Here is a 60,948-nt window from a genome sequence, read left to right on the forward strand (position 1 = left end):
TATGACGTTTTAAGTGAAATTAGAATGATATGACGTTATAAGTGAAATTAGAATATGACGTAGAATGATATGACGTTATTAGTAAAATTAGAATGATATGACGTTTTAAGTGAAATTAGAATGATATGACGTTATAAGTGAAATTAGAATGATATGACGTTATAAGTGAAATTAGAATATGACGTAGAATGATATGATGTTATTAGTAAAATTAGAATGATATGATGTTTTAAGTGAAATTACAATGATATGACGTTTTAAGCGAAATTAGAATGGTATGACGTTTTAAGTGAAATTAGAATGATATGAAGTTATAAGTGAATAATGACGTTATGAGTGAAATTCCAAAATTAGTGAAATATATGCAAAACATTATGGAAAATAATAATATGTGGAGATGTTTTTTTGAGTCAGCAAACTGATTATCACTTCAGAAGTGGCTTTATCAAAATATGTCGACTGCTAGGCAGGAAGAATCGCCGAAAAATTGGCACCATGAGCAGAGGACCATGAGAAGAAATGATGGCAATAAATGTATCCGATTACGAGCTATAGTACTGGATAATCGAACAAATAATACTAAATATCAAAATATACATATCCATCAAAAATTTGCTTCAAATCACTCGCTTTAACCTACGAAACATGTGCTTGCGCAGTGACGAAAATTCACAATTGTCGTGCACTGAATATAAAACCATTTAGACAGATAAGCATACAATGTCTTGTACACATTGCCGTAACCATGGATACCTAACCAACGCGACGGTAGAACACCCTATTGGTTTCATACATAAAATCTATTATATTTACTGCTCATTAGAAGTTTTGAAACTTTTTTTCAGGTGCCATCTGCCGGATCCATACAATGATACGTCATACCAACCACGTGACCTATTACATCAGTTATACGTCAATCATTCTATACCACGTGATAGTGATGGTAAATGGTCATCATGTAAAAGATATGACGTCAACCTAACGAAAGTTACGACACGCACTGTAATAGATGTAAATGCTACACGGACAAGTTGTGACAGATGGGTTTACGATACGTCAACGTTTGAAGATACGTTTATTACAGAGGTAAAAAAAATGTCGTTTTGAGGAGTTCGCTTCCTCCTCTTCCCCCAGTCCACCATCCCTCCCCTAACATTTCCATCTTTCTGTCACCTAATCATTTTACAATCGTCGAGAAATATAACACTTACGTGTATATCAAGAAAGTAAATCAACTTAGCTATAGGTATGGCAGTGTATGATTTTTCTTGCTGGAATAAATACCACTTCTCATATGGCGAGTTCATATATTCCGCTAGAACATTTGATACCACTTTTCAACTAGCGCGCTCACATCTAACAACCCGTAGTTTACTAAGATTACTTTTCTTTCAATATTACTTATTTTGCTCAAATTATTTTAAAAATCCATCCACATCTATATTGTACTTATATTCGTTTTATTTTCTTTAAAAAATCAGAAGCCACACTATTGTGCCATGATAAAACATTTCAATTTAGAAGCCATTAATAGCTGATTAAATTATGATTAGTTTCTTTTCCACAGCAAAATATGATCTGTGACGATGCTTCATTCCGTGCCCATGCCAACATGATTAATATGGCTGGATTACTGGTTGGTGCTTTTGGATTTGGAATTCTGTCTGATGTGTAAGTGAGATGTTGTTATTCAAACTGTTTCAGTGACATTAAACAAAGAGGTCAATCAAAAGATTTTAGAGAATATTATAAGTGATTTCGGGGGTGTTGGCTATATCTTAATATCATTTACAGGTGATGACATAGTTTTCAGTTCATCATATCTTTCTTGGGACTTTCTTGGAGATTCAACTTTGAACACAACATTAACAATCCCTCCAATGGCGATGAGAAACTTTAAGTCATTGAACTGACTGATGTATGACCGAAAGTTAAAGGCTCAATACCACTCTTGTTGTAACTGAATAATGTGTCCCAATCTTAATTCTAGTCAACAAATTGTACTATTTTACAGCATTCCAATTAATTGATGATACAAATTTCATCTTAACACACCTAATTTAAAAAAATTGGAAAAATTCAACTAATTGATTTGAAAAGCCTAACCTAAACTTTTTCAAATGTGACTTGGAATTTCGAAACCTCTGAACAAGTCAAATAGGATGTAATGGATAATTTACACAACAGGTAGGACACTTAAACATCGAATACATAGAATAAGGCTATTATTTATTTTCTGGAGCTGCCAAGCCAGCAACAGTGTTATTGTCCCTTTAACTAAACCATACGTTAATGCAATACAGGATAATATCCAGACAGATGTTTGAACATACCATATCTCTCACAGGCGACCCTACTCCTTGTCACGTACATACGCCAGTTACTTCAATGATAGACCTTATGATACAAAGCACACGTGCTAACCATTCTATGAACATGGCTCCAAAATTAACCTAGGTATTAGTCTGCGATATAACCGTTGGTGGTAGCGGACGTTACACAATAACAACAACACAATTACAATACTGTTTATAGTACAAATGATATTAAAGTGTGGAACAGGGCCAGTGCCCCTTTTGGTGAAAACAACCAAACTACCACTGCGATTCCTGTTATTTCACACTGTGACGTATTCACTGCTAGCTACGTGACACCTCGTGCACTCTAAAACCGGAAGTGACATAAAACTTTCACTTTACTTTTCTTTTAATTGGAGTTGCTTAATTCACGAGCTAGAATTTGCGGCAGTTAAATTTTCAAAATTTTCTCTCGACGGTTCCATCTCTGTGAATTGTAAATGATTCATTGATTGGACAGTAGTCTGTAACCCGGAATTTTTTCGGGCATTCCAGGTTCTTACCCACTAACACTCATCGAGCCCTACCCTGAATTTTAACCTCGTGACAGCCCTTGTGTAGCCGCAAACCGCAAAACACTGAAAAACGACAGTTACAAATATATATAAATATGTAGATGCTCTTTTTTTCAGAATTGGAAGAAAGTTTGGTATGTTGGCATCTGTATCATTACATATTGTTGGGTCGATAGCAACAGCCTTCTCGCCTAATTTTACCGTCTTTGTCATCTGTCGGTTCTTCACTGGTGCTTCAAATGCTGGTGCCTTTATGTCAGCTTTTGTACTGGGTAATTATTATAGTTTTACTATTTACGGCGCATCATTCACAAAACAAAAAGTGTTTAGATATTACTTTGCAAAATGAAATGGGGTTTAACAATATACTTTCTGTTATATGTACCTGCTGGGGAAATGAAGACTGACATTCGCCATACCGCGCACTATGAGGGTAATTCGCACAAACAATGTCATTTTTGTTTACTTTCGGATTTCAACTCTTAAAAAGTCTTTAACGTTAAGTACAAGTTACTATGTGGCCGGTATTCCTGTAACACGTACAGTGTGTAACCAAGCTGCAAAATCCTGGTTAATAGCCGAGCCACCATGACACTGTCGCTTTAAAATACAAACATACGCATTTAAAATGAAAATTTTAAAAGATGAAAAAAGATAGACGATAATATACTATGAATCGACGCGTGCTCAACGAGCCATGGTGACCTCGTCGCTTTACAAAACAATCATACGCCTTTGAAATGAAAACTTTAAAATATGAAAATAAAATAGGATATAAAGAAAACGTAGACTGGGGAATAGAGTCATTAAAAACTGATAAAAATAAATTGAGTCTCAAAATGTAATTTAAAAAGAAAAAGGAAACACCGTATCGCTTTGTCTAGTAAAAAATGACAACTTATGTCATTACAAGGGGGGATTAAAAAGAAAACGCGAGTCACTGTGTGAACCCAGTCATACGCATCGGTTGACAAAGCAGTATCCATCAGATAAAGAACTTTCAAATGAATAATACCACAAATGTCACTGTTAGACCAAGATAGGGCCCCTATTCATGTTTGAACGTACTGCAGTGAGCTTTTAATATAAAGTAGTCATGTCTGTGCATTTTCATTAAAGCAGTAGGAGTTGTCACCTCCTGGGGACAGAGAAACCCGCCCCGACGCCCACCACAACCATACACACTCTGGGCCTATTTCACTTATTTTGCTGAAAAGACAGGCATACGCAATACAGTGTGCTTCGAGGGAAATTTTGCCCGGACAGCGGCACTACGTCCGACTCTTATATCGAATCTTAACTGTCAAGGGATCTTTTACGTGCACGCCAATGTGTACACGGGACCTCGGTTTTTCGTCCGATCCGAACGACCAGACAGATGTCCTTGTCAGACCCTCAGCCCTGCATCACTGACAAGGGGAACACCTGACCTCTAAGCTAGCGAGCCAGCGTCTTACCCACTCAGCCACCGTGATTCCCCCAATAAGAAACAAGACATTACAATGTATTATACCTGTACAGAAGAAATGTTATAATTAAGAGCGGAATGTGAATCAGAAAAGGTGGGGGACATCATTATTTTTAAGGCCTATTATAGTCCATAGCCCAGAAGAAATTCTGATCACGCCCACTTATTCCTACTCACTCTGCTGCTGCGCCACTGCATGCAAGCGTATTAGAGGTACGCGTAGTCCTGAAATCATCTGATACGTGTTAAATTACAACTGTTTTTCAACTGCTCCCAGAGTCGGTAGCTCTTCACCCAATACCCAACCCGACTAGGATAGAGGTTAGTCTGTGTTGAGTGGGCCTTATTAGCTATTCTTTTTAATAAAAATATATTTTCTAGGATTGGAACTGGTAGGACCATCTAAAAGAAAATTTGCTGGAATAGTTATGGAGTTCTTTTGGTGTATTGGATTGTTTATTCTGGCTATCATGGCCTTTTTTATACGAGATTGGAGTACTCTACAGCTGGCTATATCAGTTCCATCTGTTCTCTTGTTGGCCATATTTTGGTGAGTGTCGCATATTGTTTTAGAATTCTACGTAAAAATCATTTCAAATCCAACTTATTATTGAAATCCTAAATATCATAACATGTCATAACACTTGATATCTTGCAAACAAATTCACCTTCCATAACATCAAAAGGATAGCCATTGTAATAGCATGGACACAGATGATCCATAACACTTTTCAAAACCTCAAAATATAGTAATCATTGTAATAGCATGGACACAGATGATCCAATGACACTTTTTAAACATCAAAATGGTGTTCATTGTAATAACGTGGAAACGGACGATCCATTAAAATAATCGTATCGGGTTGATTTAGTTAACAAGTATGGTCGCCTGACTCACCAGATGGGTTGTCTCCGGGTACTCTACAAACAGAAGTCCCTCTCTCCTTCCCTCAACTGAAATAATTGTAAAAAACACATTTTATTTGCAGGTTTATCCCAGAATCTCCCAGGTGGCTAGTCGCACAAGATAAGACGGAGAAAGCTGAAAAGATTCTTCGTAAAGCTGCGGAAGTGAATAAAGTGGAACTTCCGGTTAAATTGTTTGATAAAGATACTCAAGATTCTGGACCGCAGGCTAAAGTTAATGAAATGTTTACATCCCCAGTTTTACTTATTAGATCTTTAATCATCTTCTTTAACTGGTAAGATACACGTTCAAATTGACTTTGCTAGTCTTATCTTCTTAAACTCGTAAGGTACTCTGCCACAAGTAGGAGCTTCTCTTGACTTTGATGGCTTTAACCTAAGTTATCTCTTTCAACTCCTAAGAGGGTTTCTCTAATGCTGATGATACAGAAAATACAGAAGAGTCGGATTACACGTGTTATAATAATAATAATAATAATATCAGTTTTTAAAATGTATTTTAAACGGGGCGACGTCTTTGAAGATCTGTTTCGTTTTAAGGTAAACTGCGAGTAGCCAGCCATCAATGACTTAAACGCTTCATTTAATTTTTTCAGGATGGTTGTGAGCATGGTGTACTACGGTTTAGGGTTAAATGTTGGTAATCTAGGTGGCAACATCTACGTCAATTTTACCATCGCCAATATCGTAGAAACTGCTGCGTACATTCTGTGTTTGATTCTGCTGGATAGATGGGGTAGAAAAGCTCTACATTGTACGAGTATGTTACTAGGTGGAATAGCCTGTATATTAACAATATTCCCCGTTTTATACCTTGATAAATGTAAGTATTGAATAGCCTGTATATTAACAATATTCCCCGTTTTATACCTAGATAAATGTAAGTATTGAATAACCTGTATATTAACAATATTCCCCGTTATATACCTTGATAAATGTAAGTATTGATTTTTGTCCAATTTAATTTCGTGACATTTAATTTATTTGACATGACTGTTGATCGTAACATCAATTAGAGATTGCAAGAACAATACAAATGAAAATCAATGGCTTTATTTTCTATACAGTTTAATATGACTCAGTTTAATATGACTGTTTGTAACATTTTCTTTTGCGTGTGTCTAGGTGTGGTGGGGGCGTGGGTTTCGATTCTCAAAAAACAGAAAATTATATTAGTGTGGCTTTATCTATCAATTAGTTTGATTCAACTGGGCTTTATTTTACCATTACAGCATATGAGTGGATCACAATAACTTTATCGATGGTTGGGAAGCTTGGTGCATCGGCTGCTTTCGCCATTATTTACGTCTTTGCCGCAGAACTGTTCCCTACCATAACCCGAAACTCCGCAATGGGATTTAGTTCCTTCTGTGCTCGTGTTGGTGGAATGATATCACCGTATATCGCGGATTTGGTAAGTCATAAGGAGCTGGACCGCTCTGATTTAAATAAACTCTTGTATGGTCAAAAATCTGTAAGATTTTCTAAATATTGATAGGAAGTTCTTCTGTTTAACTTTTTGGCTTCGACTGTCGACAGTGCAGCACAGACTCAGCTATATCGCACAATGACTTTATTTTATGTTCACTAAACAGATGAACACCCAACAGCTGTACATGCATGTACATGCCAGGTTCGCCTTTATAACCGCATGGGTTTTCTCAATTTACCAGTGGTTTATCTTCCTTTAATGTCGAACTTACACAGGTGGTAATCTGCCGTGAGTCAGTTTCTGATCTGTGGGTGTATTAATAATATTTCAGGGAACTAAAGTTAAGGGTGGTATTGGAACTGCTCTACCACTAATGTATATAATATTTCAGGGTACTATAGTTAAGGGTGATACCATTGTTGTATATACTATTTCAGGGAACTCTTGTTAAGGGTGATATTGGTACTGCTCTACCACTGTTGGTATTTGGTGGAGCTTCTGTAGCTGCTGGTCTCTTATCTCTTTTACTACCAGAAACATTGAACCAGACTTTACCAGAGACTATTGAAGATGCTAAACAATTTGGAAGGTAGGAATAGATGGAATATCACTCATCTTAAAGGGATACCATTCAAGAATAAATTACAAATGCCCAACTAGAGATTGTGTTTGTTTAATTTCTTACTGACATATTTACACCTGTGACAAATTTGCATTGTTTTTGATTCAACCTCTGGGATTACACTAATGACTTCATTGAACCTACAGTTCATCTATCGGAAACAAAAACACATTCCAGCCCATTATCGAATTCCTGGCTTTCTGGTTACTGATACCAAGATACCAAGGGATACCATTCAAGAATAAATTACAAATGCCAAACTAGAGATTGTGTTTGTTTAATTTCTTACTGACATATTTACACCTGTGACAAATTTGCATTGTTTTTGATTCAACCTCTGGGATTACACTAATGACTTCATTGAACCTACAGTTCATCTATCTGAAAAAAACACACATTCCAGCCCATTATCGAATTCCTGGCTTTCTGGTTACTGATACCAAGATATCCTGGCTGCCCCGCTAGGAAGAAATCTATTTATATCACATTCCACATAGTTTTAAGGAACAGCGTCTAGTCGCTCGGACGGTATGCTAAAGCGTGAACGTTAAAGAACCCTTGGTGGCTGGAATTCAAAATAAATTGTAGCGCCCGTGGCTGTCTTCATTAGCCCGGTTGGTGTAGAAAAATCTAACCCCATTTCATTTCTGTTTTCAGGAAAAACAAAAAGTCGAAATATCACATGAACACAACTGAAGAAGAACCTAGAGGAGGAAAATATGAACTGAAAGAGAAGTTTTAGTTCTTGATCAGAACATTTTAACAGATGTTTTAGACCTTGAACAGAACATTTTATCTATTTTTATTATTTATTTGATAGTTCAAAATATCCATATATTATGTTTATATATTTCTAACTGTTTTTATATTTCAAAGATTTTTTTTTAATAAAATACTCTTCCTTATTTAAAAAGAAAATGTTAAATGGTGTTTATTTACGTTACCTATGGATATATGATCTGTATTTTTTTCATTAACATCATAGCAGCTTTGTACGTGTAGCGGGGTGGTGGTGGTGGTGTGTGTGTGGGGGGGGGGGGGGTAGGGGGTTCGCCAGTTAGCACCAATCAGCCCGCATTATTCTAAAATGGCTGAAACATCGGAAATGGTAATATCTAGTCTTATTTACACAGGTGGTACTTTAATAACAAGTTGAATTAAAAAAAAAGACCCCAACAGACAACATTTTATCGGAATTCAATTTCGACATAAAAGACGTCGTACGAGCCGCTGTAAGGGCAAAATTTCCCTAAAAGCCCACTGTATGGCCTTTGTCCGACGTCGTTATCTCGGTGTAAGTAAATAAAAGTAACATTCATTTCGCATTTCCATTTTGTATGGTCCATGTGTTGACCGTTGACCATCGTTTATGATCGGTTGTGGTAGATCTGTATTATTCACACTTCACGTTTCGGATGTTGTTCATTAATGTGTCTTCTGCACTGCTGGATTGTGCATATTGACCAGCAGAACTGTTCCGCTGTGGATCTTATAATAAGAAACTTCTGGATGAACTAGACCCTCGTTCTGAACGAGTCGAACCAGTGGCAGGGGGAAATCATGCTGAATAGTCCTGGAGAACATTATCGACCAACACTGGGGCTTTATGATTAGTGAACCTGGGACTTGAACACTGAGCTGCCCAAATCCAAGCGAAATGATATGGGTTTATGAAATCTAGAGCTAATATATATTTTTTGCATCGATACCCGGTGAGACTACAATGGCTGTCAAACATTAATAGGATTATCAGATCGGATAACCAAAAGCAAACACAATACAATAGTGCAATAAAATTTTTCCGACCCGTCCTCAAGGTTAAATTTCGGTAAATTTCCCCCCACGTACCTTTTAGATCAAGTGGTCATGAATCTTCTATCTCCTCCACTCACATATCATTTTCAACATGTCATTTTTTATCAGATAATGTCGAGCAGTATTGGAGTAGAGATCGTTATCATTTTACACAGTAGATTGTTAGGGTTATAACTTTAACCTCAGTTTTATTCAAGAAACAAATAAACGATCGAAAAGGGTATATTAACGATTATTCCCAAAACTTCTTAATGTACTATCTAGCATCGAGCACATAGCAGCAACAGTCGTGTGCAATTTGTCCATAGTTTCTGAGAGGAATGTCTAGAACTGATCACAGCAGAATAAACTATTCGGCTGAGAAAAGTACATGGATTATTTGAGATCTGGGTTGATTGTTTGTTGTGTACAGACGATCACATTACACAAACGTGTACATATTATTCCCGGGGCTTCTTAGTGAACCTATGACACAACAGAAAAATCTTTTGGACTGAAAACAGGTGCGCGTATTGTTTGGTATCAGAGGGTTTCTTCGTTTACTGGTTAATGTGTACAGGGGATCACGTTAACAGAACAATTCTGGACAAGGATTTTATTAGTGCTTAAAGCATCGTCTCGGATACACGACACTGAATAGAGATGAAATTTGATGAAATTATAGAGATTTTGGGAGAATTTGGACCCTACCAGAAACGGCTATATTATTTAGTATGTCTTCCGGCGATATCATGTGCCATGCAGATGTTGGTGACTGTTTTCACGCTGTCCATTCCAGACCACAGGTGGGTACATTTTTTCAAAGATCTAAAATTCAACCAAATTCATATATCTTAGTAACGTCATCGACTTTTTATATAAAAGAAGAAAATGGGGTTTAACGTCCACTCGACATTTCGGGACTAACAATTTGTATGTCAATAAGGTCTTCGCAGCAGTGGGAGGAAACTGGAGGACCAGGAGAAAGCCCACGAGGTTAGATAGGCGATCCTTCTCCTTGGCAGGTACAAAATGTACTTGCCACCCAACACCCCTCCTTTTTATATGCTTTTGACACCCATCTGTCGGATGATCAATTTTCTGCTCAAAATCAGACTGGTTTTCAAAGTGAATGGGGGGGGGGTAGATCACAAAGTCTGTCATTGGAGATATATCCAGAGTGGGTTGTTGTGAATCAACCTTTGAACGAGATACTTATGCGACCACCATCGATTGACGAAATGTACTTGAGTCTGTAAAATAAACCCCTCCTTACTGACGACTGAACCAGTGAACGAACGGGCGTTACACTGCAGTTGAGGTTTACACGCTTTAATCGATTAGAAATCGGATCGCATTTGTGGATTTGAGATGGGTTGTTGAAGTTTATCTGTTTACATTGTACGCGACCAGAATCTGTCGAGGTTTAATCCGATATGGTGTTTGACGTTTTACTCTTTTTTCAAAACGCGCCTATTGGGGAATATGGAGACCTTACCGTGGTGATGCGGACCACTTTTTTCCAATCTATAACGTGCTACTGTAACGGGACCTTGGGTTTTACAACTTATTACTTGGTATCCTTAGTGTCGTTCCGTTCTACTCCACTAACATCGGGATCTATCCACGGAGGAGACACGATCAAATTATCCCCACTTGATACTTCTGCTATTTTTATCGACGAATCGAGTGGGGAGTACCTTGTATTTTATTCCAGCTAAGATTATTCTGGTGACTGGTATGTAAACTGCATTTTTATATGTTCGTAGAATCAAGTTACGATCAAGGACAGATGGTCCGAGAGGTTAGTGAGTTAGAACGGGACGATACTGTCACGATACCACTGAGTATACCGCGAATGATAACTAGTTTGTTGTTTACTAACAACATTGTTATTGTTAATGTCAGTATCTTCAAAACAAGTCCAAACGGTCCAAGTATGATGATAACAGGTTCATCCTGTTTAAAGTTAAATCCGTGTGATCCTCGTCAATAGTGTGCACTATACCTGTGTGAATTTTGTGATCGGTTTTATCCGCGTCAATAGTGTGTGTTATACCTGGTGTGGTATTATCGTATTTATATGTTCAACTATATAAAATAAACATTGACGATAGCGCTACGGTCAGATGTCCAGCATAGTGGTTATCGGAGATAGCGATACGGTCAGATGTCCAATAAAATAAATATTGACGATAGCGCTACGGTCAGATGATAAGCATACTAATCATGTATTCAAATACTTCAACGATAACCAGATAACTTACACAAACATTAATGCGATCTTAAAGATGATTCGGGAGTTGAACCTTTGTCTTCAAATGGTCTATTAATCTTTAATTAGACACTTATTCACATGCCATGCCCATAATTATATATAATCAACTCTCTAGAAGTTCGGTCAGTTTTGATTTTCAACAGATTTCAATTGGATAATCGTGACTCTGTTTATGATAACGGTAGTGATGTTAATCGAGACTACATTGTTCTGCAAACGGCGATAACTTCAATTCAGGATGAAGTAATTTGACTGAAATGTTCAGCATTTTCATTAGCTATTATAGCGAGAACTCTCAGGTTTTTATACAGATCTTATATAATTTAATTTAAAAATGGATATTCGAGAATTTATTTATTGTCCGAACAACGGTAGTAATGACAATCGAGACAAAACGACAATAACTCCGCTTAGAATGAAGTGCTCTGACTGAAACTTTCAATATATTCCCTTGAGTGCATACTATAGTGATAACTCTCATGGATAATCGAGAATTGATTTATTATCATAACAACAGTAGTAATGACAATCGGGACTACACTGTTCTGCAAACCCACTCAGAATAAATTGCTTGACTGAATATTTCAACATATTCTCTTTTCATTATCTATTTGTTTAAATATTATAGTGACAACTGTTGGTTATGCAAACAAACACGAATATTACTGGAAATTAATGCGATTTTAATGGATATTAATGTGGTTTTAATGGAGTGAACGGAGCTTAAAAGGTTAAAGTCTCGTTAACCCGATACTTTGGAGACAAACATAAGGTCATTTTATTTTTAAACAATACACTTTTATTTACGTCAATATTTATAAGCACGTGTTACGTACATTTATATCATAAAAATAAAATAGATTTTCTGTATAAACGGTTAATTACACGGGTTCCTACTATACACAGATCTAAGTACATGGTATCTATCAATGGGGAATCGGTATGGAGGAAGTCTTAAAAAGATATTTCCATTTATTTATGTATAATTCGGGAGATATCTCAATTTCCAATTTAGCATGTTCTATTAAAAAGCTTTCATACTTATTAATGTTGAGTATTTCGTTTCGTAGTTTAGCCCGATATATATAGAACTTAGTTTAAAAAATTTACATGATTAATGAAGATCCATTCAGTATTATTTATATAATCTGGTTTGTTAGTTAAACCAAGATGTTTGATATGTGTTTTTATATTTATCTTTATATTGCTGCGATCTAAGATAGTATAAAAATGATTATTTGTTAAAATGGGCAGAAAACAGAGAGATGTTCTACATTTTCTATATTAGATTCGCAGAAAGTGCAGAGTGTGTTATCTACTTTTCTAATTTTGAATAATAATTTATCATTTGTGAATATTTCTGTTCAAAGCTCCTCAGTTTTGTACCAAGACATACAATGTTTATTATTTTAAATGTATTTTCTACGTCTAGATCGTTTAACTTTGTATCTAGAATGGCTTTTGGCCTGCTGAACGTTGCTTTTATCCAGCTATCATAAATATCTTTTGAATCAACGTTGTGAAAATCGGTATTGTATATTTTGTAAAAATTAGTATGTATAAAATGGAAGGCAATATATGCCATGAAGTTTATGAGAACCGTGTATGATGTTGAAACCAATGTATTTTGTCCCGCTATGTTGAATTTAAACAGTCTTTTCACTCGCCATTCATACCAGGGGCCGCGGATTGTGATGCATTCAGTGCTGCAAGACACACTTTCGTTATCCGGTCAGAGCCATGACATTCAGGACAATAAGATTTGACTGCCTTTCTTTTTACTTTCAGGTGCCATCTTCCCGATCCATACAATGATACGTCATATCAACCACGTGGTCTTTTACATCAAATATACGTCAATAATTCTATACCACGTGATAATGATGGTAAATGGTCATCATGTAAAAGATATGACGTCAATCTGACACGTGTTACGGAACTAACAGTGGTCGACGTAAACGCTTCCCAGGTCGAATGTCATCAATGGGTTTACGATACGTCAACTTTTGAAGATACGTTTATTACAGAGGTATACAAAATGAAAAACTTTCAGTTTATTGTCTTCCTTTGTTGTTTCATTATTTGACAAAATATCAGATTGGTAAAAATAATGATATGATAAGTAGACATTAATCACCAATAATTAACTTTATTTCTTTAACAAAATATAAGAAATAAAAAATGTATACTGCAATGATGGAATTCGTGGGACATTGTTCCGAACATGTGCAAGTCATAGGAACGAATTAGAACTTGCGACTCCTTCTTAATGTTTCAGTATGAAAGAATGTATTTAAAACAACTAGTCTTTTATTTTATTAACAGCAAAATATGATATGTGATGATGCCCTTTACCGTTCCCATGCCAACATGATAACAATGGCGGGATTATTGGTCGGTGCTTTTGGATTTGGAATTCTGTCTGATGTGTAAGTTAATTGATTATAAAGTAACTACAATGGCACCATTGTTAGTGGACTAGATCTAGGATAAGAACTAATATCAACCATAACCCACGAATTCTCGATAGATTAATTTACTTGCTCTCCTCAACCAGGATAATCTCTACAACCAACCTGACAACACCAACCAACCTGACCTCCCCACCCAGGGGGTATCTCCAACCAGCCTGGCCACATTAAATAGCCTTGCCTCCCCACCCAGCAGGATCTCTCCAACCAGCCTTATCAGCCCAACTAACTTCTCCAACCGGTTTAATCTGTCGAACTGGCCTGGTCTTTCCCAACCAAATTGGTCACCAGCCATTTCACCATAGCCGGTCAGATCTGCAGAACCGGTCGGGTCTTTCAAAACAAACCAGATCTCTTCGACTAGCCTTATCTTCTCCAACCACCCTATAACTGCTAAATACTTTTCACACTATCCACATTACAATTATCGTTTTGTTTTCAGAATTGGACGAAAGCTCGGTCTGTTGGCATCTGTGTCATTACATATAGTTGGGGCGATAGCAACATCCTTTTCACCTAATTTTACCGTGTTTGTCATCTGTCGGTTCTTCACTGGTGCTTCAAATGCTGGAACCTTCATGTCAGCTTTTGTACTGGGTAAAACAAATTTAATTTAATTAGAAATTAACTATACTGTACGAAGTATTTAATTATCTATTTTTGGATTAAGTGGTTGGAAATCACCCAAAAAAGAAATAGTCTTGTTCGGGTATTTCCATTTTTGTTCTAAACAACGAGGACTACCACCGCAACCTGCATTTGAACCTAGTGCTTCTAGAGAATCTTCTGTTGTTGCAAAGGATATCGCCTTCCTATCCCGTCCGCCAAAGTTTACTTAGTTCTGTCTTATGCAATCCCTAAAAAGTTGTTGTTCTACCCCCGGGGCATTCTAGTTGGGAATTCAGTGCTGTAACTGCACCAGCGTTTCGTTACGCCATCTCTTATTATTTAGATTATGCTGATTATGCATTCCCAACCTCTAAATGATGCAGTTGGTAACAAAGAAGTCTTCCATGACTCAACATTGAACGATTTATGTTTCTTTGAGGAGCCACGGTGGCTAAGTGTTGGCCGAGAAATTTCATCGTCGTGGTTTCCACTTGTCAGCGATGCAGGACGAAGGGCCTGTCAAGGACAACTCTGTCTAGGCGTTCGGATGGGACAAAATAACAGATGCCCCTCGTACATACTGGTATGTACGTGGAAGATACTCGATATAAGAGTAGACGGAAGAGTCGCTGTCCGGACACAATTTCCCTCATAGCACACTGCATGGAGTATATCTATCTCCATTAGCCCAGTAGAACGTTAAACCCCATTGCATTTCATATCTCTTTGTAGTTTACTAGGTCTGTAACTGGTTATTCATGCCTAGTCTGTAAACGGGAAGTTCTTCCACAGGTTATACTAATAATATTATAAATGATTTTAATATGTTTGTTTGTTTATTAGGTCCTGTATGTCAAGTCTGTAAACTAGAAGTTCTTCCACAGCCTTGGCTATATGGCTATCTAATTCTATAAATAATTTATATTTTTTTTTGTTATTTACTATAGGTGTTGAACTGGTTGGCCAATCTAAAAGAACGTTCGCGGCTATAATAATACAACAGTTTTGGTGTATTGGTTTGTTCATATTAACTATCCTCGCCTTTTTTATCCGAGATTGGAGTACTCTACAGCTAGCTATATCAGTTCCATCGGTTCTCTTGTTGGCAATATTTTGGTTAGTATAAAATAATAAAACAGTTAATATACGGTGCAGGACAGGGGGGGGGGCATATAAGAGACAACGCGCGGGACGAAAAACTGAGGTTCCACGTACACTTTGGCGTGCACGCGAAAGACCCCTTGATAGTTTAGTTGGAATTCGATATAAGAGTAGACCATAGTGCCACTGTTCGTATTCTCATCTTCATTAGCCCAGTATAGGAGCAGAACAATAGGACGTTAACCCCCGTATCATTTTTTCATTTCATGTAATTTCATTTATGAAAAAAGATTATTGACCAACATATATTGTCCAAATCATTTCCTATTTTCCTATCTTCAGGTTTTTACCCGAATCTGCAAGATGGCTGATATCAAGGGGCAAGACGGAAAAGGCCGAAAAGATTCTTCGTAAAGCTGCGGAAGTGAATAAAGTGGAACTTCCGGTTAAACTGTTTGATAAAGATACTCTACAATCTGGACCGGAAGCTAAAGTTTCTCAAATGTTTACGTCATCTGTTTTACTCATTAGAACATTGATAATCTTCTTTAACTGGTAAGACGATAAACAATATGGTATCATTCTTACATTGACCATATTTGTAAGATGGTAAACAATATGGTATCATAGTTACATTGATCATATTTGTTAACTGGTAAACAATATGATATCATACTTACATCAGTGTTTAACGTCCGTTTCCAACGAGGATGATACCGCACCAGCATGGGTCTTTTCTGTGGGGGGAAATCGAAGTACGGGGAGTAAACCCACGAAGTTAAGAAGGCACTACTATCTCCAAGCCACATTCGCTCACACCAGGGATCGAAACCACAACCACATGCTAGGGGTGACCGGTTAGCTAGAGCTGGAGGCGTGACACTCTAGACCACTAGAGCACCCCAACCCCTCAACACGATATTCTGTTGGTTTTCGCTTTGAATGCAAAAACATAAGGTTGGATTAAGCAAGTGTTAAAATGACAACATATCGTATATGTGCCCTTCCGCTGTCAGCCGTGCAGGACAGAGGGTCGTAAAACCGAGTACAGCGAAGATTGGGCGGCTAAGCCGCTGTCCGGACTAAATTTCTCCTTAAGACACTACGGGGCCAGGTAGGACCTTAAATCTCATTTACATTCCAATTTCATCTTTAATTTTAATACTAAGGCCCGTGTTCAATGTGTGTGTTTTTGCAGCGTTTCCGGTCTAATAATGCAAATGTAACTGGCGCGGAAACGCCGCGCAGACGCGCACGTGGAAAAGTGGTCTATACAATTTAAATTACGAATCACTCGACTTGCTATGTTATTTTACAGGATGGTTGTTAGTATGGTTTACTATGGTCTTGGTTTAAATGTTGGTAATCTTGGTGGCGACATCTACGTCAATTTCACAGTTGCTAACATCGTAGAGCTTATTTCGTATATATTATGTATTTTATTACTGGATAGATGGGGTAGAAAAGCTCTACATTGTACGAGTATGTTACTTGGTGGAATAGCCTGTATATTAACAATATTCCCCGTTTTATATCTTGATAAATGTAAGTATTGAATAGCCTGTATATTAACAATATTCCCTGTTTTATACCTAGATAAATGTAAGTGTTGACTAGTCGGTGGCACTGGGGAACGTGGGAGTGGGGGTCCAGCTTCCAATAGGGATCGGAAATTTTGGTGGCACACGTGATAACGATAAGAGGATATTTGTCGAAACGTCGTGTTTTTAGTTTACATAACGTCATTGTTCGTGATAACGATAAGAGGATATTTGTCGAAACGTCGTGTTTTTAGAATAAAACCAGCGATTGTTTCCCATAAAATTTGTATTCTGTTAATATGTTTGTTAATAGTTAAAAATACCAGTTAAATTTATGTACCTAGTAGACTAGATGTGACTAAATGCATAGAATTTATAGACCATGACGGATTTCAATATTACCTTCGTAGAATATCTGGGCCTATACCATTCCCTGGAATCAAGACTTTATTTCTACAATCTAACATGTCATAATTGAATGTCTTGACCAATGAGAGACTGGTATTCTTGAAATGTTATAAATTGTTATGAGTAACGCCCAAGTAACTCACATGATTAATGTACTATTGTTTTTACAGCCTACGAATGGATAACTATAACATTATCAATGATTGGTAAACTTGGAGCATCAGCAGCCTTTGCTATCATTTATATCTTCTCCGCCGAACTGTTCCCAACAATTACCAGAAACTCTGCCATGGGAGCCAGTTCGTTCTTCGCTCGTATTGGAGGAATGCTGTGTCCGTATATTGCAGATTTAGTAAGAATTTTTCAACATTATGAGATCATAAGTATTATAAGAGCTCACCTTAGTTATCTGTCTCTGTAATTACTACCTTTATCGTACAGAAAGAGGACTTCAAAGTAATAAAGAAAAGGTGAAATAAAGCGTGCTTTAATGAAATAGAAACATTCATCTGAACATGGCAATACATATATTTCAGGAAACTATATTTAAGGGTGATTTTGGAACTACTCTACCAGTGTTGTATATAATATTTCAAAGAGCTATAGTTAAGGCAGTGATACCACAGTTGTATATGCTTTAGGGAACTATAGTTAGGAATGATACCACTGCTGTATGTAATATTTCAAGGAACTGTAGTTAAGGGTGATATACCAGTGTTATATATAATATTTCAGGGAACTATAGTTAAGGGTTAATTTGGAACTGATCTACCATTGTTGTATATAATATTTCAGGGAACCATAGTTAAGGGTGATTTTGGTACTGCTCTACCACTGTTGGTATTTGGTGGAGCTTCTGTGGCTGCTGGTCTCTTATCTCTTTTACTACCAGAAACATTGAACCAGACTTTACCAGAGACTATTGAAGATGCTAAACAATTTGGAAAGTAAGAATAGATGCATTGCCATATTCTCAATATATATGATGGTCGAATAGGTCAATTCTAAGTATGTATGATGATCTGGTTGGTTAATTCTAAATTCATGATGATCTGATTGGTTCTTTCTTAAACATACATTATGCAAGAGCTAAATCTGCCAATTGAAGGGCTTTCTTTAGTCTTGAAATGTTATCTAAGTCTGCGATATTTACTGGATTAGAACCCGGTCTGCTGCTTCTGATTAAATCAAAAACTGGATACTCGAGACTATGTTTTTGATCATATCGACTTTAGTAATGATGATGGAGGCTAGGACCAAAATCCAATCGCTAAATACGCGAATCAGGGTGGATCAATTTGACAGAAATTTTCAGCAAATTCCCTTTTTATTATCTAGTTTTTAGCTATTATAGTGAGAACCACAGATCATTCCCTTGTACCGCATCCCCTCGAAAAGACAGGCCCCGTCCTTATTTGTGGGCGGTTAATGAACCGGGAAAAACTACGTTCAAACCAGTCGTTTCCACGGGATGTGCACGTGAAGAACCATTGACAATTGAAATTGGAAATAAACGTAGCCAGTTCTGCTGCTGTCCAGACAAAATCTCCACCAAATCACTCTGCATGGCATATGTCCGTCTCCATTAATCGATCAACCTCTTCGGTACAGAAAGGTAGAATGGTAAACCTCATTTCATTTCCGTAAGGGAAATAACTGTATTACACCTACTTGGTAAATACAATATTAACCCAAGGATATTACTGAGTAGCGTCATTATCATTTCTTTTACAGGAAAAATAAGAAATCGAAATACCACGTGAACGTGAATCAAGAAGATGCGGGGCAAGGGAAATACGAATTACAATCAAAGTTTTAATATTTGGGAAATACATTCTAAGGGCAGACAACTCAAGTAATGCCACCAATACTAATCCTAGTTATAAATCTATCTCAAAATTACGCCAAAAATAAAATATGCAGTTTGAACAAGCCTAATCTTAATTATTGATAATAACAAGACTTCGCTTTTTCACAATCTGATTGGCTGCTACCAGAGTCTATGGAAGTGTTGCGTTCTTGTTGTGGAATAATTTACAGGCAATTGTGTATTGTTCTTCTTCATTATCACAGATTGGTTGTTTCAAGTCTTCATGAAGCTGATCCATAAAACATCGTAAAAACTCTTATTTGTCCTAAGAACCTCAGAAAACATTTGAAATGAAAAACAATAATTTTTGTAGTTTATCACCATGAATCCTATGATGCAATATGATTTAGTTTTTATTGATGCACGGTGTTCATAGATATTATTCATGTTTTTATTTTAGATTTTAATATATATAACTAAAATATATACTTGTATATAAAATCATCCATTATTTTGTTATTTATTCATTTTTTCAGAGCCGCGGTATACCTGTATATATCTTTATCTATTCCAATTCTTTTGTTATTTATTCATTTTGTCACTAACTAAGAGGTTCGAGGTTCGATCCCGGTGTTGGTCGAGAAAGTTCATCTGAATTTCCCAGAGTGGTTTCCTCTGGTTGGTGGGCCTGGCAAGAACTCGAGTCGTTCAGATGGGAAGAAAAACCGAGTATCTGTGTACACGTTCACATACACGTAAACGACAAGAAACCTTCGAAATAAGAGTAGACCATTTCGCGGCTGTTCGGCCATGATCACGATTTCCGTCGTAGTACAACACCTAGTCTTCGTCCGTCCAGTCGGCGCAGAAAAATATGACGTTAAATTCTGATGTCATTTCATTTTTGTCTCACAAACAGCGTGTAAGAAAAACATGGTTATTATAGCGACGACACAAATGATCTTCTTGTCCATGCTTATAAAATGATGTCACAACCATTCGTTCCATTACAAGTGGATGGAAGTTAATGACCAAGATGTTCAGAAGGATGTTACTATTAAATTCACAACCAACTATAAATGTTTAATATTTCGTTCTGTATTTCATTTCGTGTTGATCGCACCTGTTTGTTTTCGCAGTAGACATTCTGGTGACGCAACCCCCCTCCCCACACTCACCCACACTCACGACTTTCTTGACATTGTACAGCGTCGTTTAATTATGTGTACTATCCCTGCATTGGCCGAGAAAGTTCATCCCGATTTTCCGGCGTGGTTTTCCCTTGTCTGTGATGCAGGACGGAGGTCCTGACAAGGACAGCTGTCTAGTCGTTCGGATGGGACGAAAAACCTGGGTCCCGTGTACACATTGGCATGCACGTAAAAGATCCCTTGGCTGTTGGAATTCGATATAAGAGTAGGCCGTAGCGCCGCTGCCCGGGCAAAATTTCTCCTATAGCACACTGTATGGCGTATGCCCGTCTTCATTAGCCCAGGTTAGGAGCAGAACAGTAGGACGTTAAACCCCATTTCATTTCGTTTAATTATATTATACTCTGCTGATTTCATACTCACAACTCAAAGGTGTCCGTTGAGGATCGTCAGGTCTGTTGCCCGAAAAATACCCATGGGACAAGCACTGGGCAAAAATGTCAGGGTATCACTAACTGGCAATCCGGCCGTTGTCCGCAAGCGTATTGTGTGCTAGCTTGACTGAGGCGGCAGTTGTTATTTCTTGATCAATTGGTTAGGCAGTTTGGGGAACATCGAGGGGTGTCAACGTACAAACGACTCCACAAAAGACGTTGACAGAAAATAATTAAGAATTTACTTAGACCTCAATATGCATGATAAACGGATAATGTAAGTAAAAACAATTCGGAAAAATGAGCCCTATTTTATCTTGTGGTATCTCCCCCGAAAACAAAGTTTTGAGAGGGTTTGAAGTAAATTTTTGATTAATTAGTTTGAATATGTTTTTGTCAAAATATATGATCAAATCACCAAGTTTGTACACGGGAAACTATCTTTAACAGAGCGAAATGAAATGGGGTTTAACGACCTACTTTTCTGCACCAACGGACATACAACATGTTGTGTTCTATGAGGGGAATTTTGCCTGGACAGCGGCGCTACGGCCTAGTCTTTTATTGAAATCAAACTATCAACGTTTGGTTTACGTACACACCAATATCTAACGGTAACCGCGGCATTATACGTTGTTATTTGCCAGGCCCTGCTTTCTACACTATTGACAAGGTGGAACCACGAAGGAAACCGCGGCATTATCTGCTGTCATTTGCCAGGCCGTAGCCATGCGTCCCATACCACTGACAAGGTGAAACCACGAAGGAAACCGCGGCATTATACGCTGTCATTTGCCAGGCCGTAGCCCTGCGTCCCATACCACTGACAAGGTGAAACCACGGCCAAAAATCGAACACGGGACACCCAGATTACTCACTGAGTCACCGTGACTCCCAGTTAACAAAGAAATGTATAGATGCAAATAGACAGCACAGTTGGACGACTCTATTTCATAAACAAATCCAACTTTTTATATGTAAAGACTACATATCTCACAAATCTTGTTTATATGTAAAGACCAGACCCCGAGGTCACAAAACATTCTCAGATTTAAGTTAAGAATTTACTCAACTTTCAATCACTGTTTATGAGAAATATTTTTGATCCAGAAACACAAAACTTCGCACATGGTTTCTTAGGGATGTATTTGATACGTTAAAACAACAAAAGTTTTATAAAGGGCTATATTTTAGTTAAAATAAGGCGAATAATTTTGAGTAAATTTTTAACTTAAGTCTGAGAATGCTTTGTGAACTTGGGGCCTGGTAACTCGCAAATCTTGTTGATATGACATTATATTATTGAATATTCGACTAGAGCGTGTGAACATTAAATAATCTTGTATATCCTATGTCAACATTTTGGGTGTTATAATATTCAGAGTTAACGTGATCTGTTTACTAATAAACCCGGGCATCATCAGTAGGTCGTATTGACGCTCTCGTTTGGCGGTAATTGAAGTCGGGCTGAAATTGAGAACGCCACACAAAGGATATAAAAGATTCACCTGAGTAAACCTGCGCCCAAAATATTTCCATCATAAAATTGACACATCGTATCACCGATGTCGTATTACGCTGGTGCTTAAATTGTCGGCATCACAATAAACCGTGATGCGTACATCTAGAGTACCGGAGATGTGAACTGAAGTTTGACGTGATTATCAACGAATCTTGACAGAGAAAACAGTAAGTTTATATGTTTTACCGTAGTTTAAAAACGCTCGTATACGGCCAGAACAACACCTTTGTTGCTAGCGAGTTTCGTCACGTTACGGTCATCAACGGTGGATTCCGGTATCAATGACGTTTAGGTTAGATCCTACTTTTCTGTATGAACCGGGAATTTGAATACGGCCTACTCTTATATCGAATTACAACTGCCAAGGGATCTTTTACGTGCACGCCAATGTGTACACGGGACCTCGGTTTTTCGTCCCATCCGAACGACTAGACAGCTTTCCTTGTCAGCCCCTCCCCATGTGAAACGAACATTTCTTATTATGTTGTTTATTAATTGTGATGTATGCAATTCATTTGTAACAGTGAAAAATAGGCAATCGGACACAAAACTTTATGGATTTACAAACTTCATTAATTTGATTAATTATTCAATAATTATTAAAGAGATATTAACGTTCACGCGACACAAACCAAATCATTTCAATAATTCGCTTGCGTGTTGTTGTCTTTAGCAGTGGGAGGAAACCAGCGAACCTGGAGAAAAGCTACGAGGTTGGACAGGCCATAATTCTCCTTGTCAAGTCCGGGATCGGAACCATTTCACTTGTTTTAATATCCGATCTTATTATTTCCAATGAGCTCCCGTATAAGCGAAAAGTACTTTCAAATGTTACTAATGTGTCGGCATACAGTTTATCTTTTCATCGTTTACCGTGAAACAAAGTAGTGCAGCTTTACGACTGTGCAAATAAATTAGCCCTTGTCTATTGTCGAGACAATGTTCGGTCGGTCTCTCATCGTTGACCTACTACCCCACTAACACGGTATAAGGTTATTATTTACTCACTGAATAATGTTATTGTCTCTCCACTGGTTATTTACACAAGACGAAACTGGACGGGTGGGCCGGTTGCTCAGTGAGAGTCCAGCTGTCATGTAGGTAAGTTAACGAAGACTTATCTGCGATATTACCCTCGGTGGAAGCGAAATGAAATGAAATGAAATGTGGTTTAATGTCCTACTCTTCTTCTCTGACTGGGGGGGTGGGGCGTTGGGGGTGGGTGGATGGCTGAATGGTTAGCGTGCGTGCGCTGTATCATAAAGTCTATCATTGAGTCGACTGGCGTGGTTTCGAATCCCCGGTTGTACGTGACAAGTAGTAGTGTCGCCTGTCCAACCTCGTGGGTTTTCTCCGGGTCCTCCGGTTTCCTCCCACTGCTAAAGACCCCTACGCGCAAGCGAATTATTGAAATAACATTAAACCATATGTTAGTCCCGAAATGACTTAGTTTGTGTCGAGTGGACGTTAAACCCCATTTCTCTCTCTCTTTCTCTCTCCCTCTCTCTCTCTCTCTCTCTCTTCTCTGACTGGGCTAATGAAGACGGGCATACGCCATACAGTGTGCTATGAGGGAAATTTTACCGGGGCAGCAAACTGCCACGGGATCTTTTACGTGCACGCCAATGTGTATACGGTACCTCCGACCTGCACGACTGACAAGGGGATATCACTTCGGAAAATCACGATAAACTTTCCCGGCCAACACTGGAATTAAACACGCGACCTCCAGGATAGCGAGCCAGCGCCCTACTCGCTTAGCCATCGTGTCACCCCCAACCCTACCCTCGATGAAAGCGGATGTTACCACCCACAAGCGAACGCTAATGAAATTTCATAAACAGCATACTAAAGTAGTAAAATGTCATTTGCACGGTAATCGTGTTCATTTGCTCACACACAGCAGAAAAGTAGGACGTTAATCCTAATTTCATTTCCCGTCCGAACGAATAACTACTGACTCAATATTTAAGTTTAAATTATACTAACTAACCACAATCCTCTACAAATATTTCCACAAAACTATGACTTATAAACCATTTAATATCAACTCGCTTTTCACTGTCATTAAATATTATTTTAAAGAGTTATAAATAATTCAGCTTTGTCCTATTATTATAAAAGTGACATTTATTTTTATTTTATGGTTTTGTTTTATGGTTTTGAAATAACACCCAGTATTCTCTGTGTCGAGTAAAAAAACGTGTTAAACGTAAGTTTTAATTTAATATTATATTTAAATAGTAAGTACAAATATACGTCATCAAACAATAAGACAACGTGAACAGGAAATGGCAGTCACGCGCATTTTAAAGCAACACTATACGTGTCTTTAGCCCGGGTAGTACAGAATATGGGAGCTACGCTGGCTAAGTGTGTAAGACGCTGGTTCGCTAGTCTGGGGGTCGCAGGTTTGCTCGCTGTGTTGGCCGAGAGAGTTCATCGGGATTTTCCGGCGTAGTTTCTAGTCGTTCGGAGGGGGACGAAAACACGAGGTACGGTGTGCACATTGACGTGCACGTAAAATATCCCTTGGCAGTTGGAATTCGATGTAAGATTAGGCTGTAGAGCCGCTGTCTGGGCAAAATGCCCGTCATCATTAGCACAGTTGGAGCAAAATAGTAGGACGTTAAATCCCATTACATTTACACAGAACAGTACGACACTAAACCCCATGTCATTGAGAGAAAGAAAGAGAAAATAGGGTTTTAACGTCCACTCGACATAAACTAGGTCATTTCTGGACTAACACACTGTTTAATTTTATTTCAATAATTCGCTTGCACGTAGGGGTCTTTAGCAGTGGGAGGAAACCACAGGAACCGGAGAAAGCCCACGAGGTTTGACACGTACAACCGGGGAATCGAAACCACGCCAGTTGACTCAACGCACTAATCATTCGGCCATCCAACCCCCTCGAGAGAGATGGACACAGAGGAAGAGAGAGAGAGAGAGAGAGAGAGAGAGAGAGGCTCACGTCTGCTCCACTAGACACAAACTAGGTCATTTCGGAACTAACATGTGGTTCAGTTGCTTTTAAATAACTCACTGGGAGGAAACCAGTGTTAAACTATTCCACCCAAGTTTCCTCGGTCCATTTAGAGTGTCAATGTGTTGATATTTAATCGGGTTTTAATCTTACTATGTGTATATTAATTTATAAATTCTAACAGTTAAACTCCATGTACTTGTAATATCCTTGTACAAAGCTCGCACAGTGTAAACATGCGTTATTTTGGTTGCCGGCCGAATTAAAAATTATAGTTTCCGGATTTCAAATTCTCAAATAATGCCCATTGTTTTTCTCTAGTCAACTAATGTAATAAATAGAGTTTGCAAACGTTGTATTTGAAGTATGAAGTAAGATTCGATGCCCATAACATACCATATTTAACTGTACGTATAAAGACTGGGCGTGGTTAGCTGTAAACCACTGTTAACCTGATACTAGGGCCAATTTTCGGCACATTTGACCAACTTCTCCATATCGGGCCCTGCACTAGACATTGACCTTCGCAGCTCACCAACTTACACAATTTCCAGGTAATATCACGTGTGTATTCTAATTCTCGTTCGGCAGCCATTTTTATAAATTTAGCGCAGCCGTTGGATTTAGGAAAAGGAACTAATCAATTTGATGTACAAATCTCGTGCATATTCTAATTCTGGTTCGGCATATTCAATTTCTTTCAACTGATTTCAATAACATAGGAAAAGGTACGAATCAATTTGAGGTACGAAGTGAGGTACGAATGAACTAAGTACGAAACAGCCAGGTTACGAAACAGCCTGCACCCCAATCTGACAGCTGGGCTGTATAATATAGCCCTATTCATATCTTAGAACTTCAGGCCTCCCAAATTGGACCCCGCATTTTGTAAAACTGGCCGTTCATTTACTAATGCAATTTGTGATCATTAAATCATACAAGTATTCTAAACTAATGTTTAGTGGTCATTAATTGGCAGGTGTAGAAGATGTTACAACCCGTGTAGACTCGTGACTAATTATAACATCTATTGAATATACAAACCTGACCAACAGTGGTTTATATCATTAAAGATAGTCACGATTTTAACACCTCAGTGACATAACATCTACAGAATGACTAATGCCTGATTACTCACAATGTTAACCAACTAATAAATATTATCCATATATAATAACGGCTTTGCTCTGTTTGCGCCAAATATTTTCATTTTAAAATGTTTTTGTTCATTGATATCAAAATTAAAGTGAAATATTGCTACTTTAAGACACACAGTACTGAATGACACTTGATTCTTCTGTAATGGAGAATGTGGTTAATTTGATTGTAGGTATTTTAGTGTTCTGTCATACTTTGTACCTTGCCTCTCTCGAGTAACCTGTATCACATGTTACAACCTATACATTTACCTGTATCACATGTTACAACCTATACATTTACCTGTATCACATGTTACAATTAAGTACGTGTTAGTATATAGTTAAATATGAATTGTATATACTCATTAAATTGTTTAAACGGCATTTAGTAACTGAATGAGAAGCGCACATGAAACAGTCATATGGAATACAAGTTAATTAAAAGTTTATTTTTGGTAACGTTTCGACGAGGGTTTATCTAAGAATGAATGACAACCATAGTACAGTGAAGATATATATAATACACAATATGGAACAATATGGAACAATATGGAACAATAAATACATTTATATGGGAAATATCTCATATAAATAAGAGAGTCATTTTACAACCAGGTAAATCAGCTGTTATAATTTTACAAGGTATATTAGCTGTTATGGTGTTCAACATCTGAATTATACCTGTGTTTAACTGTGAAGTGTTTAGTACTTATTCTATTTGTAATATCTGTTATAATTATAAAACGATTTAACTTTAAAATGTGAAATATATAAACCTGTTATAGTTAATAAATCTGTGTGAAGTGAACTGTATATACTTATTGTACCTAGAACATCTGGTAACATCTCTCGTTGTAAAGGGGTTATTGTTTAGGGGCAATCTGTCGGTGATCTAACAGCTTTAGGGTTTTTTTTTGTTACGGCAGGTAGCTTTACTTTTATGTGACTGCTTTTGTTCTTTTTGCGTATTTTGTTCCATGTTCAGTTAATTTGTTAATTTGTTTTGTGTTCAGGTATTTTATTCCCTGTTCAGGTATTTGATTTTTCGGCATATCGATGTGCTTTGTTGATTTAATAAATGCTGTTTATCGTCCCTCGGTGGCTCGGTGAGTAGGACGTTGGACAAGAAAGTTCATCGGGGTTTTCCGGCGTGGATCCCCCTTGTCAGTGGTACGTGACGGAGGGCCTGACAAGGACAATCGTCTAGTTGTTCGGGTAGGCCGAGGTCCCGTGTAAACATAAGCATGAGAGTAGGTCGTAGTGTCGCTATCCGGGCATTCATTGTTTCTTCAAAGCACACTAAGATGTTAAACCACATTTAATTTCTTGTATTCATTAACCTTGAACTTTAACATTACAGGAAGTTGTTTAATACAAGATGAAGTTTAATAATATTATAGAGATATTGGGTGATTTTGGTAAATACCAGAAACGGTTATATTATTTACTGTGTTTACCAGCTGTAACTAACGCCTTGCTGACTTTAATATCTGTATTCACACTGGCTATACCCGATCACAGGTGAGATTCTAACGATACCTGTATTTACCCTGGCTATACCTGATCACAGGTGAGATTCTAACAATACCTGTATTTACCCTGGCTATACCCGATCACAGGTGAGATTCTAACGATATCTGTATTTATACTGGCTATACCTGATCACAGGTAAGATTCTTTCTAACAATACCTGTATTTACCCTGGCTATACCTGATCACAGACAGGTAAGATTCTAAAACAATACCTGTATTTACCCTGGCTATACCAGACAACGGTAGGGATTTCTACAATTTGATTTAAAGGATCTATAGCTCTATTCGTTGGAACCTTAAAATAAACGACATTGGGTCTAAAACTAGTCTTTAACCAATTTATACCTGACCACGGGTAATTGGATTTCTAATAATTTGATTTAAAGGGTGTACACCTTCGCTAGATACAAGATCACAGGTAAAGGTTTGAAATAAATTGATTCGGTTTAAAGGAGCCAAACCTCTTTGATTGCGCTATATATACACGTAAATATAAAGTACAGAATTATTATTTTTTGATCGTGTTATTTCTATTAGAGCAGAAACTAGGGTGCTAAAACCCATTCCATTTCCATTATACTTAAATGTGATTAACCGCTTTGATTTGGTGGAATAATTACGGAACAGACTCAAATATGGAGATATAATTGGGGTTTAACGTCCACTCGACACAAACTAGATCATTTCGGAGCCAACATATTGTTCAATTTTATTTCAATAATTTGCTTGTGCCTGGGGGTCTTTAGCATCGGAATAAAACTGGAGGACCAAGAGTAAGCCCACGATGTTGAACACGTACAAGCGGGGGAATCAAAACCATTACTTTGATTTAGTAGAATGTTTGGTGAAATAGAGTCTAACAGAATCAGATTTTAGACTCTAACGAAATCAGATTTTAGACTCCTACAGGATCAAATTTTAGACTCTAACGAAATCAGATTTTAGATTCATCAGATTTTAAACTCTAACGGAATTAGATTTTAGACTCTAACGGAATCAGATTTTGATGTATCTTCTGGTGTATTACACCCGGTGTCTGACTTAGTTCAAATGGGGCGTAGTCTAACTCATGCATTTCAGAGGAGTATTGGGGGGTTAAAAGCTCCAAACAGCATTATTGGGCGTGTTTGGGTTCCACAGCAGTTGGTATTTGAAACAGAATATCAAGAAACGCCACTTTTTCCCGGCCCTGCCAGAATTGCCCGAGTGACCATAAGTCTGAAAATGGACAAGTAATATTTTCAAGGAGACGTTCATCCTTCCTACCATTTAATGGTGTTATTTTCAGGTGTCGTCTGTCTCAACCATACAATGATACGTCATACCAACCACGTGACGTATTACATCAATTATACGTCAATCATTCTATACCACGTGATACTGATGGTAAATGGTCATCATGTAAGAGATATGACGTCAATTTAACAGAAATTACTGAACGTTCATTGGTTCATGTAAATAATACACAAGATGACTGTAATAGCTGGGTTTACGATAAATCTGTATTTATTGATACGTTCATGACAGAGGTAGGATCAAATTATTTTAACTTCTCAACTGGCATCTATTCACTGCCTCCTGCCCACAACCATGCTTCCCGTTACCAATATCCCAACTCTCTCGTCCAAAACATTGTTTCTAGTCACCAATACCCACTGCCTCCTGCTATTCTCTCTCGTCCAGAACATTGTTCCCAGTCACCAATATCTACTGCCCCTGTCGCCTGCCCGCAACCCCGATTCCCGTCACTAGTGTCTCCTGTCGCCTGCCCTCAACCCTGTTTCTCGTCACTAGTATTCCCTGTCGCCTGCCCTCAACCTTGATTCCCGTCACTAGTATCCCCTGTCGCATGTCCCCAATCCTGATTCAAGTCATTTGTATTCCTGTCCCCTGTCGCCTGCCCTTATTCCCGTCACAAGTGTCCCAGATCTCATATCCAAAACTTTGCTTCCAATCACCAGTATCCCTTGTCTATTGCCAACAACCCGAGATGGCGTCACCAGTATCCACTTTCCCTCTCCCCTGCCCATAACCCTGCTTCCAGTCATTCGCCTTAGCATGCGTTATCTAGCAACGGACGTTAACCCTCAGCTGTAGAACGTATTGAAGTATGTTACACGATTAATTATATATAAAAAAAAACCCATCATCATCAGATCCGACTAATCCTGTCTCACAAACACGGACATCATCAGGTCCGACTAAAAACCATTGTTCGTATTTTAATCCTGTCTCACACACACCAATTCTCTATTACAGCAAAATATTGTTTGTCAATATACCATATACCGTTCCCATGCCAACATGATCATGATGGCCGGAAGATTCGTTGGATCACTAGGCTTTGGAGTTTTTGCTGATTTGTAAGTTAACGTTATTAAAGATGTTTTGTCTTTCTGTGCCTTAAAACACAATTTAATAGTTTTTGCAATTAAATACCAAGGCTAATCCAGACATTAAGCGCCTTGCGGTGACCTTGAGGACATGCGAATGGAAGATCTCTAAGGTTTACGGTTAATTTATGAAAGCCTAGGCACTTGTCAGAATATAAGTTAATGTGCTCTGGCTCGGTCCGTGGATGTTAAATCACATACCACTCCACGTAAATTGTTAAATTGGTTCGATTAAAAATTATTTACTGTTTTGTTTGAACATTGTAGACTCGGAAGAAAAGTGGCCTTAATGGTCGGAATTGTCCTGCAGATTGCAGTGTCGTTTGCTACGGCATTTGCTCCGAATTTTACTGTGTTCATGGTCTGTCGATTCTTCATTGGATTTGCCAGTTCAGGGACATTCATGTCTGGTTTTGTTATCGGTAAGTTGGGTATATATACTGTATCAGGAATTAGCTGATAGCCATTTTCCCTCTTCCGTGTCTAGCTCAAATTACTTTACATTGAAGTGACCGGGTAAAGATCCCATAGGTTCACTTGTTGCCAGGAGCAAGCTGTAACTTCAACAAGTTCAAAATGAAAAATGATCCGAGAAATAATTTCTTAACAAATATTGGATTACAAATAAATGGTACCGATATTAAAAGAGAGGCTATCTAAATTAAACGCCATTTGATTTCATATTTCTCAAGACTCCACAAGGTTTGACTTTTATTATATATTCACAGTCATGGAGTTAGTTGGTCCGTCGAAGAGATCTCGGTCTGGTGTGGTGATGATGATGTTCTGGTGTATCGGTTTATTTGTACTGGGATTGTTGGCCTACTTTATACGAGATTGGAGTAATCTACAGCTTGCTGTATCTATACCCATTGTCTTTTTACTATCATTCTACTGGTAATTACAACTCGTACTTACAACTTGTTATATTTATACCCATTGTCTTTTTACTATCATTAAAGATTTAATTTAATCAGGTCCTCCTGTATGAACGACGAAATATTCACAGAATTGTATACATAGAATATTGACACCATAAAGATAAAATAACACATATGGGAGAACCTTCACACCCACCTGGGGGGTTGGATGGCCGAATGGTTAGCACGTGCGTGCTCTATCATAAGACCTGTCATTGAGTCAACTGGCGTGGTTTCGAATCCCAGGTTGTACGTGACAAGGAGTAGGGTTGCCTCTCCAACCTCGTGGGTTTTCTCCGGGTCCTCCGGTTTCCTCCCACTGCTAAAGACCCCTACGCGCAAGCGAATTATGGAAATAAAATTGAACCATATGTTAGTCCCGGAATGACCAAGTTTGTGTCGAGTGGACGTTAAACCCCATTTCTCTCTCTCTCTTTCACACCCACCTCCTAAAAATTAATGTTTATAAAGCAACATTCCCAGAATTCGACAACCCCATCTTCAATGTCAAATGTCAACATTCGACAATGACGCTATAATAGAGAATTAGAATCATATAACTAGTGAAATAACACGTATGGAAGAACCTTCACACTCACCTACTAAAAATGATTTTAAAGCAACATTCACAGAATTCGATAACCCCATCTTCAATATCTAATGTCAACGTTCGGCAATGACACCATAATAGAGAATTAGAATCATATAACTAGTGAAGTTCTTTGTAGATTATTGACCAATAAAAATCTTGTTTACATTTATCAATTAACCAGGTTGGTACCAGAATCTCCAAGATGGCTGATATCCAAAGGAAAGACGAAAAAAGCCCAGAAAATTCTCCGTAAAGCTGCTGAGGTGAATAAAGTGAAGCTTCCGGTTAATTTGTTTGACGAGGAAACTTTGGCTAAAGATAAAGGAGGTCAAACCAAGGTCTGGCAGATGTTTACATCACCCATCCTGCTCATGAGAACTCTGATTATATTTTTCAATTGGTAAGATATGTAGGGACAATTGGTCTCTTTTGGGGAATCTTTATTTTATTTTTGTAACGAATTGTTTTAGATTACATTTTTATGACATAACTGAGTTAGATCAATTTTTATGACATAACTGAGTAAATGGGTGTGTACAACATCTGGGCAGAAACAGAAATTAGGGAGAGATTATCAAGATGGTCTTCTCCTGTTTTAATTTTTGTATTGGGAAATTAATTGAGGTGACGGTGGGGGGGGGGGTCATATTTCCCACTAACCAAGAGCTACTGGGGAAACGTTACACAGTGGTGCAGGATACAGAGTTGACAGAGGGAAGTGCTTAGTCGTTAAGATGGGATGAAAAACCGAGATTCAACAATGTACTCATTAGTGTGCACGTTAAAGACCACGGGCAGTTGATATTCGAGGAAGAGTAAACGGAATATGTCGGCCGTCTTCAGTAGACAAGTGGAACGTTAAATCTAATTCCAATTAATTTCTTTTGTTATGGGGTGTTATGTGGTCGTGTTAAATCATAAGTCTTTCAATGTGTCACTTGACGTGGTTACGAATTCCCGCTTGTACGTGACAAGGAGTAGATTTGCCTGTGACCTCGTGGTTTTCCATCGGGCCTATGGTTTCCCCACACTGCCAAGGACCCTGACCTTCAGGCAAGTTATTGAAATAAAATTGAACCATTTGTTAGACCCGAAATGACCTAGTTTGTGTCGTGTGGACGTTAAACCCCATTTCTCTCTCTTTATGAACAGGATGGTTGTTAGTATGGTATATTATGGTCTTGGTTTAAATGTTGGTAATCTCGGTGGCGACATCTACCTAAACTTCACAGCTGCTAATATTGTAGAAACTGCTGCGTACGTCCTGTGTTTGATTCTCCTGGATAGATGGGGTAGAAAAGCTCTACATTGTACGAGTATGTTACTAGGTGGAATAGCCTGTATATTAACAATATTCCCGGTTTTATATCTTGATGAATGTAAGTAATTCAACCAGTCCATGGTTGCTTTTCTCATTGTCTCCGTCCTTTCCTTCAGTATCAAGTAATAAAGTAAGCTTAAATTCCCCACATGGTGACCTGTTACCTCTAGAGGAGAGGCTTTAGCTCTGACACAAACAATGTGTAGGATGAAACGAAACACCGATGTCTCGTATACACTTTGTCGTGCAGGTAAAAAAAACCATTAACAGTTGGAATTTGAGTAAACTGTTACCAGAACAAATATCTCTCATAGCACACTGCATCATGATGTATGTCCATAGCAAGAACTGTGTGCACTTAAAAGAACCATTGGCAGTTGTAACTTAACTTATAGCACACTGCTTGACGAATACCCATCTTCATCAGCCATGTTATACTATATCGTCCATAACTAAATTAATACTGTTTTATCTTCAGCAAGCGAATGGATTGTTATAACTCTTTCCATGATTGGTAAACTTGGTGCTTCTGCTGCCTTTGCTATTATTTACATCTTCTCTGCTGAACTTTATCCTACGGTGGTCAGAAATTCTGCCTTGGGTGCTAGCTCCTTGTTTGCCCGAATTGGAGGAATGGTGTCCCCTTATGTAGCCGACCTGGTAGGTATTTGAAAATCTATAATATAGACAAACAGATGGTGAGAAATTCAAGTGGCAATTGATCGTTTACAACACATCTACGAGCACACGGGTGGACTTCGGTTTTTCTTCCAGAACCTCCGTCCAATACCACTAAAGGATACCGGGATGGATCTTTAATGCAACTTATTCACTGAGCAACAATGCCCCCCCCCCCAAATTCCGCGGCAACCGACGACAATACACCATTGTGGGATCAATTTTCCGACCACATGAGTTTTGATTATGCGGTATCTGTCCTTGTCTATCGCAAATTAGTTCTGATGATTTTGGAACTGCTCGTCCCCTCTTTTGGTAATTGGTTGAGCGTCTAGATCCACTGGTCAACATACCGACCTAGCAACCAAGGATCTTGAATTTCCCCAAGAAAACTTATGGTACGTACCATTAAATTTCCGACTAAAGGTGTTTTAATTATGCTTAATTTTCTTTCCAGGGTAAACTTGTTACTGGTGATTTTGGTACTGCTCTACCACTGTTGGTATTTGGTGGAGCTTCTGTAGCTGCTGGTCTCTTATCTCTTTTACTACCAGAAACACTGAACCAGACTTTACCAGAGACAATTGAAGATGCGAAACAGATAGGCAGGTAAAACCATCTCCCGTTTTTTCAATTCCAGTTATCTGACATACAAAGGGCGAAATTGGGTTTAGATTCCACTGGACACAAACTAGGTTTAATAGAAATTTAATAATTCGCTTGCGCTTAGGGACCTTTAGCAGTAGGAGGACCTTATAAAAAGTCACGAGGTTGGGGAGGCGACCCTACTCCTTGTCAAGGGGGGAATGGAAAAGTCTTGTTGACTCAAATGAAATGAAATGAAATGGGGTTTAACGTCCTACTTTTCTGCTCCTAACCTGGGCTTATCAAGGCGGGCATACGCCATACAGTGTGCTATGAGGGAAATTTTGCCCGGCAACGGCGCTATGGTCTACTCTTATATCGAATTCCAACTGCCAAAGGATCTTTTACGTGCACGCCAATATGTACATGGGACCTCGGTTTTTCGTCCCATCCGAACGACTAGACAGCAGTCATTGTCAGGCCCTCCATCCTGCATCACTGACAAGGGGATACCATGCCGGAAAATCTGGATGAACTTTCTCGGCCAATGCAGGGATCGAACACCCGACCTCCAAGCTAGCGAGCCAGCGTCTTACCCACTTAGCCACGTGATCCCCTATTTGACTCAATTACTGACCTTATGATATAAAGCGCACGCGCTAAACCATTCCGCCACAGGTCCACCATCCATTTTGTTACTAAACGTTCACAGAAACGTTGTCACGGTCAATTAATATAATAAATTATAGTTTTTTTCTTTCTATTTGTAGAAAAAGCGGAAAAAACAAATATCGAGTAAATCTGACACAAAATGAAGAAGAACAGGGAAAATACGAATTGAAGGAGAAATTTTAAAAGCACATCCAAGACCGGATTTAAACATCAGTGGGTCCCCAAAATTAAAGAGATTTTGGTGTATTTCAGTATCCAATATACCTGGTTATTGAGAACCTGATGGTTTTGAATGTATTATACAGGCAATACGCTAGATCAATGGGCTACGATGCCTAGTGGTAATTCCCACCCTGGGAACATATCATCTTGTTTACATATCTTTATACAACCACCATTTATACTTTTCACTACATTAGCATAATAAAACATATGTTACTATTTTCTTAAACAAAACTTTAATATATCAGATTACCAAAGGTTGAAGAGAGCCGCGGTGACTCAGTTAGGAAGGCACGGGCTCGTTAACCAGGAGGTACCGGGTTTGATCGCGGTGTTGACCGGAAAGGATCCTCGGGGTTTTTCTATGAAGTTTCCCCTTGTCTGTGGCGCAGGACCACTGTCTTGACGATCGGATGGGACAATAAAACACGAGATCTCGTCTACACATTGACGTCCATGTAAAAGGTTTGTTGACAGTTGTTATTAGAAATAAGGGTAGCCCGTGGTGCGACTGTCTGCGCATGCCACAGAGTATGACGTATGCCCTCTTCATTAGACCAGTTGGTGTAGAAACGTAGGACGTTAGACTCCATTTCATTTCGAAAGTGACGTTTCAATATCCAACTGTCAAAGCTTCTTCTTTTACATGCATGTCGATTTTTCGTCCCATTCTATAAACTAGTCAACTAGGCACATGTTGCTTGTCAGTCCACCAGGTACGACCACTGAGGACCGGGTGTCCTTGCTATTGGAATTCGAGACCTCTCCACTATCAAGGTTCCACATGTCTTGTATTGAACTGCTTTAATGTTACGCCCTCCATTACCAAGGCTTTGCTATACCGAGTGGGCTGTCTTTATTGAAATGTTTTTACAGTTGACATTAGTCAATATACAAAGTCCAACTAAAGAGTCCACAAGGTTTTTCAAAGTGATCAAGAACCGTAAGAAATCTGGCAGTAATTATCGGAAATCGTTGAAAATCAATAAGCTTATAACGATTAGTTTAGACAGTGATTGGTTTCACAGAGAGGATTAACATGATGAGTTGGATAAATTAACTTAACGTTCGCCCAAGTGGCCATTAGGAAACTGGCGTAGCAGATCAAAAGGTCCGCGTATTCTAAAAATGAATATGGAGATCAGATGAAATTTTGTTCGTGCTTCTTTCGCTAAGAGAAGATAGAGAGAGAGAGAGAGAGAGAGAGAGAGAGAGAGAGATGGGGTGTAACTTCCACTCAACACAAACTAGATCATTTCGGGACTAACATATGGTTCAATTTTATTTCAATAATTAGCTTGCGCGTTGGGGTTTTAGCATTTGGGGGAAACCCGAGGACCCGGAGAAAACCCAAGAGGTTGAACAGGCGACCCTACTCCTTGTCACGTACAACCGGGGAATGGAAATCCTACCAGATGACTCAATGACAGATCGTATGATACAGCGCGCATGTGCTAACCATTCGGTCATCCAGCCCCTTTCTTTCGGTAAGAAGAATATAATTGTTAGGACAATGTATTTTACACGAGTTTGCTTAGGTCTTTCGATTTACAGTGGTACAAGACAGGTTACATTTTAACGAAAAGGTCTAAAATTGTATTCAAATGAATGGTAATTTATTCAAATAAGAAAACAATCTACATATTTTGTGTGTGAATATGAGAAGACTGTATTAAAGTTTATGTCAACAAAGAGTATGTATAAATTTAACATGAGATAGATAACAAAGTTATAATTTGTTTAGAATTATTTTTACCAAGATTAAAAATATATTGACCCGGTTATGTTTACAATATATGGCCAATAAAGGGAGGTAAGATGAGAACATTAATAATATATGGAATATGGATTAATAAAGAACACTGAATCTTTTATATTACAAACGAGTTTGCAACACAATAAACGGGGGTAGATTGAGAACATTAGTAAGATAAGAATAGGGATTTATAAAGATCATTAGTATTTTATATTACAAACGAGAAATATGTTTTGGTTTGTAAGCCTGTTCCTCTTCTATGCTGATCAATACAGATTCTATTCTGTCCAGACCTGTAAATAAAATACAATAACACCACGATCAAGACTCAACATTTCAGCTAAATATTACACCGGGGAAATCTATGGGACAGATTCACTTACAATAAGTTTGTTTAGAACGGTAGCGGTCTTTAACTAAGTTGGATATAGTGTTTAAGGTCATACACAAGGTTGATAGGTCATACACAATTAGAGGTTGGAGATAGAGTTGTACGGAGTTCAACACACGTCATTCAGTCTAGCATCATTTCTCCTGACCAGTAGAATGACTGATCGTCCTGGAACATAAATAATGTATTAAAGGGACAATAACACTCTTGCTGGCTTGACAGCTCCAGAAAATAAAAAATAGCCTTATTCTAAGTACTAGATGTGTTAGTGTCCTACTTGTTCTGTAAATTATCCATTAAATCCTATTTTACTTGTCCAAAGAGTTCAAAAATATTTTTAAATCCAAGTCACATTTGAAAAGCTTTACGCCAGGCTTTTCAAATCATTTAGTTGAATTTTTCCAATTTTTTAAATTAGGTGTGTTAAGATGAAATTTGTATCATCAATTAATTGGAATATTGTACAATAGTACAATTTGTTGACCAGAATAAAGATTGGGACATATTATTCAGTTACAACAATAGTGGTATTGAGCCTTTAATAGATTAATGGATTAAGTCCATTACCAACTCAACAAACGAGCTAATATTACCAATATTTAACTGTTCTCTGTTAACCGAGAATATAACTCGAAGCCATCCTGGTTCACAGCTAAAATTATGTTGTCCCGTCATTACATAAACTTTAGCTTGTAATATCCTATTTAATAATTCTTCTTCAGCTTTATAACTTCTTTCTTTCAAATACTGAAAATACAAATATAAAGGGAGATAACTCTCTATTTAATAATAGCGCCAAAATTCCACAAAGTACTGGTAACGCTTGGGAATGGCTTGATGAGCTATTAGCACAATTAAAAATTAATGTTAAAAAGAGGGATCAATTGGATACAAATTAGATGCCATTTATCTTGGTCCTATTAAAAATAATTATTGAATTGGATTCAGGATATTTATATTATGTGTTATTTCTATTAGCAATAGGACAAATTCTAAGATGCGTATCAGTTATGATAGTAGTTAGTTGAGGGAGGGACAGGGCCTATTTTAAGGGTTTATTAACGAAGCAGGTTTCCGGGGATGGGGGGGGGGGTTATGGGTATTTTTTCCCCCTTTGCTAAATTTCCCCCCTTTGTCTGACAAGGCCAGCTGTCTAGTCGTCAAGGACAGCTGTCTAGTAGTCAAGGACAGTTTTTTAGTCGTCAAGGACAGACGTTCAGATGGAATGGAAAATCGAAGTTCCGTGTATACATTGGTGTGCACATAAAAGATCCCTTGGCAGTTGGCATCCAATATAAAGGTAGGCCATAGTGCTGCAGCTCGGGCAAAGCTTCCCTCCTAGCACACTGTATGGCGTATGCCCGTCGTCATTAGCCCAGTCGGAACAGAACAGTAGGACGTTAAACCCCATTTCATTTCCCTTGTTAGACCCTCTGTCCTTCTCCATTAATAAACGAACCTTTGTTACATCAGCCCAGATAAAGAAGCTGGCTTGTGATGGATAAACTCTGATACCATGTTTCTCAAGACGTTGTTTAACAATATCAAACGATTCTCTTAATCTTCTCTGATAAACTGGTAAATATTCCTTCTCTATCCAATCTATAAATATAAATACATACCACTCGACACAAACTAGGTCATTTCTGGACTAACATATGGTTCAATTTGTTATCAGTACTTCTCTTGCGCGTTACAAGTGTCTTTAGCTGTGGTTTGAAAGTCCACCCTACTCCTTGTCAAGTACACACACAAAGTAGCTGAAATCACGCCGCTTGATTCAATAACAGACCTTATGGTCTAAGGCCCAAGCGTTAAACCATGCGCACCCAACCCGTAATATTGAGACAATGGCCAACTAGGTCAAAATACGAACATAAACATATAGGTCAATAGGTTAATAGGTCAAAATACGAGAGAAAGAGGGTTTAATGCCCACCTAGCACAAACTAGGTCTTTTCGAGACTAACATATGGTTCAATTTTATTTCAATAATTTGCCTGCATGTAGGGATCTTTAGTAGTGGGGGGGGGGGGGAACCGGAGGACCCAGAGAAAATAGGCCAAAAGATTAACCCTTTACCTGTGTCTGAGATTAAATATTCCAGTCGTTGTAATATAGGAGCGGCCGGCATAGAGAAAATGGCTACGGTTTCAAAATATTTTATAACCTGTTGATTCCTCGAGTAAACACATCCTACTCTATAACCTGACAGTCCGAAATCCTGAAATATCCAAATATATATCCAAATACACATCTCATTGACTAGTGAGGTACTATAGTAAGTTTTGGGTCTGCTACCTACTTCACTAGGAATAGCTAATTGTCCGAGGTAAAATCGCTTAACACGTAATATATCAATTATTTTCTATGCTACTTTAGGGGAGCCACAGTGGTTCAGTGAGTAAGATGCTGCCTCCGTTGGTTCCCGGTGTTGGCCGACAAGGTTCCTTGGGATTATCCGGTGTGGTTTCCCCTTGTTAGTGGCACAGGCCGGAGGGCATGGCAAGAGCAGTGTCTAGTCGTTCGGATGATACGAAAAAGCCGAGGTCCCGTGTACACATTGGCGTACACGTAAAAGAACATTTGACAGCTGGAATTCGAAATACGATTAGGCAGTAGCGCCACTGTCCGGGGAAAATTTTCCTCAATGCTTCTGTTAAAAAATTTGAAAGAAAATAACAACTGTAGCCTTTTCGAAAAGGGTCACCATTATCGGAGATCTTTTGATCCGTTCACATGTATACAAATATAAAAGTGTTGAGTAATAACGAACCTTACTGAATCCCCAGATGACATGAACTCTATCTGGATCGGGTACGTCTAGTTGTAGGACACTGGTGAACTTATCTTTATATGTGTCAAATACAGACAGGGCATAGATTTCATCCATTATAACATGTAACTTGTACCTAGAAAACAGAAATAAAAATGAAATGAAATTTGTCTCTACTTCCAGTTTGTGTATCTCAAGTTTTTCATGGTGAACCTCGTGCGTGCTTTCGGGAAAGTGATTGCCATATTTTGCTCCATTTGATGTAGAAAGCGTTCTACCTAACGAAAAAGTTAGAGCCGCTATAAGAGACGAGAATTAACAGTCAATGGGGAAATGATCTGTTGTAATAGTAACCACCATAGTTATCTATAACTGTAGTTATTCCCCCTGTCAAAGAACCGCGTGCTGTCTTTTGTTATGGTCTCTTTATACACTGGGAATGCTCGATTGTCAGCCCAGAACATCCCGCATTGACAGAATTGCAATCGAGTGATGCGGAATGCAGCACTGTCACAGTTCTGTTAGTGCCAGCCACGGAGGTGGTGTGAGTAGAATCGTGACGTAATGATATCTAATGAATATGTTTCAGCTGTCAATTGAGCATCCCCACAATAATTTTCTCAAATTGGAACGTATTTTAATGACTTTTGTGTGATTAAAACTGCGAATTTGATTATTCAAGATTTGTCTCTGAACAAATCGTAAGTTGAAGCGCATAATTCGTAAGTAGACGTTCATTAGAAAGAGATCTTTTCTGGGCGTATATGACTGAGGGTCTGACGCGAGAGAGAGAGAGAGAAATGGGGTTTAACGTCCACTCGACACAAACTAGGTCATTTCGGGACTAACATATGGTTTAATTTTATTTCAATAATTCGCTTGCGCGTAGGGGTCTTTAGCAGTGGGAGGAAACCGGAGGACCCGGAGAAAACCCACGAGGTTGGACAGGCGACCCTACTCCTTGTCACGTACAACCGGGGATTAGAAACCACGCCAGTCGACTCAATGACAGACTTTATGATACAGCGCGCGCACGCTAACCATTCAGCCATCCGACCCCACCGGGTCTGACGCGGAACGGTGTCTAGTTGTTCGGATGGAACGAAGAACTGAAGTCCCGTGTACACATTGACGTGTACGTTAAAGAACTCGAAATAAGAAAAAGCCATGGTGCCGCTATCCGGGCAACATGTCGCTTATAACACACTGTTTGGGCCTTCATTTTATTTCATTTCATTTACTTTCTTTTGCGGTTAGGTAAGGTAATGGTAATATTCAAGACGTTAAGTTGTCTTGTACCTGGAAATGTAGGAAATGTCTTTTACACAAAACAACTGGCTTGTACATGTCCTTAAATGGAATGTCTTATACGTGCACTTAAACTAGGTGGCCTTAACGGTTATATCCTGCACATGTCCTTAAAGGCGGTGTCCTGTATATGCCCTTAAGGGCGGCGTCCTGTACATGTCCGTAAAGGCGGTGTACTGTATATGTCCTTAAAGGACGTGCTTTATACCTACACTTAAAGGCTGTATGTTGTACTTACTTGTTAGCGAAGTTAAGAATGTCGATCAGTTGATTCTTGGTATAAATATCACCAGTAGGATTGTGAGGACTCAGTAAAATAATACCTTTAACCTTTAACCCCTTTGTCACTGCATCTTTATAAGTTGTCTCAAACGCAGCCACAGTCAGATCATATGCTTTTTTTATATCGCCTTGCTGTAGTAATAGATAGTAATGGTCATTATTGAGAAAAACGTATGACACAGCAGGAAAATTGTAACTCCTATAACTCCGTGGCATTTTTTCCAACCAGCAAAGCGGTCTGTATCTGTAATTGTAGCAAAAAGCAATTCACTGATCAGCTAAGCTTTATGCGAGTTGTCCATAGAGTTGCTGCAGATAGTTGATAGTAAACAAATAAAATGAAAGTAGAATCATCTACTGGATTTTGGCCGAGAAAGTTCCTTGGGATTTACCCGGTATACCTTGCGGATAGTCATGGCATATGCCTTGCGGACAGTGCATGACGCATGCCTTGCGGATAGTGCATGGGGTATGAATGACAGACAGTACATGACGTACGCACGTCTACAATAACCCGGTTGTTTAAAATAAGTGGAATGTTAAAGTTACATCCCATGGCATTGAAACAATGGTCTAAATTTAGATCTATGTGTGACTATAAGTATGATTGTTTATACATACCATTCCATATAATGGAACGTCTAGTGAATTTATACCAGCACGATCATTAATATCATTATATATTCTATGATAATAGGGTGTTGGTATCATGAAGTAGTCTATAAAATATCACAATAAAAACATGGGTTAAAAATATCGATTGTCAGACAAAGAAATAAATGCCCACACATAAAAGTTTTCATTCACGCGCTTCATTAAAAAAAAATATTAGCGCACGATTTCCAGGTGATCTTACGGTCGGTCATTATTGTTAAAGAGAAGTCTACGTCAACAAGATTTATAAAATTGAACAAGGGCGATAAATGAATAGGTTTGGTCATTGAAATAATAAGAATAATTCGTTATCTCAGGGTTACACTGACTCCCCAGACTAGTTTTTATCAGAAAATCAACGGTCTAACTAATGTTAAAAACTAGTATTAAGATATGATTGTGAATACATACTTGACCCAAATATCTATATAATCTTTGATAAACAACGAGTATTACTAGACCTAGTACTAGACCTAGTAAATTAAAGGGACACTGGTATCGTTTCTCACAGTCCATTAATACAGAGAGAGAGAGAGAAAGAGAGAGAGAGAGAGGGAGAGCTAGCTAACTAACTATGACACCAACAAGCCTGGGATCGAGCTTTCGAGCTTAGTCATGGAGCTTACAACAAATTGTTTAGCTATGTCAACTTTATTAGTAGTGTTATTAGGTGTTCCAGAACGAGTATTCGTACAATGTCTCAAATACTATCTGAAATATGAAATAGTCAAGCTAGATATCTGTACTGGGTGGGGGGCACGGTGGCTCAGTGAGTAAGACGTTGGCTCGGTAACCTGGAGGTCCGTGTTCGAACTCTGCGTTGGCCGAAAAAGTTCATCGGGATTCAGGACAGTGAGCCTAGTATGGGTCAGCGTATAGTCGTTCGGGTTAGAAGTGAAAACCGGGATCCGGTGTAGTGCCGCTGTCCGAGTAAAATTTCCCTCAAAACACGATGTGTGGTATATGCCCGTCTTCATTAGACTAGTAGGGGCAGAATAGTAGGACGTTAATCCCCATTTCATTTCATTCCAGACAATCTCGTAATGTATAGAGTCATCTGGCCAGATTATTCATAACAATAGTTCACCATAGACAGATACAGTAGTTAGTTGGTTGCAAAGAAAGGTTAACGTCGGTTTAAAACAGGGACAGGTGTATAAGGATTGGTTAGGGTCAGTTTAAACAGGGGCAGATGTACCAAGAAAGGTTGGCGTCAGTTTAAACAGGGGCAGCTGTATAAAGAAAGCTTAGGTTCAGTTTAAAACAGGGGCAGCTGTATAAAGGTTGGCGTCAGTTTAAACAGGGGCAGGTGTATAAAATGAGGATGGGGTGGAGTAGAATGGGTGTAAAATCTACTAGTCAATTTTACTAACCTCCGCGTTCAGCGACAGCAAAAGATAAAGAGAGGAGAGGGGTTGAGTAGGAGGGGGTGGAGTAGGGTAGGAGGGTGTGACATCTACCAGACTTGATTACTAACCTCCGTGTTCAGCGACAGCAAAAGATAAAGTTTCTATAACTGGTGTTGTTCCACATAAAACAACCAACTGAAATGAAACCAAATCTTTAAACATACATTAATCACGAGTTAAATCTGCCTATTGTAGATCTTGCTTTAGACCTTAAATGTTATCTAAATTATTAATTAGACATTTATTAACATGATAAGACCATAATCAATTCTCGATGCCATCGGATTCTTTAAATTCAGACAAGATTAGTGGTTAATGATTTAAAGAGTCTTTAACTCAATATCATCCAAAATCTTCGACATTGAAAACACGATTTATTTGTCGGTTTAAATCAACATTGATGTTGTGATCTTACCGGGAAAAGATGGTCTTCTGATATCCAATATTTAAGACAAAATAAACATTTTACAATTGGTACACAAATCGTGTATCATAATGCGTTTCAGCGCTATTTGTAATAAGGGACACGAAAAACGAAGCTAGGCATATTCCACAAGTCATGTCAAATGGTGACGTTATATTCTTATCGTGAGAGCATGCCCAATAAATACTAACGGCGCAGACTGGAATAACCAGACGCTAGAGATTGAAATTCGATTGAAAATACTGGCGTATTTCGCCGAACCTAACTGATTAGAAATTACAGTAAAAACAGAAACGATTGAATGTAAATCAATATATATACATTCATATTACATTATTGTATGCGTTGCGACCCATTTGTGTTAATTTCTAGGTCCGAAATATTAGCGACTTAGCTCCTTTAAGTAAAAATAAAAATTGATAATCGAGACTTTGTTTACTATCGTAACAACCGTAGGAATGATAATCGAGACTCCAGTATTCTCCAAGCAGCCCAAGTAATTTGACTTTAATTTTCAAGATATTCCCTAAGTCTATTATAACTAGAATTATAGGTATATTATAACTAGAATTTGTCAGATCTTTGTCTAAATCTTACATGATGCTTCTTTAAATGGTCCATTTATTTATATCAGATATTTCTAATTAACTTACATTTTCAGGATCAATGCGGTGATTAGATTTAAAATGACGCTCTACAAATTTAGCAACTGCTGAACGAAATCTGAAAGAGCGAGAAAGAAGGGTTTAACTTTCACGTGAGATAGACTAACACATTCATCTGGTGGTGGTGGTGGTTGTGGTGGTGGGGTGGGAGGTTGTCTTATTGGACTCGTCTGATACAAAATGGTAATTGCAATCAGATATTCTCTAAAGGAAAAAAAAATTCTGGAAATGGTGCAATCAAGGAGTGAAAGCAAAAGTTTTTGAAATTGAAATTATCGGTGTAAATACGCCATACATACGCCATGAAGGAGATTTTGCCCGGGGAGCGGCACTGCGGCCTACTCTTATTTCAAATTCCGGGTGTCAATGTGTCCACAGGGCATCAGTTTGTCATCCTATTCAAAATCACAATGGACGTTCTAGGGCAACACCGAGAGCAAACCCGACGCTTCCTGGTTAGCGAAACTGCTTCCTACACGCCACCGTGGTTTCTTCCTTGCTGAACCATCACGTCTTCTTAATCGTTGAGCCATCGCGGCTTCTTACTCGCTGATCCACCAAGGCTTCTTCCTCGCTGAACCACCGCGGTTTGTTACTCGCTGAGCCACCGCGGCTTCTTATTGAACGGTACTTTCGACTACAGAATCCAATTAACTGTCTTTAGATCAATCAATTTAAATACTTACGTTGATGCACCTTTTAATGCTGGATAATAATTCAACGACTCTTCTTCTGGTTTGTGTTGGAATTCAGCCAACTAGAAACAAATACACCAAAACATGCTTAAAGATTCATTATGTTAGAACTAAATCTGTCTATTACAGGTCTTTATTTTATCTTTAAATATTCTTTCATTTATTATTCAAACATTTATTAACATGACAAGCTTATAATTAACTGTCTAGATCATCGGATTAAAACATGATCGCCATTTAATGATTTAATTAAAATAGCGAATCGAGGCTAACAGGTACCGCTGTAACGATAATAAAGTAATTGAATGACATTGTTAATATATATTCATTTTGAATTATCTATTTTTGAACAATTATAGCAAAAATGGTCAGCTATTACATAATACATCCTTAAAAGAGAGAAAATTTGTTCCAAATTTGAGAGGACTGGGTGGTCGAGTGGACTAACGTATTTATTGAACATTTGTCAACATTGGACATTCACTGCAGACGATGTATATTAGAATATAGTCAACCTAAGTCAGTGCAATTTTTTAGTTTCGCTGTAATCACTTGATGGGTCTGTTTTGAATCGAGATGAATTTAAATCATCTAGCGTTTATTTTAATTAAATGATACAAAAAACACAATTTGAGTACATTTCAGTAGTTTAAAACATGGTTTTAGGCTTAATTTAGTTTCTTTAATCTAGTAGGAAATTAATCCACGGACTTTTAAAACTACGACTTTTGTGGACTTAATTTAGATTGAGTCAGATTCTATAAACTGTAGACAGTAAACATACGGACTTTTAAAACTACGATGGCTTGGGACCTAATTTAGATTCTACAAACTATTGGAAGTAAACATACGAACTTTTAAAACTACGATGGTATGGGAACTAATTTAGATTTAGATTTTATAAACTGTAGAATGACAAAATAAATAATATTAATAATAATTGATTTATATAGCGCCAACAATTCAACTCAGTGAGTTGCTTTCGGGCGCTTTACATACAACTAATATAAAATTACAACAATCACAACACATTAATCCATAAAAAACACATAAACAAAAGACGGAGAAAATACGGACTTTGTTTTTACCTTTTTAGATAAAATGTCAGCACAGAGTTTATTCTCGGCTGTACCAAGATTTATGATGCCATTTGGGTTGGATTGTTTATCGTATGGATCAGCATCTAGTATTCGAAAATATTTCACTGATGGATTAGTTTGGGCAATGATATTATTGGCTCTGATGGATATTACTGATGCTGAGCAGGTGGATGTTGTTGAAGCTGTATCTATGGTTGATGTCATCATTGTTGTTGGTTTGATATCCGAGGAACTTGGTTGACAAGCCAAATTTAGCCGTGTTAGTCGATGACCTACACCTGTTACCGTTGCTGGTGATGGATTTGCAGCCATTTGTTGTAATAACTGATGTTTCCTTTCTGTTGGTAATTTACGATCTTTGTGTGTAATCTGGTATTCAACTGGTTAATTCTGATAAAACCAGGAATATAAAAGTATTCATACATTAATTTATATTTGATCAACATTAAAGTTATAATTTCATATTTTTAATTTATATTTTTAAAATGTATTAAAATAAATCCCTAAAATAGTTGGTATCTATAAACAGTCCTACCTTGTTAAAGAATAATCCTATTAATCCTATAATTCACTATTGCCAGTTGAGAAATTGGCAAAAATATAATTTTTAACTTCAATTTCAAACGTTTGAAGATAGCCATTCCATGGTGGGGAATAGGAAAACAAGGGGGGTAATTGGGAGGTAATTGTGTTATTATTTCCGGTGTGAATATTTTTAAGTGTGAGGAAAAGATAACCTATGATCGTATAATAGTGAGTTGACAACCTATTGAGCAAAAGACATAGAAATAATTATGTTTTGACTTTCTTAGAAAATATGAAATTGTAACTTTTAAAGGTACACTATTCTAGACTAAAATACAAATAGAGACATTTAAACACGCAAATATACACTTTCAAACATATCCCTGCATTGTCCGAGAAAGATCGTCCAGATTTTCCGGTGATGCAGGACGGAGGGCCTGAAAAAGACTGTTACTTCAAAATTTTAAACATCAATCTTTAAAGCTTAATTCCTAAATTTCGACCAGTTGTCGAACATGATCGTGATACTCTATGTCCAGGTATGTCCAGATATAGCCAGGTGTATATCGTACTATTATATAACATGTCTATCTAGGTGTGATAGTACTAAATTTAAAGTTAATGTGATGATTTCTTATATAATAGCTAATATATATTATCATGTATTAACTCTATTGATGACCTATTAACCCCGAGCAATCCTCTTTCCTTGTTGTTATATACGACTACACACTATCGCCTCAGCCTATCGTCTCAATATGGTTCAATTTTATTCCAATAATTCGCTTGCACATAGTGGTCTTTAGCAGTGGGAGGAAACCGGAGGACCCGTAAAAAAAACAGGGGGTTACACAGGGACCCTACCCCCTGTCACGTACGAACGATAGACCTGATGGTGGCTTGTATAACTTTATAATTGTACACTTCGACTCGATATACGTCCATTATAACGTAAACAAAATGCTAGATGATATGGCTGCGGAACGAATGGTCTAACGAGGCGTACGGGCTCGATGAATGTCAAGGGCGGGGGGCAGAACCTGAAATGCCAGAAAATTTCCGCAGAGCTTATATAACCCCCCCCCCCCCCCCCCGTCCCCAAGAAAATTTAGAAAATTTGATGGCCGCTATTCCAGCCCATGGATACAGCAAATTCAAAATAATCGATGTCCGAAAAATGTCGAAAAAAGTAGAGTGGCATCCGACTGAATGCTTTAATCCATAGTCAATTCAGTACAAATTCGTGGTATTTAATTAAAAGAAAAGTAAAATCAGTGTTTTATTAGATTTCGGGCACTTTATTTTGCCAACTAGATGAAATAACAAGATGCAGATGCAGATGCAGAACCGAAATTTTCTCAGAGTCCTTCATCCCTTCCAGTATACGAGAATGGAACAAACTTAACGTTGAAATTAGAAACTCTCGATCCCTTGCTATCTTTGGAAATTCACTAAATAAATTAGACACCACCGTGCCATCATATTACTATACTGGGATACGAAAATTACAAATAATCCACTGTAAACTAAGATTATGCTGCTCGAACCTACAAGGCCATAAATTCCTCAGACACGTCGATGATAGCCCTGCTTGCCTCTGTGGTCACAAATTCGAAGATACCGAACACTATTTACTCGTATGCCACTTATATTCAGATGCAAGAAAACGGACAATCCATAACATTCAACATAATCATAAAACAATCAGTTGTCTGTTGTATGGGTCAACAAAACTTAGTCCAGAGATAAACACACTTATTTTCCAAGAAGTCCAACAATTTATTTCCTTATCAAAAAGATTTAAATCTCCATAAACAACTCTTAAGTCATTCCAAGCCCTGTATAATCATCTAAGTCTCTATATTATCCATGATGTATCATATATGCTCTATAATTATTTAATTATGTATGTATGTATGTATGTATGTAAATATTTATAATGTGTACATGTACCTAAATCAGAGAGAGGGGTTACACATAGGCAATGCCTGTTCCCCAATCCAAATTCAGATTTAATGAATAAAAATATTGTTTTAAAAAAAAAAAAAATAAATAACAATTTTTGTTTTTACTTTACCCGTCTGCCCGAAAAGTCATATTGCCAAATAGTTAGGGGGCAGCTGCCCTCCTGCCCCCTTGGTTCGTACCCCGATGGTGCTACCTATATGAAGATTGGAATACTGGTAGGCGGTTGGGATGGCCTATACCGCGCTTCGAACTTCAAATCCCCGACTCGAGCAGTCTCTCTCTCTCTCACACACACACACACCCACACACACACCCATACACACTGTCTAATCCCTAGAAACAATCACAAGGTTTATCAATTTTGTCACAGACAGTTTCATTTTTATAGATTTTTAAAAATAAGATCGCTCAAGGCGATTACCGTCTTTGAAGCAACTGGAACTATATTCTGGTAACTTCTCCATAAATTATTCAAATTAATAAAATAAATATACCTTATGCTATTTCTAGACGAGTCGATGTTAGACCTATCTCTCTGACTATCAGTTTATTATCTAGTTGATGTGGGACGGTTACGTCAAGTCTGTCTGCATTGGTTCGTGTATCAACAGTGCAGTTTATTGACACAGTCAGTGCATAGTTCAACAGATATGAAATGCGTCGTCACTTGCTGACTCAATATTTGAATAACTTATTTGATATAAGACTTAGCATATTTGATTTCACGTCATTTGATTAAAAATAGAGACGTGCCCCCCCCCCCTACCCCCACCCGTTATTCCATAGAACCTTTATGTAATATAAGTATACTATATATAGAGAGAGTGATCGTCATTCAATTTTTACCATTATTCTATCAATTATGTTCAGTGAAATACGCGAACCATTCCAACTGAACGGTAGTCGTTTGTGTAACTCTATTTTAGTGGTAACAGGCATCAGTTTAGTACATATAACATTTATTTACACCAGGGCCCTGTTTCACAAAAACTTAAACTAAAATCACTAAAATAGATTTTAACTAAAATCAAAATGAAATTTTAAATTTTATGCGTTTTAATAGATTGCATATTTCCGTTGCGGTCACGTAGAGTGTAAGCAGATACGCTTCGAACCTGAAAACTGTTGACAGATTGAATTAACGGTTACAATACCAATGGGGAGAGTTTCATACGTTGTACCAATGTGTGCACATGGTCAGACAGTCATAGAGAGATGAATTAAATGAGTTTATTGCGTATTATTCGCTTCGAAATGTATTGGTAGGTTGACTTTGAACTTGCACCCTGCTTTCGTGACCTTGGCATTTGACTTACAGGCTTCGATGGAAATAATGATATTTTGGATAAAGAAACGATTGAGAATTTGTGACTCAAACGGCTAATCTAGTCTGTAAATTTTTGTCGAATTTTAAAAGTATGTAATAACTTTGTTGAAACTAATACACCAAATAGCAAATGTTCCGATGGCTACCTATCTTACTCAATTAAAATGATTTTTTTCCAAGATAAAATAGCTTTGGCGCATAAAATTTTTCCTATTTATGTTGTTTTATTAACGTTAGCCTTCATTAAGAAATAATAATAAATTTATGATATTAAAATTTAATTTCAAATAGGCCTATAACATTTTTCAGTACACATATTTGAGATTATAGATTTATCTTTTTACAAATCATCATAACCCCCAAAACGTATGAGTAAACGTTATGCTTATGGCATGTGTCTAGTAATACAGGCCTTGTAATACCAATTAAGAAATTGGCCATTTTCTTTATAGATAAGAGGGCCCTTCTTTCCATGACATTAGATATGAAATGATTTTTTTTTAGCGGTTTGAATCATATGGTATAACAGTAACAAAGTGCTGTGTTTACTGGGGTTTTGAATGTTTTTTGTTCTTGGGATTCTAATTAGGGACGCCATCTAAATGCTTAAATTGCCTTTCAATGGAATAAACGCGTGTATTCCACATGCTATGAAAAAAAAATGAGAATTGTTTTTTTTTTTGTGAATGATGGTATGTTAAAATTATGTGACCCAGGCCATTGGCAATATTATTATTCCAAACATATCTATATGTAACAATATATCTCACAACGTAGCCCTAATCAATATGTGTTAATGTCGTGATTTTAAGTTAGGAGAGGGTGATTTTAGTTAAAATTGTCCCTAAAATAGTTTTGTGTAACGCCACTATATCTCGAAATAGCCTAGTTTGTGTCGAGTGGAACAGTGGACCTCTTATCTCCCATAATGTATCTTTAACAGTTATATAATTACCCTGGGTAGAAAGGTTTGTACACGGTGAACAGTCCATATGCTGATTACACTATTTTGCCTTATTACACTATTTTGCCTATACCGTTTTTTTTTGTTTTTTTTTTAGGACTTCGAATTTTGTCTAATGGTTTGGATTGTTCGTACTTGGTTTTATTTTATGGACAATTAAGGTATTTAAACAAATGATTACGAGAGAACATAACACTATAGACTTCTATGATAAGACATATAATACCTGTTTAGAAATGGCAATGTCCTACGCTTACAAATAATGTAATATGATAGTATTAGTAAATATAAAAAAACAAAGTAGTCGCGACGTGTTAACCAAGGTCCTCATTTTAACTGATTCAGACTAGAACGGTAGAACGGGTTTTAACAATCGTTCAGTTTTGTTATTTAAATCGAGATCTTGGTTTCGGTCTTCATGGGATGGATTATTTAGGAGCTAGGTATATGTAAAGGACCGTAGTCGTTAGTAATGGCGATCAAATGTTCACATCGGGACTCACATACGTTATTTACCCCATCATATCTTTCAGTGAATGAATTGCGCCACGGGATCTATAGATTTTGCAGTGAAAACACGGAGAAAGTACACGGAGGAGACCCACGCAGTTAGTGTGGCGAACCATTTCCTTATCGCATACAAGTATAGGATCCGAACGGGTTCACTTGAATCGATGACAGGCCAGATTTAAAGTAGCTAAGTCTCTAACTCAATATCATCCAAAGTCTTCATTCGACATTGAAAACACGAATTATTTGTCAATTTAAATCAACATTGATGTTGTGATCTTACCGAGAAAAGATGGGCTTCTGATATCCAATATTTAAGACAAAATAAACATTTTACCATTAGTAGCATGATGCGTTTCAGCGCTATTTGTAACACGAAAACAGGAATTATTTGTCAATTTAAATCAACATTGATGTTATGATCTTACCGAGAAAAGATGGGCTTCTGATATCCAATATTTAAGACAAAATAAACATTTTACCATGTACGATGATGCGTTTCAGCGCTATTTGTAACACGGGACTCGGAGAACGAGGCTAGACATATTTCACAAGTCATGTCAAACGTTGACGCCAAATTCTTATCTGGACAGCATGTGTAATAAACATTATCGATGTAGACTGGAATAACCAGATGCCAGAGGTTGCCATTCGAGTGAGACTTCTGGCGTATTTCGCAGAAGATAACTGATTTGAAATTAGAGTAAAAACGGAAACGATTAAATGTAAATCAGTTTATATACATTCATATTACATTATTATATGCGTTGCGACCCATTTGTGTCAAATTCCAGGTCCCAAATATTAGCGATTTAGATCCTTTAAAGCGCACATGTTAGACCGTTCGATCACACAACCTAACTAAATACACACTAAGCATATACTAAGAGATATACCACTGTAACCAGGGTACCATTTAATCTTGTGTACACTGAAAAAACCCTTGTGTTGGATCTCAACACAAGAACTTGTGTTAAAAATATTTAACACATGTTTGTGTTGTATTGCATTGCAATGACACAAGTTTGTGTTCTTTTCAATGTCTTAACACAAACTTGTGTACATTTATAAAATCTTATGTGGTTTTTTTTTTCCATATAATTAATTACGTCGACATTAAAGATAACATTTATTATGTTCCTTTATCACATTATGTTTTTTATTTATTGAGAAAATCTGAATGGGATTGGGGAACTGGATTAGGGATCTGGCCTAGCCTATATGTAAAACCACTCTTCCTGAATTTGAATATCGAGTAATTCACTTGATTTATTTTTTAATATTTCTAATTATCTAAAAGGATATTATATTAATTATTACAAACATTAAGTAGAAATCGCAATGTATGTATCGTGCGATGCATTTAATATCTCTTTTAAAACAACGTATTTTATAACAGTATACTGATATAAGAGATAAAAGTTTTAGTCAAGTATTATCTAAATATAAACTATTTATTTAATTAGATATAATAAAAGATTATTCTGATTCTACTCTTTGTTTATTTTCACATCTTGTATCAGACAATATACAGAGACAGGTTATTACAATGTCTGCATTTGGAAGTGTCTGATTGATATCGCCCCAATAAACTTGACACATCAAAGACAATAACAATTGTGTTATATCTACGTTTTAAAAAAATGTTTGAATGGGCGTGGAAATAGTCGAGTTAATCTTTTTATTTAATTTAATTGGTTCATTAATCGAAATTGGAAATTTATTCTTACCTGTAAATGACCAATTAAAATGAATTACTCTTAAAACAAAGAAAGAAATATTTATTGAAGTAATTTTGCGGTATTAAACCCTGTGGTACAGCAAATGTTAACTGTATTATTAAGCATTAGTATCGAAAAAAAGTGATATTGTTGTGAAAAAAGTTTGTTCAGAAAATAAGAACATCAGGTTTGTGATTTTGGTATTTTTTAATACAATGTATTTATAACGCAAATTTTTCGTTTCGGTTAAAACCAAATATACGTCCATTTTAATTGGCCGAAGGATGTGTGACTAATAGAAATATGGCGGGCGGACAAACTGACCAAACAGTATATTTCGAGGTATTTGAGGTAAGCTAATTTAATATTATATCATAACTGCATGTGCATAATTGTGTTCTGTTTGATTAAATATTCAAAAAATCATTCTTAGGATACAACCTCGACACCAGTCCGCCCTGAATTGCAATGTTTGTTTTGTGTTCTGGGCGCCATTTTGAATATAATACAATCCAGCGATAGTGTAGTCTAATTCCTTTAAAAGGGAATCCGAATTTGTTAATTTTCTGCAATATCACTTCGGTGGAAGCGGACGTTAAATAAAGCTATTTCACGTACAAAGACCTACAATAAAATCCAGGTGGATTGGGAAAAATATTCATGTATTTTCTTGATGAAGAGTAGCTATTTCAATTTGTAAATGCCCAGTCATCTTAGACAAATAATAATTCCAACTTCAAATCAGTTGTATTTATTCAAATCATACCATGAAGAATTGTATTTTTCCACTTGCATAATAATAAAAACTTGACTTTTATTATTTTATTTCTTCAGGCCAAGAGCATGGAAAATTGGTAATTGCCTTGTATCACTGCTAACTATAAATCACAGGGAGCCTTGGGCAGAAATGATAATATGGTTCTCAGATATGTTACTGTGTACAGACTGAACAGAAAATATTTATACACTTGCTATTACAGTACTGGCCAAATTAATAGCAATTTTTTCTAAAAACGTTGCAGAAGTAACTCACTAAAATTGAAGTATGAATAAAATCATACACCGTGAATATATTGAACTGAATATTCTTACACATAACCATAGGCGTACGGGGAAATTTTTGACTGGGGGGCGGTGGTGGTTGGTGCCCCAAAAATGTAGTTAGGTTCTTAGTATGTTACATAATAAAAATAAATTCGCTGTTAAATTGGACACATTCAAGAACACAATATTTTTTTATACAACTTTTACAAAGTACAATTGTGTGCCCAATTGAACGAAATCTGAAAGAGCGAGAAAGAAGGGTTTAACTTTCACGTGAGATAGACTAACACATTCATCTGGTGGTGGTGGTGGTTGTGGTGGTGGGGTGGGAGGTTGTCTTATTGGACTCGTCTGATACAAAATGGTAATTGCAATCAGATATTCTCTAAAGGAAAAAAAAATTCTGGAAATGGTGCAATCAAGGAGTGAAAGCAAAAGTTTTTGAAATTGAAATTATCGGTGTAAATACGCCATACATACGCCATGAAGGAGATTTTGCCCGGGGAGCGGCACTGCGGCCTACTCTTATTTCAAATTCCGGGTGTCAATGTGTCCACAGGGCATCAGTTTGTCATCCTATTCAAAATCACAATGGACGTTCTAGGGCAACACCGAGAGCAAACCCGACGCTTCCTGGTTAGCGAAACTGCTTCCTACACGCCACCGTGGTTTCTTCCTTGCTGAACCATCACGTCTTCTTAATCGTTGAGCCATCGCGGCTTCTTACTCGCTGATCCACCAAGGCTTCTTCCTCGCTGAACCACCGCGGTTTGTTACTCGCTGAGCCACCGCGGCTTCTTATTGAACGGTACTTTCGACTACAGAATCCAATTAACTGTCTTTAGATCAATCAATTTAAATACTTACGTTGATGCACCTTTTAATGCTGGATAATAATTCAACGACTCTTCTTCTGGTTTGTGTTGGAATTCAGCCAACTAGAAACAAATACACCAAAACATGCTTAAAGATTCATTATGTTAGAACTAAATCTGTCTATTACAGGTCTTTATTTTATCTTTAAATATTCTTTCATTTATTATTCAAACATTTATTAACATGACAAGCTTATAATTAACTGTCTAGATCATCGGATTAAAACATGATCGCCATTTAATGATTTAATTAAAATAGCGAATCGAGGCTAACAGGTACCGCTGTAACGATAATAAAGTAATTGAATGACATTGTTAATATATATTCATTTTGAATTATCTATTTTTGAACAATTATAGCAAAAATGGTCAGCTATTACATAATACATCCTTAAAAGAGAGAAAATTTGTTCCAAATTTGAGAGGACTGGGTGGTCGAGTGGACTAACGTATTTATTGAACATTTGTCAACATTGGACATTCACTGCAGACGATGTATATTAGAATATAGTCAACCTAAGTCAGTGCAATTTTTTAGTTTCGCTGTAATCACTTGATGGGTCTGTTTTGAATCGAGATGAATTTAAATCATCTAGCGTTTATTTTAATTAAATGATACAAAAAACACAATTTGAGTACATTTCAGTAGTTTAAAACATGGTTTTAGGCTTAATTTAGTTTCTTTAATCTAGTAGGAAATTAATCCACGGACTTTTAAAACTACGACTTTTGTGGACTTAATTTAGATTGAGTCAGATTCTATAAACTGTAGACAGTAAACATACGGACTTTTAAAACTACGATGGCTTGGGACCTAATTTAGATTCTACAAACTATTGGAAGTAAACATACGAACTTTTAAAACTACGATGGTATGGGAACTAATTTAGATTTAGATTTTATAAACTGTAGAATGACAAAATAAATAATATTAATAATAATTGATTTATATAGCGCCAACAATTCAACTCAGTGAGTTGCTTTCGGGCGCTTTACATACAACTAATATAAAATTACAACAATCACAACACATTAATCCATAAAAAACACATAAACAAAAGACGGAGAAAATACGGACTTTGTTTTTACCTTTTTAGATAAAATGTCAGCACAGAGTTTATTCTCGGCTGTACCAAGATTTATGATGCCATTTGGGTTGGATTGTTTATCGTATGGATCAGCATCTAGTATTCGAAAATATTTCACTGATGGATTAGTTTGGGCAATGATATTATTGGCTCTGATGGATATTACTGATGCTGAGCAGGTGGATGTTGTTGAAGCTGTATCTATGGTTGATGTCATCATTGTTGTTGGTTTGATATCCGAGGAACTTGGTTGACAAGCCAAATTTAGCCGTGTTAGTCGATGACCTACACCTGTTACCGTTGCTGGTGATGGATTTGCAGCCATTTGTTGTAATAACTGATGTTTCCTTTCTGTTGGTAATTTACGATCTTTGTGTGTAATCTGGTATTCAACTGGTTAATTCTGATAAAACCAGGAATATAAAAGTATTCATACATTAATTTATATTTGATCAACATTAAAGTTATAATTTCATATTTTTAATTTATATTTTTAAAATGTATTAAAATAAATCCCTAAAATAGTTGGTATCTATAAACAGTCCTACCTTGTTAAAGAATAATCCTATTAATCCTATAATTCACTATTGCCAGTTGAGAAATTGGCAAAAATATAATTTTTAACTTCAATTTCAAACGTTTGAAGATAGCCATTCCATGGTGGGGAATAGGAAAACAAGGGGGGTAATTGGGAGGTAATTGTGTTATTATTTCCGGTGTGAATATTTTTAAGTGTGAGGAAAAGATAACCTATGATCGTATAATAGTGAGTTGACAACCTATTGAGCAAAAGACATAGAAATAATTATGTTTTGACTTTCTTAGAAAATATGAAATTGTAACTTTTAAAGGTACACTATTCTAGACTAAAATACAAATAGAGACATTTAAACACGCAAATATACACTTTCAAACATATCCCTGCATTGTCCGAGAAAGATCGTCCAGATTTTCCGGTGATGCAGGACGGAGGGCCTGAAAAAGACTGTTACTTCAAAATTTTAAACATCAATCTTTAAAGCTTAATTCCTAAATTTCGACCAGTTGTCGAACATGATCGTGATACTCTATGTCCAGGTATGTCCAGATATAGCCAGGTGTATATCGTACTATTATATAACATGTCTATCTAGGTGTGATAGTACTAAATTTAAAGTTAATGTGATGATTTCTTATATAATAGCTAATATATATTATCATGTATTAACTCTATTGATGACCTATTGACCCCGAGCAATCCTCTTTCCTTGTTGTTATATACGACTACACACTATCGCCTCAGCCTATCGTCTCAATATGGTTCAATTTTATTCCAATAATTCGCTTGCACATAGTGGTCTTTAGCAGTGGGAGGAAACCGGAGGACCCGTAAAAAAAACAGGGGGTTACACAGGGACCCTACCCCCTGTCACGTACGAACGATAGACCTGATGGTGGCTTGTATAACTTTATAATTGTACACTTCGACTCGATATACGTCCATTATAACGTAAACAAAATGCTAGATGATATGGCTGCGGAACGAATGGTCTAACGAGGCGTACGGGCTCGATGAATGTCAAGGGCGGGGGGCAGAACCTGAAATGCCAGAAAATTTCCGCAGAGCTTATATAACCCCCCCCCCCCCCCCGTCCCCAAGAAAATTTAGAAAATTTGATGGCCGCTATTCCAGCCCATGGATACAGCAAATTCAAAATAATCGATGTCCGAAAAATGTCGAAAAAAGTAGAGTGGCATCCGACTGAATGCTTTAATCCATAGTCAATTCAGTACAAATTCGTGGTATTTAATTAAAAGAAAAGTAAAATCAGTGTTTTATTAGATTTCGGGCACTTTATTTTGCCAACTAGATGAAATAACAAGATGCAGATGCAGATGCAGAACCGAAATTTTCTCAGAGTCCTTCATCCCTTCCAGTATACGAGAATGGAACAAACTTAACGTTGAAATTAGAAACTCTCGATCCCTTGCTATCTTTGGAAATTCACTAAATAAATTAGACACCACCGTGCCATCATATTACTATACTGGGATACGAAAATTACAAATAATCCACTGTAAACTAAGATTATGCTGCTCGAACCTACAAGGCCATAAATTCCTCAGACACGTCGATGATAGCCCTGCTTGCCTCTGTGGTCACAAATTCGAAGATACCGAACACTATTTACTCGTATGCCACTTATATTCAGATGCAAGAAAACGGACAATCCATAACATTCAACATAATCATAAAACAATCAGTTGTCTGTTGTATGGGTCAACAAAACTTAGTCCAGAGATAAACACACTTATTTTCCAAGAAGTCCAACAATTTATTTCCTTATCAAAAAGATTTAAATCTCCATAAACAACTCTTAAGTCATTCCAAGCCCTGTATAATCATCTAAGTCTCTATATTATCCATGATGTATCATATATGCTCTATAATTATTTAATTATGTATGTATGTATGTATGTATGTAAATATTTATAATGTGTACATGTACCTAAATCAGAGAGAGGGGTTACACATAGGCAATGCCTGTTCCCCAATCCAAATTCAGATTTAATGAATAAAAATATTGTTTTAAAAAAAAAAAAAATAAATAACAATTTTTGTTTTTACTTTACCCGTCTGCCCGAAAAGTCATATTGCCAAATAGTTAGGGGGCAGCTGCCCTCCTGCCCCCTTGGTTCGTACCCCGATGGTGCTACCTATATGAAGATTGGAATACTGGTAGGCGGTTGGGATGGCCTATACCGCGCTTCGAACTTCAAATCCCCGACTCGAGCAGTCTCTCTCTCTCTCACACACACACACACCCACACACACACCCATACACACTGTCTAATCCCTAGAAACAATCACAAGGTTTATCAATTTTGTCACAGACAGTTTCATTTTTATAGATTTTTAAAAATAAGATCGCTCAAGGCGATTACCGTCTTTGAAGCAACTGGAACTATATTCTGGTAACTTCTCCATAAATTATTCAAATTAATAAAATAAATATACCTTATGCTATTTCTAGACGAGTCGATGTTAGACCTATCTCTCTGACTATCAGTTTATTATCTAGTTGATGTGGGACGGTTACGTCAAGTCTGTCTGCATTGGTTCGTGTATCAACAGTGCAGTTTATTGACACAGTCAGTGCATAGTTCAACAGATATGAAATGCGTCGTCACTTGCTGACTCAATATTTGAATAACTTATTTGATATAAGACTTAGCATATTTGATTTCACGTCATTTGATTAAAAATAGAGACGTGCCCCCCCCCCCCCCCTACCCCCACCCGTTATTCCATAGAACCTTTATGTAATATAAGTATACTATATATAGAGAGAGTGATCGTCATTCAATTTTTACCATTATTCTATCAATTATGTTCAGTGAAATACGCGAACCATTCCAACTGAACGGTAGTCGTTTGTGTAACTCTATTTTAGTGGTAACAGGCATCAGTTTAGTACATATAACATTTATTTACACCAGGGCCCTGTTTCACAAAAACTTAAACTAAAATCACTAAAATAGATTTTAACTAAAATCAAAATGAAATTTTAAATTTTATGCGTTTTAATAGATTGCATATTTCCGTTGCGGTCACGTAGAGTGTAAGCAGATACGCTTCGAACCTGAAAACTGTTGACAGGTTGAATTAACGGTTACAATACCTATGGGGAGAGTTTCATACGTTGTACCAATGTGTGCACATGGTCAGACAGTCATAGAGAGATGAATTAAATGAGTTTATTGCGTATTATTCGCTTCGAAATGTATTGGTAGGTTGACTTTGAACTTGCACCCTGCTTTCGTGACCTTGGCATTTGACTTACAGGCTTCGATGGAAATAATGATATTTTGGATAAAGAAACGATTGAGAATTTGTGACTCAAACGGCTAATCTAGTCTGTAAATTTTTGTCGAATTTTAAAAGTATGTAATAACTTTGTTGAAACTAATACACCAAATAGCAAATGTTCCGATGGCTACC

General features: G+C 37.3%; 4 protein-coding genes across 7 annotated transcripts in view; 3 read left to right on the plus strand and 1 right to left on the minus strand.

The window, feature by feature from the left end:
• The window catches only part of LOC130010625 (organic cation transporter protein-like), an 11,078-nt gene extending 3,786 nt beyond the window's left edge, over positions 1-7,292 (plus strand). Inside the window, exons 2-9 of the mRNA XM_056098353.1 lie at positions 846-1,086; positions 1,568-1,671; positions 2,990-3,144; positions 4,722-4,890; positions 5,330-5,542; positions 5,864-6,090; positions 6,500-6,681; positions 7,137-7,292. Of these exons, the coding sequence (XP_055954328.1) occupies positions 846-1,086; positions 1,568-1,671; positions 2,990-3,144; positions 4,722-4,890; positions 5,330-5,542; positions 5,864-6,090; positions 6,500-6,681; positions 7,137-7,292 (1,447 nt within the window). The remainder of the gene's footprint in view (positions 1-845; positions 1,087-1,567; positions 1,672-2,989; positions 3,145-4,721; positions 4,891-5,329; positions 5,543-5,863; positions 6,091-6,499; positions 6,682-7,136) is intronic.
• Positions 7,293-13,851: 6,559 nt separating this feature from the next.
• Positions 13,852-19,705, plus strand: LOC130010763 (organic cation transporter protein-like). Its single transcript, XM_056098773.1, has 6 exons — positions 13,852-13,862; positions 15,917-16,027; positions 16,893-17,056; positions 17,694-17,875; positions 18,334-18,470; positions 19,258-19,705. Exons 1-6 carry the CDS (start codon positions 13,852-13,854, stop codon positions 19,340-19,342), a joined length of 690 nt encoding a protein of 229 aa, XP_055954748.1. The 3' UTR covers positions 19,343-19,705.
• Positions 19,706-26,958: 7,253 nt separating this feature from the next.
• LOC130010623 (organic cation transporter protein-like) lies at positions 26,959-35,695 on the plus strand. 2 transcript variants are annotated; one of them, XM_056098348.1, is made up of 11 exons: positions 26,959-27,183; positions 27,929-28,089; positions 29,390-29,630; positions 30,361-30,464; positions 30,762-30,916; positions 31,223-31,391; positions 32,188-32,406; positions 33,159-33,385; positions 33,806-33,987; positions 34,463-34,614; positions 35,361-35,695. In XM_056098348.1, exons 2-11 carry the CDS (start codon positions 27,947-27,949, stop codon positions 35,443-35,445), a joined length of 1,677 nt encoding a protein of 558 aa, XP_055954323.1. In that variant the 5' UTR covers positions 26,959-27,183; positions 27,929-27,946; the 3' UTR covers positions 35,446-35,695. The 2 variants fall into 2 exon arrangements, with proteins under 2 accessions (XP_055954323.1, XP_055954324.1); XM_056098349.1 differs by lacking the exons at positions 26,959-27,183; positions 27,929-28,089 and adding an exon at positions 28,174-28,187 and having other exon boundaries at positions 35,361-35,693.
• A 1,550-nt stretch (positions 35,696-37,245) lies between these two features.
• Positions 37,246-60,033, minus strand: LOC130010626 (1-aminocyclopropane-1-carboxylate synthase-like protein 1). 3 transcript variants are annotated; one of them, XM_056098354.1, is made up of 14 exons: positions 59,965-60,033; positions 56,968-57,369; positions 55,871-55,941; positions 46,933-47,334; positions 45,836-45,906; positions 45,138-45,207; positions 44,129-44,195; positions 42,619-42,716; positions 41,954-42,129; positions 40,408-40,543; positions 39,714-39,855; positions 39,091-39,233; positions 38,225-38,378; positions 37,246-37,533 (listed from the first exon to the last, which is right to left on the minus strand). In XM_056098354.1, exons 4-14 carry the CDS (start codon positions 47,254-47,256, stop codon positions 37,454-37,456), a joined length of 1,461 nt encoding a protein of 486 aa, XP_055954329.1. In that variant the 5' UTR covers positions 47,257-47,334; positions 55,871-55,941; positions 56,968-57,369; positions 59,965-60,033; the 3' UTR covers positions 37,246-37,453. The 3 variants fall into 3 exon arrangements, with proteins under 3 accessions (XP_055954329.1, XP_055954330.1, XP_055954331.1); XM_056098355.1 differs by lacking the exons at positions 55,871-55,941; positions 56,968-57,369; positions 59,965-60,033 and adding an exon at positions 49,932-50,000; XM_056098356.1 differs by lacking the exons at positions 44,129-44,195; positions 45,138-45,207; positions 45,836-45,906; ... (2 more) ...; positions 56,968-57,369; positions 59,965-60,033 and having other exon boundaries at positions 41,954-42,241.
• Positions 60,034-60,948: the final 915 nt, after the last annotated feature.

Source organism: Patella vulgata, chromosome 2 (genome assembly GCF_932274485.2).
Source record: "Patella vulgata chromosome 2, xgPatVulg1.2, whole genome shotgun sequence".
Classification (NCBI taxonomy): Eukaryota; Metazoa; Mollusca; class Gastropoda; family Patellidae; genus Patella; species Patella vulgata.

Bases quoted from the DNA above. Each gene is read 5' to 3' on its own strand.
- LOC130010763 (XM_056098773.1), top strand. The intron at 16,028-16,892 runs GTTTGATAAAGA...GTTATTTTACAG, and splicing joins GTGGAACTTCCGGTTAAACT to GATGGTTGTTAGTATGGTTT. The intron at 17,876-18,333 runs GTAAGAATTTTT...ACCATAGTTAAG, and splicing joins GTCCGTATATTGCAGATTTA to GGTGATTTTGGTACTGCTCT.
- LOC130010626 (XM_056098354.1), bottom strand. From the start codon at position 47,256: ATGGCTGCAAATCCATCACCAGCAACGGTAACAGGTGTAGGTCATCGA. The intron at 44,196-45,137 runs GTAAGTTAATTA...GTTTCATTTCAG, and splicing joins ACCGCATTGATCCTGAAAAT to TTGGTTGTTTTATGTGGAAC. The intron at 39,234-39,713 runs GTAAAGGGTTAA...TTATATTTATAG, and splicing joins ATATTTAATCTCAGACACAG to ATTGGATAGAGAAGGAATAT.
- LOC130010623 (XM_056098348.1), top strand. From the start codon at position 27,947: ATGAAGTTTAATAATATTATAGAGATATTGGGTGATTTTGGTAAATAC. The intron at 32,407-33,158 runs GTAAGATATGTA...CTTTATGAACAG, and splicing joins CTGATTATATTTTTCAATTG to GATGGTTGTTAGTATGGTAT. The intron at 33,988-34,462 runs GTAGGTATTTGA...TTTTCTTTCCAG, and splicing joins CCCCTTATGTAGCCGACCTG to GGTAAACTTGTTACTGGTGA.